The sequence below is a fragment of the Furipterus horrens genome, unplaced genomic scaffold (assembly GCF_987537825.1).
Source record: "Furipterus horrens unplaced genomic scaffold, mFurHor1.1.pri manual_scaffold_5, whole genome shotgun sequence".
Lineage (NCBI taxonomy): Eukaryota > Metazoa > Chordata > Mammalia > Chiroptera > Furipteridae > Furipterus > Furipterus horrens.
In genome coordinates, this window is record NW_028327175.1 from 59,901,610 (window position 1) to 59,973,698 (window position 72,089).

General features: G+C 37.1%; 1 protein-coding gene across 1 annotated transcript; it reads right to left on the minus strand.

Annotated features, from left to right (window-relative positions):
* Nucleotides 1-45,074: 45,074 nt before the first annotated feature.
* ARRDC3 (arrestin domain containing 3) lies at nucleotides 45,075-59,160 on the minus strand. Its single transcript, XM_090276483.1, has 8 exons — nucleotides 58,676-59,160; nucleotides 54,706-54,787; nucleotides 52,716-52,863; nucleotides 51,472-51,574; nucleotides 50,677-50,933; nucleotides 50,180-50,342; nucleotides 49,769-49,923; nucleotides 45,075-47,765 (listed from the first exon to the last, which is right to left on the minus strand). The coding sequence occupies exons 1-8, from the start codon at nucleotides 58,953-58,955 to the stop codon at nucleotides 47,709-47,711; spliced, it is 1,245 nt and encodes a 414-aa protein (XP_090132609.1). The 5' UTR covers nucleotides 58,956-59,160; the 3' UTR covers nucleotides 45,075-47,708.
* Nucleotides 59,161-72,089: the final 12,929 nt, after the last annotated feature.

Here is a 72,089-nt window from a genome sequence, read left to right on the forward strand (position 1 = left end):
TTCCTCCACCCCAACCCCCACTGATTTGCTCAGTCAGAAGCAATGAGGCTTATTTTCCCCAGTGCTGGGACTGTGAGCTGTGCGATCTGGTCTGGTGCTGGGAGCGCTCCCCAGGAGTCCCTCCCAACTTTTTAAAATGTGTGACTGCGCTTTCCACAGGACTGCCACTGCCACTGCTGCCACCACTGCTGTTGCTACCACACTGCATTCTCTCCACCCCTCCTACCTGTCTGGATGAGTATTTCTTCTTTATATCTTTGTTTGTTGGACTTCCATGCAGTTTGATTTTCTGGAACTTCTGTTTGTCTCTGGTTTTGAGGTAGTTGTATTCCTTCGTAGTTGTTGAGGGAAATGCAGCGTGTGTGTCTAGGCCTCCATCTTGTCCGGAAGTCCTGCTTTCACCACTTTTATGCAACATAGTATTGGAAATTCTAGCCACATCAATTAGACAAGAAGAAGAAATAAAAAGCTTCCAAACTGGAAAGGATGACATAAAACTGTGCTTTTCAGATGACATGATAGTGTACATAGAAAAAACGCTATAGACTTCACCAAAAAACTACTTGACCTAATAATTGAATTCAGCAAACTAGCAGGGTACAAAGTCTACATTCAGAAATCAGTGGCATTTCTGTATACTAACAATGAACAATCAGAAAGAGAAACTAAGAAAAAAACCTCATTTACTATAGCAACAATAAAGAAAGAAACAAAGAAACAAAGAAAGAACCTAGGAATAAATTTAACCTTATTTACTTCTCTTTAAGAACCAGGGATCCAGATCAAACTTTTTCCTTTTTTATTAAATAGGACATTGAGAGCCAGCTGGTAAATGTAACACCAGGACTAAAATCCTCATCTTCTGACTTCTGATGGAATTCCATTCCTATAACATGTGAGGTCTCTAATATATTTACGTGTGTTTATATATTTTGAATTAACTTTCTAGGTACAACTTTGCAGTAATCATTAGAAGTTTAACTATCTGTGCTGCTTTACAGTTCATAGCTATTTTCTTCCTTTTCCATTTCTTATCTACTCAATAAAGCCTTCTGATACTCCTTTTGTTACAAATAAATTCAACTCCTTATAAGCTTTCAAATTGCATTGAACCTGTATTGGAGCATTTACTAATGGGTGTGGTCCTGTATTAAATAATACAGAACTTTGTCTTTTCCCTTAGATTGTGAACTCTTGGAGAGAGAAGTCAATGTGCTCACTGTCTTTAGAACAGTAATAGTAAATACAAACTTAAGCAATGTGTTAAACCATTGGTTCTCAAGCATCAGAATCACCTGAGGGCTTTATAACTCAGTACAAATTTCTAGCTCCACCCCCAGAGCTTCTGATTAAGTGGTCTGGGGTGAGGCAGAGAGTTTGCATTTCCAACAAGTTCCCAAATGATGCCACTGTTCTGCAGGGTTTCTGCTTGAATATTTGCTACTGTTCCAGTAAGTAGGTTTCATAATTCACATTTTCAGAGAAATCATATAGCTAGTAAGTGGGAGAGGCAAGTTTGGAATCTTTTTTCTATTCACCCTCTCCTTATCTTGAAATTCTTTATACATCATAAGCTCTCAAAAATGCATATAGGAGATATTAGAATTGTTAGGCTGCAGATACAATTATGATCTTGGGCAAATTACTTAATCTCCCTCCTCATGCTTCAATTTTCTCATCTGCTAATTGGGAATTAGCAGCAATTACCTGAAATGCCCATTGTACTTGTTTCTCCCAAATCTGATCTATTCCTCTTTCACTTTACGGTTAGCAATATGGTTCAGAGAATTGTCCCAGCTCCATGAGTAAATTCTAATTCACCTAAATCAATCACGATAATCCTAATGTTCTGGGTTCAGAAAGGTGACTTAATCATGCAATAGTATTCCTCCTCTTCTAACCTCTACCCCCTCGATAGCTACTGTTTCAGAAATAAGCAGCTGACTAAAGTTACGCTGGTCATAAGGGAGAGATGGCAGTTTTTTCACTTTTTTCCCGGTTTGTGAGGGTACTCTCTCACCTTGCTAGATGTAAATAAGAAAGCAGTTTTCCTGCTGATGGCCATTCTACTGAGAAAATTGGTGTTAGGAGGAATCTAACACTGGATGTCAGGACAGAGAACTTGGGGACCTGGTGACAGGGTGGAGCCACTAGATCCCTCATCCAACCCTAAAGCTGCCCTTTCTCTAGCTACCAGTTACATGAGCCAACAAATTCCCTTAATTGTTTTAGTCAGTGGGGCTTTTTTTTTCCCCTATAATTTATAGTTAAACACCCTGATACCCTAACACAAAGGAATACTGTAAGAATTAAATGAGGTAATACATAAAAAAGGTTTGGCATGAAATAAGGACTTAACAAGTATGAGCTAAATATCATTACCAGGGAAGCTACTAGGTTCAAATAAAAAATATATTATTTGTGGTTAGATCCTGGTCTCCTTTCAAATTATTCTCCTTCTCTACCAAGAGCATAGGTGACCTTAAATGTCATTGTCAACTCCTGACAAAAAGCTCTGTGGAGGTGTGCTCACCAGCAGAACTAGAGAAGTAGAGAAGCCAAAATAACCAGGTGACTCTATCTCTGTCAATGATAGGGTATTTGGCTATAACAAAAAAGGATTATTCTGAGATTTATAAAATCGTGGAACAACAGATATAGTTAACTTTAGTAGGGAGATTCAGAAAATAGACAGGTATTGGTATCCCTAGCCAAAGCTGAAGAAACTAAGGCTCAGATTAAGTGAATTGTGCCCAGTCTCATAGCAGAGATGGGTTTCATCCAAACCTGGTACTCGTGTTACTTCTATGAACGTCTGTTCTTTTGGCTGCCTAGCATGTTACCCTTTCCTTTAGGGCACACTGCCCCTTCAGTACATTAAACATGAGATTCTTTGGGGCCTGCCAAAAAATATTCAGTTTATTTTTTACTATAACCAAACAAAATTATTATTTCTTCAGTGATTATATTTATAGTCATTGATCCACTCCCAAGTATATGAGAATTGAAGTTTTAAAAGGAAGCAAGAAAGAATAAGTAGATGACACATTATCTTTAGTAAAAAGATGGTTTCATTATATCTTTTAGGGTTTGTAAAACACTAACCAGTCTATTAGACAAAAAAAAAAAAAAAAAAAAAAATCATGAGAATTGGCTAGGGAGAGAAGGAGTAGACCCTTTTAAAACTAAAAGGTATGATTTTGAGAGTATTATGGTGCAGAAGCCTGCATGTAACCAGAACATGCCCTGGACTCTGGTGTGTGTATGTATGTCTTGGTGGTGATGTTGTATCATTGCCTCATTCTTGGAACTCAGTCAGGACTCGAGAAAACCAGATTGAGAATTTGGAATCTGTGCTTCAGTGGTTTGAAATTGACCTCTAGTCACTAAGGAAAAAATCAAAACAAAACACACAAGAATTTAGAGGGGACATTTTTCTGCCAAAAAATAATTTTTCCTTGATGCGATTTTTTTCTTATTTGAGCCAATATTCCAATAGAAAAAAGATAGGTGGATTGGTCAAGAGTTCAATATAATTGTCTGTGACTTTTGATCTAAAGTGACATAATAAAAAAATTAATGACAGAAAATTGTATACTTTCCCATGGATGTGTGTGTGGTTATTTGCCTCACACAAAGAGGAAAAATAATGACATTATGTCTTACTCAAAATGTTATCTTTCAAGCTAATTCAGATTTATTTATTCAGTAAATATTTATGCCAGGTACTCATATAGGCACTGCAGACATATTAGTGAACAAAACAAAAATATTAAGAAAACTGTGCATGGCAATAGGTTTTAAATTATAGTTGGGCTTCTGAGACTCTTTTGTAAACTACTTTATCTCCTTCATGTAACTACTATTACAAGTGTTGGCTAAACAGCTATTATAATTCCCTCTATTTTAGACATTTAGTGATGGACTAACTTTCTCTCTTTTGTTGAGCTCAATGACATATGATAGGTGAGTAAAGGTAGGAGAGCTGAGAGGAGGTTAAATTGATCTTTGTGAAAACAGAGGAGCTGAGTAAGTACACCAAAACCTAAGCCTGTAAATGCTTCAAGGTTAAGACCTCAGAAGCGAAGGACAATTAATCACAAATGGATAACTAAGCCTTCCCAAATAATGCAAACACTTAAGCAAGCTATGGCTGATCAAGTAATTTCCCTGCTTTGTTTTCACCTCTTCTTTATAGTCTTGCCCCTAACTTCCAGTTAGGTGCTGCTTGATTAGAATAGATTTTTGCTCAAATAAACTCTCAAAAATTTTAATATGCCCCAGTTTATTTTTTCACTAGTTATATTTGGGTTACATATATTTTTTGAAAAACATTCAACATCATAATTTTATTTTGGGGTAAAAATATTACCCTTATAAATTAAACACTGTAAGTAACCTAGACAATATTTTCTTGACAGGGCTTTTGACCTGGAAGTCAATGTAAGATTTTTATGATTGTCAAAAGAAGAGCATGGATTTAGAAAGGCTGAGGCACACTGGGCCATATAGAATTCTTTCATTAATCATAAGGTTATTTGTCATTTCTTGGAAAAACTGCTAGTCTTATCAGGTGCAACCTAAGTAATATTATAGTAGTAGAAGTAGTAATGATAATAAGAGAAATTGCAGTCATAGTGGCTTCTATAATATTTACAAGGATCCTACTGTCTACCAAGTTCCATTCTAGACACTGTTTCATTGAATTCTCACAACTCGTCTCTGAGTTGGGTAAATAACTTGCTCAGTGTTACACAGATTTGCAGCCATTCTTTGATATATCTGTTGGGCATGGATCACCAGAGGAATAACGTATCATTAGGGATTCTGACCCATTATAGAGATAAGAATAAAAAAGTCTTTTACTCTCAGAGGATTCTCAGCACTTCTGGTGTTGACCTGGTCTTGGGATAGGCCTCCTTGGTTCTAGAACTTCCCTGGTTAGGAACCCACATGTATTCTGAGGCACTGTAGAATCTCCAGACCCATGTAACAGCAGAAATCTTTACTTGGAATTCTCATTACAGAAGAAAACAAATAACTAGATGCTTTCATCTTCAACTTGCAAATACAACAAAAAATGATCATTATGTAATTTTCTTCCTTCCCTCCCTCCCTTCCTCCTTCCTTTGCTCCTTTCTTTCCGTTTCCTTTTCTTCCTTTCTTCCTTTCCCTACCCCACTCTCACACACACTCTCTCTCTCTCTCCCTTTCTCTATTCTTTCATGCATCTATTCAAGAAACAAGTATTGAATGGCTTCTTTGTGCAGGGCTAGATGTTAGGACTCATGATGTGATATAATACAAAATATATATTTTGCTCTTCCTCCTAGGTTCCTGACACAGATCTCCTAAAACCCTTGGAACTTCTTGAGTAATACCGATGACAAAAACATCTTTTGTTATTCATAATAAGCCCTTTTCAACCTTATCTGATCTTATGCTAATGAGGGGACTCTTGGATGGTGGGGGATGGTTGCCAGAAGATCCAACCGTGTGATTAGAGGGTTGTAGCTTCCAGCCCTGGTCTCTGACATACAGGAGGGGAGAGGGGCTGAAAATGGAGTTACTCAACATAGGCCAGTGATTTAATCAACCATGCCTACATAATGGAGTCTTCAAAACAATAAATTTCAGAGAACTTCCAGGTCCGTGAACACACTGAGATGCTGGGAAGCTGGTATAATTGAAAAAGACATGGAAGGCCCATTCTGCACTGCCCCTCCAAACATTACCTTGTTCATCTCTTCTACCTGGCTGTTTGTGAGCTGCATCCTTCATAATAAACTGTAAACTTAAGTAAAGTGTATTTCTGAGTTCTGTGAGCCAGAACCTGAAGAGGAGATCATAGGAAAGCTCAGTTAGCCAATTGGTCAGAAGTACAGGTGACAACCTGGGTCTTATGATTGGCATCTGAAGGGGAGGCAATCTCGTAGGACTGAGCCCTTAACCTGTGGGGTCTCTGCTAATCCTGGGCAGTCAATGCCAGAATTGAGTTAAATTGTAGGACATTCAATCAGTGTTGCTGAGAATTGAAGAATTGTTTTGTGTGGAGAAACACACACATCTGGTGTCAAAAGTGTTCTGTGGGTAGAGAGGAAAAAACAGTTTTCTTTTAGGTGATATTTCTTTTAAAGATATACAGAGCATGGCCCCTTACTCTCAAAAGGAAAGAGTAATTTCCATATAGTGTAGAACATATGCCCAGTGAGGTCAAGGGTTATACATTCTTGTTTGCAACTGTAGCCTCTACACCTACCCAGCATAGTACATGGCAATAAGCACGTGCTCTAAAAATATATTGAATTAATGCATACAAGCCCAGTATTGCTTCACTGATGAAAGGGTACTCTTGAAGCCTCAAATCGTTAATGCTACCCTACAGACTGCCCAAGTTGGCCTCAGGAAAAACAGAAGCAGTGTATATTCTGATCTGGAGAGTGGTCATCCAAAATATATACCTTATGAAAAAGTAAGGATATTCAGGTTGAGTAATGATACACTGGGTTTGCAAATAACACATGTTCGTTTTCATGTTGCTAAAGGCTCCTTGCTAGGAAATGGAACACTTGTAATTTAATATGCAGTGTTCTCAGAGTCCATGGCCAAACCACCTCAAGCTGTGAACGCCTTGGCTCTGAGGAGCCAGGCAGGGTCAGAGCAGGGCAGTACTTGGCCTAATGCCCCTTTACAATAAACCAAACAGCTACAGGAAGTGGTTTCTGTGATTCAGTAGGTGGCACACTTCCTTTTGAGTCACAACTGAATCACAGCTGTGAGAGGCAAAAAAGACCTACTTCTTTATCCCACACTTTTTCCCTATTCCCAATAGTACATTTATCACAGTCAGATAATATATCCTGTTTAGTTTAACCAAAAAGAAAAAAATTAACAAATCAACTATGATGACACAAGAAAGGTATGGGAAATATGGCAAATTGAAATGATTCCAAGCATCATAATTTCATCAGAGGGCAATATTCTCTGAGGAGATTGAAAGAAAATCAATAGTCCGATTTCACCAGGGTCATTAAGGCCCTGGTTCTTTTGATTCAAATCTGACCCATTTCCACTGGAAGCAATTAGATCACACTTACATAAACAGTGTTGCTTTAAGTGGCCTTCTCTCTCCTTCACTCACTGACCTGGCACGTCTCCTGGAAGGTTGTTCTCGGAGCTGACCCAAGCATGGCCCCCGTTCAGCTGTGGGTGAAATGATTCTGTTCTGAATGTACTGAATGCTACTGGCAATGCTGTGAATTGTTTTGAGGCTTAAGGAAAACCCTGTAGATATCAACAAGTCCTAAAAACAGACATATTTTCCCCTCATCTTTTTCCCAGGGTGTCTTTTATTCTTCGGTAGTAAAGGTTCTGGAAATATGAACATATTTATGCATATTTTCATCTGATGAATTAGATTCTAGTATTGTTGTTTCCTTCTATTCCCATTTGTACTTGATCAGTTTGATGCTGAACAAAGATTGAGGAACTCGTGCTGTGTGTCCTGTGTTTATATCACTCTTGAAAACTAACAATTAGATTAGAATCAGAAATCTTATTGTCAAGTTATAGTCCACAGTTCCTTCTGTGAACTATTTCTATAGTTTAAAAAGCATAAGATTGAAATCACATAGACCTGTGTTCATACTCAAGCTCAGCACAGAATTATAGGACTGTGTGTCCTTGGTTAAGTCTCCTAAATTCTCTGAGCTGTAATTTCCTCAGTCTATAAAATGGGATTATAACATAAAGACAATATTACTGTGAGAACTAGACAAAGCTTTTATATAGTGTCTAAGATAGCCACTAGCTTATATTTGGTGTTTAAAAATAAGCTAGTGCCCTTTCTTTTTATTTTCAATACCTTTTCATTGGGAGGAGAGAACAGAATTTGGACACAGCAATTGCATGGGCACACTAAGTCACGTCCTTCCCAAAGATGTCAGTCACATCCAGCTCCTTTGGTACTTCCATCAACAGTACCTGCAGTACATGTGATATCAAATAGTCTCCCTAATGGAGTGGTAGAGAAGCCTAGCCAGGAAGCAGACTTTAAAGCCAAAGCCAGCTCTTCTGGACAGGACAGTTGTGGCTGACAGATGACAGCCAAATGTGAAGGGAGTCCTCATCTGACACACCTCACAGCCATGAGGGCTCAGGTCAAACAGGGCAACAGTTGGCAGACAGGTGGAAATGCTAATGTACTGTGACATTTGAAAAGCCCTTTTAAAACATCCATTCTCCCATATCCCTGTGATGGCTCCCGCATTGCTTCAGTTCCTCCCATATGGCCATTCACAGAGGGCCCAGAACATCATCTTGTACTTATCTGTCCTAGAGTTACCACTTCATTGTTGTCATTGCCTGGTGACTTGTCTCTTCCACCAGACGGTGAGCTGCTAAAGGCAAGGAATGTGTCTTATTCATCCTGTAACCTACCCTTACCTGAAACTCAGTGCCTAATTCATAACATGTGTTCAACCAATGTTTGCTGACATGAAAGGAATACAAAGGAGTCAAGTCAGAAAGACCATAAGAAAATTTGAAACAGGGATTGGTGGCTTCTGGGGCCAAGGTCCCATAGGAGGGCTGGCTGGATAGGCTTGCTTTGAGGAAAGAAGCTAGAAGTCATATCCCTAGTGTGACAATGTGGGGAAAAGAAGATGAAAACTGTTTTAAAAATCATACTTGTTGTGGGCCATCCACCCTGGACACCTGATTTCTGGATCTCTGGGCATTGTCAGAATACAGTGCTGATGTGTGTCTGCTGGAGGCTTGTTTAAATAGCTACTGAGTGGGATGACTCAGCAGCCAGATGAAGGGATGCTCTTGGGCAGCCTCATCTAAGAGACAACACACATTGCCCCCAGTGTCTGTGGCTGTCTCTGATAGCTCCTTCCTTGCCAGCCCATCAGCCAGGGTGCCAAGTCACCCATCACGAATCTGGGGACTGATAGGCATGATCTCTTGCCCAAAGTATGGAGAGTGCTTTTTAAAATGGACTCTTATCAATGGGTACCATTTCTGAAATTTAGAGACTGCTTTTAAATTTCTATTCCATCTTCATATTAAGGACTTCTGACCATCTTCAGGATAAAGTAAAAAAATCGATATCCTGGCAATTGAGGTCCTGCAAAAACTGATCTACACCTCTTCTTGCAGCATGCTAGACTCCATTTTGTTTGTTGTTTTTTCTTAAGGCTGGCTTGCTGTTTGCTTCTTTGTTTTTGTACCTGGTAGATAAGCAGGACAAAGCTTTAAGAAAGAGATCTGGGAGGAAATCCTGTTTAGTAGAGATTTCCTGAGAATTGCAAAGTTACCATTTTTAATATCGAGCAGCACAGCACTTTCATATTGGTCATTAAAGCGCAGTGTTCTCAGATTTTTTGTTTAACAAATGCTGATCAACTTTCCAGTAGGGATCCAAGAATCACTTAGATTCAAGGACCAAAAAGCATACCAGCAAGGGGAGCATTTGAGACCTTGCTCCTTGGCATATGTTGTCAGTTTGGTTCAAACGCTTTTAAAATTTCAAAAAAAGAAGTGTACCTACAAGAGCTCATAAATTAAATTTGTAAATTGGACTAGCTGCAAAATGCTATGCCTGAAAAGAACTAAATAAAATTTCAAACTTTTAATTTTAAGCACTCTAAGTGTTTAAATGCCTACAGGCCTGATTCCAGCTTTTATATCACATTGGCCCAGATAAAGGAAATAACCTATACCATCCACAGACCTACTCTTTATCTCTAATACCATCCTTCCCATTCACTCTGAACAGCTTTCCTGCTGAAGACTTCTCAGCTGCATCCGTATAGTAGTTTCTGTGGTTTTAGTTGCTGGCAGTCAACCTCAGTCTGAAAACATTAAGTGGAAAATTTCAGAAATAAACAATTCGTAAGTTTTAAATTTCACAACATCCTGAGTAGCCTGATGAAATCTCCACCATCCAGCTCTGTCCAACCTGGAACAGGAGTCATCCCATTGCCCAGTGCCTCCACACTGTCTACAATACCCACCAGCTAGTCACTTAGGTTATCAGATCTTTGGCACGCATCACAGTGCTTTTGCTCAAGCAACCGTCATCATCAGAAGGTCAATGCCAGTGTGTGGCTATATCACAAGGCCTAAGGTATTCACCTCACTTTATCTCATCACGTAGACACCATCATCTCACATCATCACAAGAAGAGTACAGTACCATCAGATATTTTGAGGGAGAGAGAGACACCACATTGACGTAACTTTTATTCCAGTTTATTGTTATAACTGTTTTACTCTATTATTATTGTTGTTAATCTCTTACTGTGTATAATTTACAAATTAAACTTAATCATAGGTCTGTATGTATAGGAAAAAACAAAATATTTATAGGGTTCAGTACTATTTGTGGTTCAGGCATCCACTTGGGGTCTTGGGATGTATCCCCCTCAGATAAGAGGGGGCTACCATATAGTCACTGGTGAGCTAGGACATTGTTCACACATTTTTTGTTTCCTCAGAGTTTAGTTTGGTGGGTCCTATACATGTAATTAGTGGTGCTTGTTACTGTTTATTTGACTTGAATTTGAAAGAGGACCTAAGTGCCTCCAAACTCTGCAGATTCCATTAAAAAATAATTGTGAATTGTGGATTTTGTGTTTAACTACAAGGTTTTCATTGTCAACATAATTATTATTTGCAATAATAATTTCTGTTGGCAGATGGTGGTAATTCCACAAATCTCTTTTGGAGTTCGTAGAGAAATGTTCCACTTGAGATAAATGCTGGGTAACAGAATTAAAGAGAAGAAATGTTACACAGTGAAAGGGGGTTCTTTCACATGGCGCCTTGGTGTAAAACCCAACAACTAGTGTTGAGGAAAACAGGTCTTTATTTACAATATTCCAACCTGGGGTGGGCAGTGAGCACTTCAGCTCAGAGCCCTGTTCTCCCATGGGACCCAGCACTTCCCTTGCTCCCCAAAAGGCTAGAAGCCAAAAACATGCCCAGAAGTTCCCCATCCCTTATCTGTCAGCTGTCTCCTTCAGGACCTGGGGTACGATGTCATCAGCCTCTGTATAACAGTCCAGGAAAACATGTGCTTTGCCCTTTCAAAGCCACATGGTATTCTCCCTTTCAAAGCAGCATGGAGTTCTCCTCTGCCCTTTCAAAGCCGCATGGTGTTCTCCCTCTGCCCTCCTTGCAAACCACCTGGATCTCCTCTCTCCACTTCTCAAAAATGGTTGCCAGCTATTTTTAAATCCCCTGGCTGTGTCCTGTAATGCAGTGGGCGTGGTACGCAGTTCTGACCATTCACAGAACCTTGCGCAGGCTCTGTATGCTTTTTCTGTAGCATCCCATGGTCAAAACCCCTCCCATCTTCTTGGGGCCTTGGAAGAACCAAACCACTTGCATAACTAAGACACTATCTATTAGCCATAGTCATGCAAAGGTTTCTTAAAAGCTGTTTCCCTTTCCCCATCCCCTAGCCGGCAGGCTCTGGAGATTTTTGGAGACCCCCACTCTGTAACAGAAATATTCAGATCTTCTTGTGATTCTAATTTACTCGCAAATTTCACTTTTTCTCCTTTGAGACTTGCTCTGACTATGAGTCCTTAGGAAAAAATATTTTGGATTGCTTATAATTAACACTATTGAAAAATGAAATAGAATAAAACAACACCTTGTTTCATGAGTTTATTATAGACATTTCATAATGTGTCGATAAGCACACAGAAGAAACTAAAACATCTCTGATCTCACAACCCAGAAATAACCACAATTAATATTCTAGAGTTCCCAAAGTTTGTCCATGTGCTACAGAACCCCTGGGCTACTCCAGTTGAAAACAAACCCACGGGCTCTTTAGTTAGGGGCCCAATTGCCCGCCGCCAAAATTATAACTCTCAATACCAGAGTTTGGTGAAAAGAAAAAGAATTGTTTATTTAACAGTTATATAGATTTAGTTATTTGCGGGTTTCTGTTGTTAAGTCTTATGCTCTTTAAAACACCCACAAACACATATCCTTGCCTCCCCCGCTTCCAAACCAGGCTAGTTTTAGGAAAGTTAGAGAAACCGTTTCCCTACTTTCCAAACACAGTTCAGCTTTACCAGCAGCTGCCAATCATTCAATCCTGATTGGGGAGGTCCTTTCTGTGCTGTGGTGCCCTCCAGCTCTCAATGCAGAACCACCTGGATTCTCAGCCTCCTTGCAAACTGCCTTCTTCCTGCAAACCGCATGGATCTCCTCTCCTTCTCAAAACTGCATGGCGAGAGCCTCTTAAAGCAGCCTGGAGACCCCTTCTCCAAGCCACATGGAGAAGGCCCCTTCACCAAGCCACGTGGAGGGAGCACACGAGAGAGCGAGAGAACGAGAGCCCGAGAGGAGGGAGGGAGGGAGGGAGGGGGGGAGAGGGAGGGAGAGAGAGAGAGAGAGAGAGAGAGAGAGAGAGAGAGAGAGCAGAACCCCACGTAGGCTCTGTGTGCTTTCCATACTGTCCCCTGGTTCAAGACTCCTCCCATCTACCTGAGGCTTTGGATGCACTAAAGCTATTTTGCATAAGAAAGACACTAGCCACCAGCCTCAGGCATGTGGAGGCATTCTGAAAACTGCTTCCTTCTCCCCATCCCCCAGCCGCAAGCTCTGGGGATTTTTGGACTCCCCTGTTTCTGTAACACATGCATAAGGAATTGTGCTTGTCAATGTAGGAAACGTCCAAACCTGCAGAGAGTTTTTGTAAGAGTTTACTTGAGCCAAACGGATGACAATCACCAGGAAGCAAGAACTCAAATGCTCTGGAGAATCACAGTTTTGCAGTTTCTTTTATGCATTTGAAGTTAAGGAGGGAATGTAAGGAAGATTACCTGAGGATGGGAGAAAGGCAGGCCAAGATTGGATTAAAAACTAATTGAGATTATGTGCTCTCACACTTTAGGAGAAGGGGTCTGAAAGGGGTCATTCAAAGGTGTGTTAACCTAGATACACAGGAACAGTGGTCAAGCCTTCCTTAAGGCAAAGATAAGCCTTTTAGTAAAGAAGTTAGTGCCTGGGGTGAGACTATCTACCAGGACCTGCCCAAATAGGAATTTGTGATTTATTATAGCATCCCTTTTTCATCCACAAATGTTATCATCACCCTGAGGCTTTGCGTTTCCATCTACAGTAGCCCCTCTCTATATCGTGGTTCACTTATCGTGGCCTCACTGTATCGCGGGATTTAAAAAATATATATATATTTAATTATTTATCACAGACTTTTTGCTATATCGCGGGGTTTTGCGGTACTGTATACATATGTTGTTAAAGTTACATAAGTTTAAGAGTGTAGAATATGTTTGAGAACATAAGTAGTGTTTATAAAAGTGTGGAAAAGGTTAATAAGGGAGTGGCAAAGGCTAATAAAGGACTGGGGATGGTTTATAAGTGTGTGGGAAGTGTTTATAAAGCCTTAAAATATATATATAAATACTAAAATAAATGTAAAGTTCCTACTTCATGGATTTTCACCTATTGAGGGGGGCCAGGGTCTAGAATGTAATACCCGCAATAAGTGAGGAAATACTATATATACAATGAACACCCCACATCTGTTCTTGTCCTTCTCTATCTTCCTTACCCAGTTTTACTTTTCTTCACATCATTTATTACCACCACGTATATGTATCACATGTTTAGAAGAGTGGCTGAACACAGAGGAAACACTTTATGTTGACAATGATCATGGCAATGAACATGGACTTACATAATGCTTAACGTTTGCCAAGTACTTGCTCTAAGATCTTTATAACTATTAACTCATTATTATCATATCACTTCATATTAACCATCTAAGGTAGAAACTGTTATCACTTGTACTTATAGATAAAGAAGCTAAGGCACAGAGAGATTATATAATCTGTCCAAGGTCACAGACCCCTTAATGAGGATTATATACTGTAGAAGAACAGGGACTTTGTCTTGTTCTTGTTCTACCACCAGGGCTTAGAACAATGCCTGGCACTTAGTATAAATATACTGTTAAATGAGTGAATGATATTACCTGCTTCTTAGAGCTTTGAAGGTTAAAAATATTAATACACATAAAGGGTTTAAATCAATGCCTAGCAAATAGAGCTCAATGAAGATTAATAAAAATAAAAAGGAAGCTGCCCATAGCTGCTTTCCAGTTAACCTTGACCAATATCCCCTTTTCTGTCTTCTGAGCAGCAATTACATATTATAATGTGTTCTCAACTTAAAATTAGAAGAACAGTTTTCAAGCTATGTGCAAATCTGTTATTGCTGAGCTATGAGTTACACTAAGGTCTTGAGTCCTAAAGTAAAATAGTGGAATTTTCCCAACTCTGTGAGAAATCTCAAATAAGTGGATAGAATTTTTGAATTTTAGAGTTCCCTCATTAATTTTTTTAAAAACATCAGATTGCAGCTTATTTGCCAGGTACAAAAGTGAGTGAACATTAGCAAACAAATATTAACAGGAAAAAATGGAAATAGCCTTACTTGGAAACCAGGAAGCAGCCTTGTTTTGTTTATATATATAAGATCAAATGAGTGTGATTTCCTCAGCAACATTGAATATTGTTAAAAAAATAAAGTAAATGCATAAATATTCATATCTGTATACAGATATCTGTATCTAGATAAGTCTTTTTATACTGAATCAGAGTTTTTTCATGTTGGAATAAATATATTGGAATAAATAAATATATCACATGACACAGAGTTCCTGACTTCCAGGATGTTCTGCTTCCTGAACAAATTAGAGAGCCATTGAACTTGGAAAGCAAGAACAAAGAAAAAGTAAAAACCTGGAAAACCCAGTGTCAGAGATTTCCCACTGGCTCACTCATCACTTAATTGAGGAAACCTGCAAGGACTTTAGCAGAACTGTCTTTTTAGTATAAGTTTTGGTCTGAAGTTTCTTTTCCATCCATGAGGAATTATTCAAGTGTTTACAGTGCCAAGAAATACAATTCTACAATGTTGCTCAGACACTATAAAGATAATAGATCATTGTTTTTGTTTTTAATATGTAACCACAAGAAAATCATAACTGGTAAAGTATATAAAGGAAAAATGAAAATATATTTTTTAGAAGTTATCTAGCAGCCTAACACTAGCTTACTTATTTTTGCAAAGTAATTGTCTCAATGCAGACACTGGATGGCAAGAAAAAGTTTGCAGCTTAAGAGTAAAAATGTAAAAATAACATGTCATTTGAAGGGCCTAATTATGCACTGAACTGTAGCTATTTTCATTAGTGGGCATTCACTGCATGAATTCCCACTTCAATTGGGCCTTGCCATTTGCCCCCAAACCATGTCCTTCATGTAAATATTAGTGCAATTTCTACCGCAAGCATAAATCATGGGGATATTAACCAGATCTCCTTGAACAGGTCTACTGAGTTCCTCCTGGCAGTAATGAATCTCACCCAGCAGTCAGCTGAACATGTTTATCTTCAAATATTTAAACATTTACTTGGTGTAAAATAAGGGAGCAAAAGTGGCATGTTTAATGGCAGTTTCCTCAGCAAAAAGAAAAAAAAGGAGAAATAGATGTATGCATTTACGGTAACTCCTTACCTCACAAACAGACATTCCAAATCTAAAAAAGAGGAAGGTATAAAAATCCCCCCTTCAAAAAGTTACAAAGTCATTTCTCAAAAGAACCCAAACCAAACCAAACAGAACACTCAAAACTTGGAATGTCCCCTCTTCCTAATTTTTCTTTCCTCTTAAGTGTTAACATTCTAATTCTCTCTCCACTGTGTCTTTCACCTTGGCAAATCCCCTTAGATCTTCACTATATCGAATTAAAAATAGAAGTTTTTCCCACTGGCAGTGTTATTGAAACCAATCTAGTCTCACCAGTACAAACTCAGCAACCAGGGCAGTAATTTCTCCCATGGACAGAATGATTCCTACTCACTCCAAAAATCAGCCAGACTCACACAAGCAAACAGCAATACAGGTTAGCAGGTCTCTACATCAGTCTGGAACTCTCTCTTTCTTCCTGGACTGGTTTCCACATTTGATAATAAATTTGTACATAATATGCTTCAAAAGTATTTACAGATAGATCTGGAATCCTTGCTGAAAATATGGAAACATAGATAAAATATTGCAAGCCGCCTCTTATCGTGAGCCTCGTCTTATGATGATACCACAGAAGTGGCTGTCCACTGGTGTTCAGCCTCCTGGAAGATGTGAATCACTTTCTATTGCATTTTAAACATCTCTGGTCACACTACACAACAAAATTAAGAGAAATTTCCATAGTTCTACTTTAGTTTAGTCTTGTGAATTGATGGTTCATACAGCAAATTGCCTGACTGTTGTGACTTAACATTGCCTGGGTTAAAATACAAACGCAAACCTCAACATATCTGAAGAACCAATGTTCAAATTTCATTTTTGCTCACCTCTCCATTCATTAAAAACTGTGAACATTAAAAATATTATATAGGACTTCCAGCCAAGATGGAGGCTTAGACTGACACGCTCTGTCTCCCTCCACAACTAAGAAGGACTACAACTACCTCCCAAGCCAGAAATAACCAGAAGTTCCAGAAAATAAAACTACATGGAAGTCCAATGTATGAAGTTATAAACAAGTGGTGCTTGTCCGGACGGGTAGGAGGGTGAAACAGCAGCACCGGGGATAGCGGCGGGACTTCGAGAAATGCCAGGGAAGCAGTCCCAGCTGCAGTCGAGACCTGTCAGCTCACAATTCTAATGCTGGGGAAGGCAGACCCCCATTGCCTTGGACCGTGAGGCCCAGAGGGCTTAGGGATGGAGGAAGGGGCTCCCGGTCTCTCAGCGGAGAGTAACGGCAGGAATCCATCTTGGATCCCCACCCCCACACAAAGTGCCACAGTGTGGTGAAAGAGGTCGCTGGGTTGTGAAGAGTACACAGGAATCCGCCCAATATAGTGTAGGAGGTGTGACAGCCCTGACCAAGAAGGAAGAAAGGTAAACAAAAATGGTCAGAATGACAGGAATAATGATTGAAATATTGAAATACCTATCATGCAGCTAACCAAAAAACAAATATGGGAATTAACTGATGAACAAATAGAAAACCTTTCTGCGGCTCAGTTCAGAGCTATAGTCATAAGGCAGCTTACAGAATTAACAAAAGATATTGGACACGACAGGGAAGGCATGAAGGCTAGTCCTGCTGAAATGAACGAAAACACATACAAGACAAGGGGTGAGGAAGTGAAAACCAGAGATCAAATCAACAAATCAGAACACAGGGAAGAAACAAACAGTCAACCAGTGCAGAAAGAGGAAACAAAAAGTGAGAAATATTAGGAGAAGCTCAGAAACCTCTGGTAAAGCTATAAGTGAATGAACATTCGAATTATAGGTTTACCAGAGGGTGAAGAACTAGAAATTGAAAAATTATGTGAAAAAATAATGAAGCAGAACTTCCCTAACTTGGGGAAGGAAATAGACTTACAGGTCCAGGAAGCACAGAGAGTTCCAGAAAAATTGGACCCAGGGAGAATCACTCAAAGACACATTATAATCAAAATGTCAAAAATTAAAGATAAAGAGAGAATCTTAAAAGCAGCAAGAGAGAAGAAAAGAATTATGTACGAAGGGGTCCCAATTAGACTATCAGCTTATTTCTCAAAGGAGACTCTGCAGGCAAGAAGGGACTGGCAAGAAATATTCAAAGTAATGAAAATCAAAAACCTACAGCCACAAATACTCTATCCAGCAAAGCTGTCATTCAGAATAGAAGGGCAGAGAAAGTGCTTCTAGGACAAAGTAAAACTGAAGGGGTTCATTAAATCCAAACCACTGTTATATGAGATGTTAAAGGGACTTATTTAGAAGGAGGATCAAAACTATGAACATTAAAATGAAAACTGTATCACAACAACCAACAACAGAAGCTAGAGAATTGAAACAAAGGCAAACTAAGTAGGCAATGAGAGTGGAAAAAGAACTATAGGTATGGGGAACATATTGTGGGGAGGTCCGCAGGGAGGGGGAAGGGGAGAGGGAGGGAGATGGTACAGGAATTAAGAAGTATAGTAGGAGGGAGTGGAGTAGACAGGAAGAGTTTGAGAAGAACTATATGCACAACCAATGGACATGGACTAAAAGGGGGGGACAACTGGAGGGAGGGGGGCCACCAGGTAGAGGGGAGCAGCGGGAAAAGAAATTGGGACAGCTGTAACAGCATAATCAATAAAACATATTTAAAAAAATGTTATATAGGACTCTGGTCAAGGTGGAGGTGTAGGCAGACCCACTTCACCTCTTCAGGCAACCATAAAAAAGGAATTACAACAAGATCTCAAAAACAAATAACACCCAGAACCATAAAAAAATTGGGTCATATGGAAGTCTGACAACCAAAGATTTAAAGAAGCCACATTCATCCAGATGGGACAGGGAGAAATGGTCATGAGGCACAGAGCAGAGACAGTGGTGGCAACAGAACGTACAGTACATGGGGTGGATAGAAATCAGGAGGGACACCTTGGGATGCGTGACATCATCCCCAGGGAAGACCACACAGCCCAGGGTTCCAGCACCAGGAAGATAGACCCCATTACATCTATCTGTAAAAACTAGTGGGGGTTGGGGGGAGGGGAGAAACTGTTGGATTTTTGCCACTGAAAGGACCTTAATGGGCTTAGAAATTATACCCTGTGTCAGCAGCTGGAAGGGGACCAATCTCATGTGGGAGGTGGGTGAGATGACTAGAAGTGAGGGGAGTGCCCACCAGGCCTCCAGAAGCCAAGCAGTAGTATTGTCCCTTCTCTGAGCCACCTACCTCCACACAGAGCCACAAAGAGGTGAAGTGAGTTGCCCCACCCTGGCAACTACCTAAGGCTCTGCCCCACACAATTTACAGGTGCCTTTTCTGCATAGGCCACGCTACTAAGACAGGAAATAAAAGCAACTCTACCTAATACACAGAACCAAACAAAGGGAGGTCACCAAATTGATACAAAATAGACAGGAGATGTTAAGAACAGTATAGGAAATGGAGAAGCCAAAGAACTTATATGCATGACCCCTGGAAGTGAACTAAGGGGGCATTGCTGGAGGGAAGGGGGTCACCAGGGATAGTGGGGCAAAGGGGAAAGATTGGGACAACTTTAATAGTATAATCAATAAAATAAAAAATATTATATAAAAACGACCTCTCTGTTTCCACACAGAATGAAAAAGGACAGACAACTGCAGTTTGCATTTCTAAATATAAGGTTAGGAACATTGCTCTTGCAATGTAATTACAAAACCACTAATGATACTAGTGAGTTATGAAATTACATTTGTAGCATGTAATTGGCATTGACAATAAATGCAGAGGTTTACAAAATTCAATTGCTACTCTAATACGTGGACCACACTGGGTGATCATAAACTAACTTCTAGAAAACTTTCAATGCTAATTCACATTCTGCAGTTGTGCACCCTGAATCATAAGATACATTGTAAAATAGAATGTCAAGGATAGTCTCTATTTAAAAAAAAAAAAAACAATTGACTTGGCCAGCACTAGTAAATCTATTTCAATTTTAAGTGTTTGCTAGTATCTTCACTATCTCTAATCTTTTTTATTTAATATAGTTCATAAAACTTTTACCGTGAAGAACATAGTAAAACATATATTCTAGCATCCTTATTTTCTTCTTTTAAGTATATTTTATTGAGTATGCTGTTACAGTTGTCCCAGTTTTTTTTTCTTTTGTCCACCTCCACCAGAAGTACTTACTTATATCAGTATTTGAAAGGACCTAGCAAATAGTAAGAATCAAGGCCAAATCTAATTTATGCCACTATAACTAGAGTTCTCTTGGTTTTGTCTAGGTCACCCTGGTAGGTGGTGAAATAAAACATAAACATGATGTATAAGAACATAGTTTTTACTTCCAAATACAGGTTGGGGCAAAAACACATATACAGTTGTTTGTGTGGAAACATAATACAATAATTAATTAATAATAATACAAGAATAAGCTCTGTTTTGCATACTTTTTCCTCACCATGTATATGACTTGACTAAGACATTTTTGGAAGGAAGAAATTTTATTCCTTAGAGAGCAAAGCATCCTCCTCCTCATCACACTCACACATAGCCAGGACGTTAAAGAGAAGAATTGCCTTGAATGAGAGAGGGTTGTCACAAATTCTCTCTTCCATGAAAATGTAATTATGCAGAAAACCCCTGGCATTGGTTACTGGTTTGCATAAAGGTATTGAAAACAATTATGGAGAGGAGGTCTTGGAAGTGAACACATTAAAACATTTTCCATAATTATTGCCTAAACACCTCAGAAGATTAGCCTTCACAGAGAATTAGGCTCAAGGAAGTGAGAATAAGGAAAGGCAAATTTGTATCTGGGACAAAGCTCAGGAAAAGTTTAGACTAGCACAGTGGTTTTTAAACTTTAGTGAGATTTAAGAATCATATCAGACTCAAACCAATCTGGGTTCTTCCTCAGTAAGACTGGTTACCTGAGTTCCAGGAATTGGCAGTTTTATAAGGAATTCTGATGCAGACTGTCCTAGACCACAGTTTATGTGGTGATGGATGAGCAGCCAGCTTGGAAGAACTGTGGCAGCTGCTATTAGAGTCCTTCCTTACCACTTGCCCAGATGCATTCCCATGCATTATTCTGAGGATATAATGAATAGATGGAGTGGTTCTGTGAGGGGAAAAAAACTTACAAGGATATGCTGACTAGAATGGAAGAACAAAGAGTTCTGAAAACAGTATTTGTCCATGTATAATTTTTTATAACTTTTTCTGTTACTTTTTGGGCAGTTAAGGGGAATGGAAAGAGGATATGTTGATATTATGATGAAATGGGACATTCTACAATTAAAGTGGTAATATCAATTGCTTCTAAATGTATATTAACTGCTTCTAAATTTAAATTTAAAATTCAGACCCAGCACTGGTGCCAAGTTTGAATCTGTTTCAGTCTGGTGAATACCACTAGCCCCTACCTGGTGACTTAGAATTTGGCTCACACAACTACTGTACCACAAGGGGCTCTATAGTGGCTGAGACTAACAGACAGCTGGCAGGTCAAGGTGATGAAAGGCAAAGACCAAGACTCCTCTACCCAGCAAGGTTATCATTTAAAATTAAAGGAGCTTTGACTGGTATGGTTCAGTGGGTTGGGTGTCATCCCATAAACCAAAAGGTCACTGGTTTGATTCTCAGTCAAGGCACCTGCCTAAGTTACAAGTCAGGTCTCCAGTTAGGGGTGTGCAAGAGGCAACTGGTCGATATTTCTCTCCCTCTCTTTCTCCTTCCCTTCACCTCTCCCTAAAAATAAGTAAATAAATAAATAAAATCTTTAGAATTGAAGGAAAAATTAAGAGCTTCCCAGACAAGAAAAAGCTAAAGGAGTTCATCACCACCAAACCAGTATTACAAGAAATTTTAAAGGGTTTTTATAAGAAGAAGAAAGAAAAAAATAAGAGGAACATAAATATATATAATAAAATAGCAATACATAATCACTTTAGTCATAAATGGATTGAATATTCCAATTAAAAGACATATGTTAGCTTCATGTTCAAGAAAGCAAGACCCATATATATGCTTTCTACAAGAGACCCAACTCAGAATGAAAGACACAGCAGACTGAAAGTAAAGATATTTCATGTAGATGGAAATTTCAAAAAAGCTGGGGTAGCAATACTTATATCAAAAAATATATAATTTAAAACAAAGGCTATAATAAGTAAAAAAGAAGGACATTAGATAATGATAAAGGGATCGATCTAACAAGAGGGTATAACCCTTGTAAATATTTATAGACTCAACATAAGAGCATTAAATATATAAAGCAAATATTGATGGACATAAAAGGAGAAACTGACACTAACACAGTCATAGTAGGGGACTTTAACACCCCTCTGACATCAAGGGACAGATCTTCCAGACAGAAAGTCAACAAGGAAACAGCAGCCTTAAATGGCACACTAAAACAGATAGGTTTAATGGATATTTTCAGAGCATTTTACCCCAAAGCAGCAGATTATACTTTCTTTCCAAGTGCACATGGAACATTCTCCAGAATTGACCACATGTTAGGACACAAAAGAAGTTTTTTAAAGATTTTATTTGTATTTTAGAGAGAAGAGATGGGAAGGAGAAAGAGAGGGAGAGAAACAGCAATGTGAGAGGGATACATTAATCAGTTGCCTCTTGCACACCCCCAATTGGGAATCTGACCTGCAACCCAGTCATGTGCTCTGACCAGGAATTGAACTGGTGACCTATCAGTTCACAGGCCAGTGCTCAACCCACTGAGCCACACCAGCCAGGGCCAAAATAAGTCTTAATAAATATAAGTAGATTGAAATCATATCAAGCATCTCTCGTACCACAATGGTATGAAACTAGAAATCAATTAAAATAAAAAAATTGAAAACTCACAAACACATGGGAGCTATGAGATCTAAGAAGAGATCAAAAGATGTCTCATCACAAGTGAAAATGGGAACACGACCACCCCAAATCTGTGACAAATAGCAAAAGCTGTTCTAAGAGTGAAATTTGTAGCAATATAGGCATACCTCAAAAACAAGAAAAATCTCAAATAAACAATTTAACCTTAAACCTAAAGGAACTAGAAAAAGAACACCAGACAAAACCTAATGTGAGTAGAAGGAAGGATATATTAAAGATCAAATGGGCCCTGGCCAGGTGGCTCAATTGGTTATAGCATCATTCTATGCACCAAAAGGTTGCAAGTTTGATTCCTGTTCAGGGCACATACCTAGGCTGCAAGTTCGATTCCCAGTCAGGGAGTGTACAGGAGGCAACTGATTGATGTTTCTCCCTCTCTTACTCTCTTGCATTCTCTCTCTCACTCTTTCTCTCTCTAAAATCAATGAACATATTCTCAGTCAAGGATTAAAAAAAGAAGAAGAAAGCCTGTGTAGAATATTCAAGGAGAGGAAGAGCAAATTGTCAGGTGTTGGCTGGATGGTTCTGTTGATATGGGAGAGTGAGAGGAGATGAGGTGAGAGTACAGGATCTCCTAGACCAGTGGTTCTCAACCTTCCTAGTGCCGCAACCCTTTAATACAGTTCCTCAAGTTGTGGTGACCCCCAGCCATAATATTATTTTCGTTGCTACTTCATAACTGTAATTTTGCTACTGTTATGAATAGTAATGTAAATATCCGATACGCAGGATGTATTTTCATTGTTACAAATTGAACATAATTAAAGCACAGTGATTAATCACAAAAACAATATGTAATTATATATGTGTTTTCCGATGGTCTTAGGTGACCCCTGTGAAAGGGTCATTCAACCCACAAAAGGGTCGCAACCCACAGGTTGAGAACTGCTATCCTAGATCATTGTGGCAATTTTAGCTTTCACTCTGAGTGAAATAGGGAACCACTGAATGGTTTTGAGCAGAGAAGTTACTTGATCTGACTTTTGTTTTTAAGGGATCACTCTGACCGTCATATTGAAAATACCTTGTTAGAGGGCAAGGGTGGAAGCAGAGAAAATGTTTGGGAGATTAGTGCCATGATCCAGTGGGGAGGTGACAGCTACTTAGACAATGGTAGTAATGAAGATGGTGAAAAGTGGTTAAAATCATGGTATATTTTGAAGACACAGCCATCAAAATTTCCTGACAGTTTAGATGTGGGATGTAAGGGGAAGCCAGAATTCAAGGATGTGTCTCTGGATTGAGTAAATAAAGGACAGGGTGTTATTAACTGAGATGTTACCTGTCTTTTACCTAACATTGCACCATACTCAAAAGCCTACAAGCCTACTAATCAGTATGAACTTAATTAGATTGAAGCATGAGTGTACATTGGTTAAGTGTGTTGCCTCTGGAGGCTGACTGCCTAGGTTCTAATCTTAACTCACCACTTATTAGCTGTGTGACCTTGAGGAAGTTACTTATCCTCTCTGTGCCTCAAATTCTTTTTATATGAAATGGGCATAATGATAGTTACCTGCCTCATAGAGCTGATAACATTCAGTGAATTGATATGTGAAAGCACTTAAAAACAGAATCTAGCAAATAGATGTTAGCTAACAGTACCATTTACACACTAAATGTGAAAAAGTTGCAACTCCTTTTTCCATATCCCATTAGAGTTGGTTTTTCCCATTTCTTTTCACAGTGAGTCACTTGGTGACTTTTAGTTAGGAAGTTGTAAACCTTTCTGGGAACTTCAGAATAAAGGCTAAGTGTGATTTCCATTTGCCAATTTGTCAGATGAGTATTTAAGAAACAAAAGAAATAATACTTTGGTCAGAGGAAATGTCCACACATTCATATATTAAAATTAAATGCAGTTTTTCTCAGATTCATGCTTCAGCCTTTGATTATGCTAGAATAAAGAGGGGAAATGTTTGAAAAAGAGACCTTATATAGCATCTAGCTTAACCATTCCTTTAGTAATTTCACATTGTTATGTAACCCAGATGCCAGTGCCCAGGTGTCACCTGCTTGGGAGCAACTAGGCTTCTAATATTGACATAAGATCCACTCAGTCCCTCTTTATAAACAAGGGGGAAACTCAGCATCTATCTCAATATCTTCAGTAATCTTTGAGGGACTTATATTTCTCTTCGTCCTACTCCAATTCGCTGTTATCTGTTGAGATCTCAGTCTCTGCCCTTCACCGAGGCCTTTTTTCTGTCCTATTCCTAACATTGGACACAGCTTCGCTTACTCCCATTTCACAAAGCACCACTAATACAAAGTTTGCAAAGGTTATACTGGAATTTTTATTAACAATAAATAGTTACAGAGTTATACAGTACAGAAAACATCCTCAAAATCATTACCATCATTCTCCTAAAATCTAGCAGTTAGTTGCTGTCATGGAGATTTCCTGACCCCAGAATTCATCACTCCCAGTTATATTTTTAAGGCTCCAGGTCTTTCCTTTCCCAAGTTACCTCCTATTTTCAAACCTCTAATTTTTATTGTATTATGCAAAGCTGTTTAATGCTTGAGCTAAACTCTTCCCATCAAAACTATGCCTTTCAATGTTCCCCTCTCTATTGCAGGCAGATGCATTAAGGTATGATAAACATAGGATACTTTTATTCCAACCCTATCAATATGTGTTAATTATCCTAGAAGGCAAAAACTGGGATTCATTCCTTTATTAATTGAACTATTATATCAGGTATTTTTCTGGGGCTTGGAGAGGGAACAATGAGCAAATTAGGGTAGTGACTCTGAACTCACAGACATATGGTCATCTGCATAGATAGATATTGTTTTTAAAAATTTGCACAAGTGTATAATGCAAATTATAAATAGTATTAGGAAAAAAGTACAGGGGGCTATGAGAGTTTATGACAGATTGACCTCATCTAGGAAAGATAGATTAAAGGCTTTCTGAAACAGATTATATCTGAAAGATAAGGAATAAAGAGGGGTGGGGGCAAAACTGGAAGGACCTAATATGCAAGAAATCATGGCCATATGAGAAACTAAAAGGCCATTTTGGTCTGAGGTGAGAGAGAGGGAGGAAGAATGGGAAGGAGGGGAAGTAGATCCTTCAGGGATTCATAGGACACTAGATGCCAGTAGCACCTCCTCCTCTCCCCCAGTTATGACAACCGAAAACATACTCAGACAATGCCAAATGTCCCTGTGGGCTTAGCAACAGAAGGGGAGACAAAAAATCGCTCCTGGTGAGAACCACTGGTCTATACGGACAATGATATTTATATTTTTGAAATTCTCTGAAAAATATGTTCAGAATTTCCAGAGTAGCTTTTCTGAAAATGATTAAGATGAAAATCACAACAAAACTGAAATGCTTTTGGCGGCATTCTACAATAAAATTTCAATTAGTGCAAATAACAAGGAAAAAGGAAGCTGATCTGGAAATTAAAAGCTTGGGAGATTTTGATCACTCGTTTATGAATTGATCACTGAAGTAAAAGAGTGAAATATAATTGTCCATTATCAAATTTTGTTTCATTATTTCAAACTAAGTTTTCTACAACTCTTCTATCACTACAGGGAAAAAACAACAACATCAAAAAAACTTTTTTTGCCTAAACTTTTGAAGATATTTCTCAAGGTTTTCTTCTTTTAACTTTGACATAATCTCCAGAATGACTGAGATGTGCTCCTGATTATTTACATAACATTTCCTTCAGAGGAAGCAGGCACATTGCAAACACAGATACAGATAGTAACTTACAAGAATTTTGACAGATGATTTTTTTTCCTCTTCTTGAACATAGGGCCTGGATATTTTAGATTCACATAAAACATAATTCATGTTTATGGCATTAGAGATTCCACATAACACTTTATAGTTTAGGACTGGCAAAAAATTGTGTTGAATAACTTACTATCTAAAAATCTTTAAATTTGACTAGGTATTGAGATTACTTTGGGGGGAAAATATTCTAGCCCTAAATTAGTTCTTTGAATAGTTCATAACTTGCTTTAAAGAGAGTAAAATTAAATTAGTATAAGGATTTTAATATCATTGGTTTGATGAAGAGTGGATGTTAGTATTTCTATAGTACATAAGGTTTTCCCTTGTTCCTGCCCCCACCCCACCCCCCTTTTGGCAGACTGCTCTCAAAGGCCTCATAGAAGGAAAAATTTTCTTGGATTTTGTCCTTTCCGTTCCATAGACAGGTTCAACTGAATGGTCTGTGATTCAGTTCCAAATTATTATTGGCAGATAACTGGAGTTCAGAAAGACTTACTGTTTTAAATTTTTTTTTAATGTTCAGAAAACATTGCATTCTGAATGTAGACTACAAAGTGCAATCTTTGATAAGCCTCTTTCTTAAACCCAGAGCACTTCAGCACCATCACACAGTCCAGGAGCTCCTATATTGTTTCCAACTTTTCTCCCAGGACATTTCTTTCTTTTTTTTTTTTTTACTTGTGTTCCAGTGGGGGCTTATAAGAATCTGAGCTTACAGACACTGTGGGATCAAACTACACTTCCCTTTAGGTACTTTCAGAATTTAAAAGTTTAGGAGATTTTGATCACTCATTTATGCATTGGATCCCTGAAGCTAAATACTGAAATATAATCTAGAGAACATCAGAACTTTTTGCACTGTGTTTTTCATGTCAACCTAGCAAAAGGATGGGACATTGTCTAGGGGCTGGTAGGCTCTAATGCAATATGTGTGTCATAGCAGAGTGCATGTGCACAATGCGATTTCCCTCTAGCAAATACAATCTGTGTCTCACACAACTGCAGTCCCTGCCTACAATATAGACAATCAAGTTCTTTCTTCACAGTGATTTACATGAACAGAAAACACTATCTTTGCCGTGTCATTTTACATTTCATATGCACTGTGTCTAAGAGAAAACATACACATAACTTTCAATGGGTGGCAAATACTGTCTCCAAGTTGAAGCCTTGGATTAGAGGGAGGCTTAGGAAACTGGTTCATGTCCAGATGCTCAGCACAAAGAAGGCAAAATATTGCAGTGCATAGAAAATACATGTCTTCTATTCCTGTGGAAACTGTGTGGGTATGAGTTATTTAGTCTTTCTGATTCTCTTTGCCTTCTATGAACAGTATCATATTCAAAGACTTCAAGATGTCATTGACCTGAAGATACATCATTATTTTAGGTATTACTAACAAAAAAAATGATTACAACCTCTGACACAATTTCTTTTATCATTTAGAATTATTTATTTTTGCTTGTGAGAGAAAGGGAAACAGAAACCACATAATTAATTAAGATATTCCTAAAATTTTTCTGGAGTCCAGCTTTTCAGATATACATTTGAATCAGATTTATCAATGCCTATCGATGTTGATGCAGCATTATCAAAAAGACTGCTTTACTATCGTTATGACACATTTTCCTCCATGCTTCTGACACCTGTTTACAAGTTTTGGTGCTGTGGCTTTCTTTGTCTTACCAAAAGATATCAACCGAAGTTTTTAAGATAGCAACTGCAACGTAGGCTAGAGTTTCCCAGTCTTGTCGCCAGGAATAACTAAGTTTGTGTATGTACAGTCAATTGCATATTCATCATGATTCTTGCCTGGCCAACAAGTATAACAAGATACTTCTCGACTTCAGAGATGTTAAAATGGGAAATAGAAGTGTGTTTCTCAGACTCAAAGTATTGATTTAAAAAACCAGGGTGGTTGACTGGGTAGTGGGGTGAGGGGTTGTGAAGGGGAAAATAATTGGAACAATTGTAAAACATTAAAAAAAAAAAAAAACCAAATGTGGAATTGTGAGTTTATAAAATGACCTAGTAATTTTAAATATCATGTCTATATCATACTTCTTGAAATTTAGTTGTTTTTCTGTTCACTGGAATAAGAGAGTTTGCCATAAGGGATATTATTCTTGCTATATTTTAGAAGAAAAATGTCAGACTCAGAGTCTGAGACAACTTTGTAAATGGTGTTAGTTTTAGGGGTCATAGTGGTTACCTTGCTCCCCAAATATCTCTTATATGCCTGCCAGACTCTCTGAAATTCTAAAATATTTAAATTCTTTTATGGAAGATGCATGTTAAAAACATAGACCTTCTGGAAACAGGGATGTGTTCATCTATTACTAGTCAATAACATCTTGGGTTAAGATTATTTATCAGATTTATTATGGAATTGATGGCTTAGTTAGAGAGTAATTAATCCATAGACAGGTAATAAGAAGAAAAAATTACAAAGTAATAAGCATGTACAAAGAGGCAGGGTATGGCACAAAGTAAACGTGTAAATGCCGTCCATATTAACAGTATCACAATGTATGTACCCTACAAATGACCATCTTAACTGATATTAAAGGACTTGAGATGCACAACTGATTCTGGAAATGTTTTCCATATGTATCAAGTCACATATTTAGAGCATGTAAGAATAATTATGTGTTCTTTAGATCCGAATGGGGCCATTATAGCACAGTGGGTAAAGAATCGGTGACTTCCTGAGTGTGACTTAGAAATTTCATGTGCCTGTTTCATCCCTCCATTCTCTGCTGGCTTCTCTCACAGTCCAGAATGCACAGTGCAGTTTCTGGCATCACATCTGGACATAACAGCCTCAGTACAAGAAGATAGACTATTTCTTCCTTCTGTTTTATTTTAAGGCAGAGGAAACATTTCTCAGAAGCCTTGTAGTTCTTTAGCCAGAACGGATTCACATGTTTTTCCTTAACCTATCACTGGCAAGAGGAGACAGTTTACTGTGATCACCTTACCAACAATGATTCACTTCTGAGTCATTTTTGAGGAATGGAAGCCCTGAATAAAAAGGAATTCTGTCAACAAAGAATTAGGTGGGAATGGGCCACCTAACAGTCCTGCTATACTATCTCATAGGGTTATTAGACAGCTAAATGATATAACTCCTATGAAGTACTTAGTAATAATCACAATAATGACACTTACACATACTGTGTGCAATATATTGTCATATATATATATATATATATATATATATATATATATATACAGCTTTGCATATAAATAATCCTCACAATGAGGCAGTTGTATTATTATTATCTCCATTTTATAGTCATGGAAATTGGGCACAGAGAGGTTAAGTGACTTGTCCAAGGTTTCACAGCTTATAGGTGGCTCTGCTGAGAATAAAATCCTGCAGTCTGATCCTAGAGTATATGTCCTTAACATACTCCTGGAAAATAGGAAGTGCTCAACTCCTGTTGGTTATTACTATCATCTCTGCTGACCTATATTTGTAGATTTTTTTTCTTCTTGTTCAGTTCTTTGAAGAGATAGAAAGATACATTTTAAAATATCTATATAACAGAAAGGGTTTGAACAAAAATTTAACAGAAGTGTTTTTTAAACTTTACATCATAACTGATTAGGGGGTTCTAGAATCTATTTAATGAGCCATGACCAGCATTTAAAATATACATATAATACAATAGGATGGGATAAAACGGTGGAATCTGATAGAAAATATCAAAATACAGCCCATATAATAAAATAACTTATCTCTCTTTCAATTATATGTCTATTTTGTATATATATTCTAGGTTGCCAAGTAAAATGTATTTCTTATTTTAAGTTGTGGTAAAAAAACTGGAACAACCTACTTGAAAATCCTGCTTTTACACTGCCGATTCCATTGTGCTATTAAGAAAGTGGGACCTAGGCTTTTTTCAGTGGTCTTACAATTATTTTTCAATTTTTCTTAGTAGAATTTTGGTCCTCCTAACTGTATGCCCTTGCATTGCCTCTTCAGATCGTCATCCTATGGTTCTAGTTATTCGATCAGAGGCTTTAGTTATTGTCCTGGGAGGACAGATTAATATAAGTTGTTTAGTGTACTCAGAGTCAAGTGCCTCAGGCGGGGGCATTGTCCAGTGCTCACAGAGGTACAGTACTGGAGAGTAAGGGCAAAGGTCCTTACAAAGCATTTGGGGCCAGATTGAGACTCCAGGAGTGAAAAGGTCTGAATTTTCTCCCATGAATAGTAATTTCCTCATTTTAATGGGCTTAGCTCTCTTGTCTGTAACATAGTTCTGGTTGCAGGTTATTGAAGTCAGACTCAAATTGGCAATGAAGGAAATTTACTAGCTCACATGGTGAAAAACTGCAGGGTTGTCAGGCTTCAGGTGTAACAGGATCAAGGCTCCAGCTCTGCCTCTCTCTGTGTCTGCTTCATTTTTAGCCTGGTTTCCTACACAGCAAATAAACAGCTGAGTAGTTCCACAGACAACTTCCTCTGGAAGAGAGAATACTTTAGTGAGAGAAAAGAAGTTTCCCAGACTTTCCTCACAAATTTCTTCTTATATTCTTCTGGTTAGCACTGTGTTATGTGCCCATCCTTGAATGTTTCATGTGGCCTAGGTGTCAAGGCCACATTATACAGGTCTTGCTCTTCATTAGCTCATCCATACCTCATGGCTAGAGGCATGGGGTAGGGAAAACTAATACCATGTAGGAGGCATAGTTTTCTATGCCTTTTTTCAGGAGTTATACAACCAGGAAGAACCTTCACTAATTATGATCATCCTTTCAGTTGCTACTTCATGTATAGAAAAAAATATTTTGTATGGCATCCCTTCTTCTCTTTTCTTCATAGGGCTAAAACCTTCATCATAAAAGGAGAAGGAAAGCAGTACTGGTAACAACAGCTTCTCTCAGTGCCTGTCAACTCAGGCTGCCATATCCCATGATTTCACTTACATGTGGAAGTTAAAGAACAATATGAACAAACAAAACAGAAACAGACTCCTAGATACAGAGAATAGACTGATGCTTGCCAGAGGGGAGGGGGCTTGGGGAACTGGTTGAAAAAGGCGGAGGGATTGAGAAATACAGATAGGTAGTTACAATTAAATAGTCATGGAGCTATAAAGCACAGCATAAGAAATATAGTCAATAATATGCACAGTGCCTGTTGAGTACTGACAATATTGGGGGAATACTTTGTAAAGTATATGATTGCCTAACCACTATGCTGTACAACTGAAACTAATACAAAATATTATAATACTGAATGTAAACTGTAATTTAAATGTTTAGACAAAGCCCTAGCCAAGTAGCTCAGTTGTTTAGAGCAAGGGTCCCCAACCCCTAGGCCATGGACCTGTATGAGTCTTTGGCTTGTTAGGAACCAGGCAGCACAGAAGCAGGTGAGTGGCGGGTGAGCAAGTGAAACTTCATCTGTATTTACAGCCACTCACCATCGCTCTCATTACTGCCTGAGCTCCACCTCCTGTCAGATAAGCGGTGGCATTAGATTCTCATAGGAGCGTGAACCCTACTGTGAACTGTGCATGTGAGGGATCTAGGTTGCATGCTCCTTATGAGAGGTCTAATGCCTGATGATCTGAGGTGGAGCTGAGGTGGTGATACTAGCACAGGGGAATATCTGCAAATAGATTATCATTAGCAGAGAGATTTGACTGAGTGGCAAGTGACAATTAAACTGCATCTGGTGGCCGGCTATAAAGCCATCCCCCCATCACCAGTCTGTGGAAAAATTGTCTTCCACAAAACCAGACCCTGGTGCCAAAAAGGTTGAGGACTGCTGGGTTAGGGTATTGTCCTGATATGACATGGTTGTGGGTTCAATCCCTGGTCAGGGCACATACAAGAATCAAATCAACCAATGAATGCATCAAAAAGTGAAACAACAAATTGATGTTTCCTTCTCTCTCTAAAATCAAGAAATAAAATTTAAAAAAAATTTAAAAATATGATAGACTGGGTGGTTTAAACAACAGAAAGTTGTTTTCTCACCATTCTGGAGTCTGGGAAGTTCAAGATCAGAGTGCCAGCACTATTGAGTTCTGGTGAAATCTTTCTTCCTGGCTTGTACATGACTGCTTTTTGGTTGTTTCCTTACATGGCAGAGAGACAGAAATCATCCCATTCTTATATGGCCATAGTCTTATCAGATTAGGGTACCACACTTTTGATCTCATTGACCCTTAATTTCCTTCTAAAGACCCTATCTTCAGATAGTTGCATTGAGCATGACGATTTCAACATAGAATTGGAGCAAGGGCACATTCAGTATACAGCAGTGCCCAACTGTTAATCATTGCCTAAGAATTTTTTGAGCATCTTAACTATACTCAGGATGGATCAGATATTGTGGTAATTGGGAGGGGAGTGGAGTGAAGTGAGATGAAATATTGGAGAGGAAAGACCTATAGATTATAAAGTATATATAGCAAATGCTGTGAAGTAGAACAAATGCTGAGGAAACTCCAGAGTGGCAAGGAGCAATGAGGGTTGGGGTTGTCCAGGAAGCTTCATGGAGGAGTTGAGGCTTAAGCTGGGATTTTGAGATGGGTATGTGACAGGATAAAAACCTAGATCAAGAGGTTAGCAATGGGAATGGAGGGAAAGGGCCAGGTACCATAGAGCTCTCACAGAGACAACTGAGAAAACTTTATACTTGATTGACGTGGAGAGGACTTCATTACTGAGGTATAGAGTGAATAGGTGAAAAAAATGGTTCTTTTAATGGAGATCAGAAATTTCAGAAGGAGGGAAGGTATGAATGTGGGGTTAGGTACATGGGGGGAAAGGAGTTTATTTTAGAAGTGTTAGTTTTAGAAACTGGAGAATTTACTGAGTAAAATATCTGTAATGTCATGGGGAAGAAGGGCAATGAGAAAAAGTAGGATTGGAGCAAATGGATATTTGAATTATTATCATTGGGTTGATAATTGAAGCTAAGGAAATAGATATGTGGAAAGATGTGTAGAAAAAGAGCTAATAGCCATTATCATCATCCTGAAGGATCTAGCAACAGCAAATGGTATAATGGTATAAGCCTACTGAAAATGTAATGCATTTAGTTCTAATTTCTCAGTGAGTATTCAGCACTTAGATCTATGGAAAATGAATATTTGTTGGTTGGCTTGATAGTTGAATGAATGAGTATTAGAATTTTCAGATCTAGAATGCCTAGTGTGCTTCAGAGATGTTTTGAAGTCAAGTGGCTTTCCCACTTCCATTTAATTAAATGTTTTGAGCATTATTTACTACTCATACACTGAAGAAATAATTAGCTAAAATGGTGCTCCCATCACATGAAGGGGTTAATTAACTCAGTTTTCAGAGGAGTAGTCTGACCATCCAGCTAGTCCAGGTACTTTCACTGGAGCATTCCCCCGGGGGCAAGGAGCCTGGGAGAGTACGGGGCTGCCTTTTTAACCTAGTTTCCTCTTGGAATCAGGTCCTCTTTCCTTCATAATTCTGCTCTCACTATCTGCTCTCCTTGTACCAGCTGCTGTTGCTGAGAGTCAGGCCTTAGTTACCATTGAAGACTGTATGCAGTGGTCTGCCTTTATATTTTTTCACTTCTCTCTTAGGACCTTCAGGAAGCTCACCATCACAACCCATATTTTACATCCTCCAACTTCTTCTCCTCTCCTACTAGCAATATTTACTATTCTATTGTTTAGTTTTTGTGGAGCCTTGTGTGCGTGAATGAATTTGATCCTAACTGGGGGTTTTCTGAAGACCGAGTCTTGGTTCAGACAAGGGGTTAACTAATAATATACGTGCATTGTAGTAAAATGCCATGGCTTTAAATCCAGATAATCCTGGATATGAATGCTTAGTTTTTAATTTGACAGGTGTGTGATTTGAGACAGTTCCTCAACCTTTCTTAAAAATGGCCTCCCTAATCACCCCCACCCAAAAAGATGTAATAACTATCTTTGAAAGTGGCTATAAGGATGATAAACTTGCATAGAACCTGGCATATTGTAGGAGCTTCATAGGATGGTATTTATATGATAAGCCAAAGAAAATTACATGTGTGCCATTTCTCAACAAAGCACTCTGCATGGACTTAGAAGGAAAAAGATTAAGACAGACATACAATCTTTCCCCTAATTTAGAAATATATACTCCAAGTTCTACCTGGTCAGAGCTTTTTGATTTCTATGATATTATTTTTAAGCTAGTGCTTCAGCAAACTGAAGAATAGTACCTTAGAGAACTAAAAGAGTTAATAGATTTTCCTTAAATTGGAGCAATTTTCTTCTCCTCTATTGAATCAAGAAAGCTAACTGTAAAAAAGGCATAAAATGGTGTAGATAAAACCCTATGGTAACAAAACTCTATTATGCTGTATTCCATTAGAGTTGAGCCAAGGGTATTTTGGAAGGAAATTTCAGTATGTGATAAGAGGGAATTGTAGCCGAAACTTTATATTGTGCTTTTCTCCAGGTTTTTCTACTTTGTATCGTAGTAGCATTGTCCCAAATGGTTATTCCACTTTTTGCCTTTTCACTTTAAACAATCTAGTGGTAACTAACACTAATTTGGAGATTATCTTTGAAATTAACAATATTAAGGTGAACAGAGAAATATTCAACTTTCCCTCAAAGGAATGTTTCAACTTGCCTTATCATCTTCCTCCCTCCATTTATGTAACCATAGTCACCAATATCTTTACCATAAATAAGCAGGCAGGTAACTTTACAACTATTCCTGAGTACTAGCTAAACCTTCAGAAGTTTTACTCTTCTGACTCTTATACCAAGTAAGACTCAACTGCTCCTTCAATGAATTAATGATTGTGGTCATAAGTTTTATAAAAACAAATAAGTAATAGAAATAAAAATACCATAACTTGCTGGCCAAGATGGAGGCATAGGTAGAGACACTGTGTTTTCCTCACAACTGAGAAGGAATTTACAACTACCTTGAAACTGGAAACAACCAGAAGTTCCAGAAAATTGAACTACATGGAAGTTCAACAAACAAAGAACTAAAGAAGAAATATTCAGCCAGACACGTAGGAAGGGTAGAACTGGGGCAGAGAGAATGTGGTGCAGTGCAGTAGCAGTGTCAGTGGCTGTGGCAGCAGCAACTGGCAGTGTGGCTGGTGGCTGCAGTGGGCGGCTGAGGCTGGCAGTGGCAGTGGAAGTGGCACAGGGGCTGTAGTTGTGGCAGAAAGCTCAGTCATACATTTTAAACTGGGGAAGTGATCCCAGCCACAGACCATACCACACAGATCATGGTTCCAGCACCAAGGAAAATAAAGTCACACTACTTCCAACAGTGAAAACCAGCAGTGATTTGGGCAGAAGAAGAAACTGCTGGGCTCTCAATGGAGTCAGCTTGTTTAGTATGGGAAGTGGTAGAAGTGCCTGGAAAAGGGCAAGTGGCATTGTTCCCTCTCAGTCCCCTCCACCACAGACAGTGCCACAATGTGGTGAAACTGGTCACCCTGTACTGACAAATACCTAAGGCTCTGCCCCTTACAATGTAGCAGGTGCAACAGCTCTACCTAAGACACAGAGGCAAACACAGAAAGCTGTTAAGATGAGACAGATCAAGATTCCAGTGGAAGAACTAAGCGATGAGGAGAGAGCCAACCTAACAGATGCATAGTTCAAACACTGGTGATAATGATGCTCACAAACTTGACAGACAAGATTAAGTATAACAGGAGAGAAATGAAGGCTATACTAAGAGAAATGAAGGGAAATCCACAGAAATTAGTAGTGAAAGGAAGAAAACCAGGGTTTAAATCAACAAGTTGGCACAGAAGGAAGAAATAAACAGTCAACCAGTACAGAAGGAGGGAACAAGAATTGACAAAAATGAGGAGAGGCTTAGGAACTTCTGGGACAGCTTTAAACATGCAGACATCCAAATCATAAGGGTGCCAGAAGGAGAAGAGGAAAAGCAAGAAATTAAAAAATTATGTGAAAAAATAATGAAAAAAAACTTCCCTAATTTGAGTAAGGAAATAGACATACAATTCCAGGAAGCACAGAGAGTCCCAAACAAACTAGACCCAAAGAGGACCACACCAAGACATATCATAATAAAATGTTAAATGTTAAAGATAAAAAGATAATTTTAAAAGCACCAAGAGAAAAGAAGAGAGTCACCTACAAAGGAGTTCCCATAAGACTATCAGCTGATTTCTCAAAAGAAACTTTGCAGGCAAGAAGGGACTGGCAGGATGTATTCAATGTGATGAAAAGCAAGGACCTACAACCAGGATTACTCTATCCAGCAAAGCTACCATTTAGAATGAAAGGGCAGATGAAGTGCTTCCCAGACAAGGTAAAGCTAAAGGAGTTCATCATCACCAAGCCATTATTATATGAAATGTTAAAGGGACTTACTTAAGAAAAAGAAGACCAAAACTATGAACAGTAAAATGACAACAAACTCACAACTATCAACAACAGAATCTAAAAAATAAAAACAAAAACAAACTAAGTAGACAACCAGAGTGGGAACAGAATCATAAGTATGGGAAGCATGAGGAGGCGTGTCAGCTGGGACAGTGAAGGGGGAAGAGGGGGAAAATGGTACAGGAATTAAGAAGCATAGTAGGAGGGTGCAGAATAGACAGAGGATGTTAAGAATAGTACAGGAAAGGAAAAAGTCAAAGAACTTATATGCATGACCCATGGATATAAACTAAAGGATGTGGGGTTGCTGGAGGGAGGGGTAGCTGGGCAGAGGGGGGCAAAGAGAAAAGAAATTGGGACAACTATAACAGCATAAGCAATAAAATATATATTAAAAAAATACCATAGCTTTGCATTCAGGCTCTGGTCTTCAAGATTTTATGTTATTATAAAATTGATAATATTTTTATATTTAAACTAATTATGCAGTTTAAAACTTACACAATTCAATTTCACTCTAGGAAATAGTTTGAAGTACTATGTATGCCACTATTTCAAAACAGCAAAAGATTAAAGAGAATAAAAAAAATTTTTTTTTAATTTTAATTAAGGAAATGAAAAAGTTTTTAAAAGGAAATAAAAGATATCAGAAAATATAGTAAGAGATCACGATGCTCATTAAAGCTAGCCAAAATATCATCCAGTAACTTGATTCCTGTATCAAGAATCCTAGATCCCAAATAATAAAATGACAATAAATACATATCAACGAACAATTGAATCTAAAAAGCAAAATAAACAAACAAGCAGGATAGAAATAGACTCACAGATATAGAGAATATTTTACTTATTTATTTTTTAAATTGTTCTATTACACTTGTTGCATTTTCCCCCCATTGCTCTCCTCTGTCCTGCTCACACCACCTTCTTCCACAGTCAATCCCTGCCCTGTTGTTCATGTCCATGGGTCATTTAGTTCCTTAACTAGACCCTTTCCTTCTTTCCCCTCTTCTCCCCCTCCTTCCTCCCCTCTGGATACTGTCAGTCTGCTCCTTGTTTGCATGTCTCTGATTCTATTTTGCTCATTTGTTTGTTTTGTTCATTAGGTTCCTGTATTAGCTGAAATTATATAGTATTTGTCTTTTGCTGCCTGACTTATTTCACTAAGCATAAAACTCTCCAGTTCCATACATGCAGTCATGAAAAATAAGAGTCCCTTCTTTCTTTCTTCTATGTAGTATTCCATTGTGTAAATGTACTACAGTTTTTTTTTAATACACTCATCCACTGATGGGCACTTAGGCTGTTTCTAGCACTTGGTTATTGTAAATAGCACTGCTGTGAACATAGGGTTGCATAGGTTCTTTTGAATTGGTGTTTCAGGATTATTTGGGTATAAGCCCAGCAGTGGAATCACTGGGTCAAAAGGTAGTTTCATTTTTAGTTTTTTGAGGAAATTTTATAATGTTTTCCACAGGGGCTGCACATCCTCGCCAGCACTTGTTTGTTAATTTGTTTATGATCACCATTCTAACCAGTGTGATATGGTATCCCATTGTGGTTTTAATTTGCATCTTTTTGGTGACTAGTGATGTTGAGCATTCTTTTATGTGCTTATGGACCCTCTGTATATCCTCCTTGGAGAAGTGTTTATTCAGGTCCTTTGACCATTTTTTTTAATTGGATTGTCTGACTTTTTGGTATTAAATTGTATAAGGTCTTCATATATTTTGGAGATCAAACCCTTGTCTGAAGTATCATTGGCAAATATGTTTTCCCGTACACTTAGTTCCTTTTCCATATTTTTGATGTTTTCTTTCACTGAGCAGAATTTTTTAGCTTGATGTACTTCCATTAGTTTATTATTTCCTTTATTTCCCTTGCCTTGGGAGATAGATACATCAGCAAAAATGTTGCTGCATATGATATCTGAAATATTCCTGCCTATGTCTTCCCCTAGGACTTTTATGGTGTCATGGCTTACATTTAAGTCTTTTACCCATCTTGTGTTTATTTTGGTGTATGGTGTAAGCTCATGTTCTAGTTTCGTTTTTTTTGCACGTCTCTGTCTAGTTCTCCCAGCAGCATTTGTTGAAGAGACTATTTTTACTCCATTTTATGCTCCTGCCCCCTTTGTCAAATATCAATTAACCAGAGACGATTGGATTTATTTCTGGGCTTTCTATTCTGTTCTATTGATCTATATGTCTGTTCTTATGCCAACACCAGACAGTTTTGATTACCATGGACTTGTAATATAGTTTGATTTCAGGTATTGTGATTCCTCCTACTTTGTCCTTCTTTCTCAAAATGGCTGAGGCTATTTGGGGTTGTTTTAAGTTCCATATAAATTTTTGAAATATTTGTTCTAGGTCTGTGAAATATATCATTGGTGTTTTAATAGGGCTTGTGTAGAATCTATAAATTGCTTTGAGTAGTATGGTCATTTTAATGATGTTAATTTTTCTAATCCGCGAACTTGGTATATGTTTCCATTTATTTGTATCTTCCTTAATTTCTTTCTTCAGTGTTCTGTGGTTTTCTGAGTACAGGTCTTTTACCTCCTTGGTTAAGTTTATTCCCAAGTGCTTCATTTTTCTTATTGCTATAGACAATGTGATTTTTTTTCTTGTTTCTATCTCTAATATTTCATTGTTGGTGTACAGAAATGCCTTTGACTTCTGAATGTTGATTTTGTACCCCACTATTTTGCCAATTCACTTATTGGGTTGATAGTTTTTTGGTGGAGTCTATAGGTTTTTCTATATATACTCTATCATGTCATTGCCAATAATGACAGTTTTACTTCCTCCTTTCCAATCTGGATGCCTTTTATTTCTCTTTCTTGTCTGATTACTGTGGCTAGAACTTCCAATACTATGTTGAATAGAAGTGGAGAGAGTGGACATCCTTGTCTTGTTCCTGATCTTAGGGGGAAAGTTTTCAGTTTTTGTCCATTGAGTATGATGTTGGCTGTAGATTTCTCAATCGTGGCCTTTATTATATTGAGATATGCTCCCACTATTCCCACTTGGCTGAACATTTTTATCATAAATGGGTGCTGTACTGTATCAAATGCTTTTTCAGTGTCTATTGATATGATCATGTGATTGTATCTTTCATTTTGTCTATGTGATGTATTATGTTTATTGATTTGCAAATATTGTACCATCCTTGCATCCCTGGGATGAATCCCACTTGATTGTGGTATATGATCTTTTTAATGTATTGCTGGATCCAGTTTGCCAATATTTTGTTTAGGATTTTAGTGCCTATATTCATTAGAGATATTGGCCTGTGGTTTTCTTTCTTTGTTGTGTCTTGACATGGTTTTGGAATTAGAATAATACTGGCCTCAGAGAAATAACTTGGGAATCTTCCCTCTTCTTGGATGTTTTGGAATAGTTTGAGAAGGATCAGAGTTAGTTCTTCCCTAAATATTTGGTAAAATTCACCTGTGAAGCCATCTGGTCCAGGGCTTGTGTGTTCCACGAGCTTTTTGATTACTGCCTCAGTTTCACTAGTTGTTATCAGTTTATTCAGGTTTTCTGCTCTTCTTGATTCAGTTTTGGAAGACTATATGTTTTCAGAAATTCATCCATTTCACCCAGGTCATCAAATTTCTTGTCATATAGTTGTTCACAGTAATTTTTTACATTCCTTTGTGTTTATGTGGTATTGGTTGTGATTTCTCCTCTTTTGTTTCTAATTTTATTTATTTGGGTCCTCTCTCTTTTTTTCTTGATGAGGGTGGTTAAAGACTTGTTGATTTTATCTTTTCAAAGAGCCAGCTCCTGCATTTATTGACCCTTTGAATTGTTCTTTTACTCTTTGTGTCATTTAATTCTGCTCTGATCTTGATTATTTTCTTCCCTCTACTCCCTCTAGGCTTCGTTTGTTATTTCTCTAGTTCTTGTAGATGTAGGGTTAGATGTTTTATTTGAGATTTTTCTATCCTTTTTAGGTAGACCTTCATTGCTATGAACTTCCCTCTCAGGACTGCCTTCGCTGTGTCCCATAGGTTTTGGGCTGCTGTGTGTTCTTTTTAACACCCCTGTATATATATTTTTTCCTTTTTTTCTTAGTCCTTTCACCTTTATTCACCCAGCCCTCAATCCCCTACCCCTCTAACAGTTGTTAGTCTATTCTACGTATCTGTGCTTCTGTTTGTTAAATTATTTTGTTCATTTTTTAGAGGGAAGGAGAATGTTCTGGATTCAAAACAAGATATGTTGAAGCTCTAATTTCCAATATCTCAGAATGGGACTATATTTAGAAAAGGGTCATTGTTGGTGTAATTAGGTAATATAAGGTCGTATTGCAATAGGGTAGGCCTTTAATTCAATATGTGTGTTCTTATAAGAAGAGGAGAGACTCCAAGAGAATGCTATGTGAAGAGATAGAGATGTACCAGGACAAGACAGCCATTAGATAACAGGCAGAGATTCCAGCAATCACCTGCAAGTCAAGAAAAGCCAAAGATTGCCAGCTACCACCAGAATCAAGAAGAGGCAAAGAAAGATTTTCCTCTCCAGTCTTCACAAGGAATATGGTTCTGCCATGATTTTGAACCTCTAGCCTGCAGAACTGTTAGAGAATAGATTTTGGTTGTTTTAAGTCTTCTGTTTGTGGGACTTTTTGTTAAGGTAGCCATAGGACACTAATACAGGAGAAAATGGAATGAGGGCATTTATTGGACTTTTCCTGGTCAGTCTGCTCAAGGTACTCAGACGGGATCACCAGCTGGAGGCATTTGTCCACTGCTTCCCTGCACAGCATGGCCTCGTCTAGCCGTCATCTCACAAGGGTTTCCTATAGTTTGCTTTGCAAGTGGGAAGGATAGTGAAAGGGAGGAAACATTTCTCCTTTGCTTTTGCAACTTTGGAATTAGTAATTTGGGGAAGAACATGTGTGATTTTGTTGCTGTAGGTTCTGAGTATGCTTTTATAGGTTGCCAGCATACTGTTTGTTTGCATGACGCATGTGCTGTATCTTAGTTTCCTGTTACTTTCCTATTATTTTAAACATCTTGAGTACTGCTCTTTGAGATTCAGACCTGTCAAGATGTCTAGATTATAAAAGTGTGCCTTGCACTGGAAGGTGGAAATGCCTATTTCCTTAAAAATAAAAGCAAATAAAGTAGGAACTGGCTGCCTATTCTAATATTTTTTTCTTTCTGTCATTAGTTAAGCTATTAATTCATTTGACAAAAATGGCCAAAACAAGTATAAATTCTTATATGCAATAAGGATCGGATAGCTCTTCCTTTTTATAAAAATTCATATAATCAAAAGTTGTAACAGAGTAATACTTTGACTTTCACTAGTATCGTTACTGTTAGATATCTGAGTTGGAAAAATTAACATCATTTTATAAGGTTAAAAATTAGGGAAGTACATTTTAATCTTTCACATCCTTCTGCTCACCGGTAAGACTGTTTTGTGTAACTAGTAAAGAAACCTCTAAATTATACAAAGTGATTTTCTAGATCATTGTTTGAACTTTATTGATGTTCCCTGAGACCTACTGGGCCAAGGGTAATAATCATTTTGTTTGGATTGGAAAGTGATATTAAGAGGTTATGTAAGTTTTGAACTTAGAAGTAGCAAAACCCATTTCCAGTAGAATTAACTGTGATGTATCAGAATTTTTTAATGTAAATGTCATAAACATTTGTTTACTTGACTAACATTAAGCTATGTACTTTAACATATAAATGCGAGAAACTATTATAAAGCAACTCTATTGCTTTTTGGCTTGATACAGTATTTTAACATCACTTGTCTAAGCTGGTATTTGTGAAGCAGGTTAAAAAAATATTATTTTCCTTATATGTTTAACTTTGTGCCATTCGACAGTCAAAGACGGTGATATTGGTTCTATTTCCAGTTGGGCATGTGCCTCTGGTTTTTTTAACTACTTGTCTTGAATTTGAAGTGACCTTTCCATATTCATGTGTTTACCACATCTCCTGGTTTATTTTCTTTAAACAAATTAAAAAAAAAATTGAAGACTACATTCCTCAAAAGTCAAAATAAATTTCCTTATACAGCGACAGTAAGTCCTCACTTTACGTCATTGATAGGTTCTTGGAAATGTGACTTTAAGTACAATGACGTACACAGGCCAATTGATATGTACAAGAGTTAAGTTCCCATGGCATATTTCTGGTCACAAGCACGTCACCAAACATCTAAAGACCCAAAACACTTCTAACATCAAACAATGTAATAAATGTGAGCTATACAGATATTTTTTAAAATGTATAAAAACAAGTAACATCATTCTTTTCCAACCTGCTTATTCCAGTCCATAGTGGTAGCTGGAAGGAACCTGTTTCTACAGCTTAGGGTGCAAGATGGATCCCCACCCTGGGCAGGCCTCCCTTCCACTGCAGGGCACACTCAGACCCACACCCACCATCACTCAGACTGGAACAGTGTAGACACACCAGTTCACCTCACTTGCATCTCTTTGGACTGTGGGAGAAAGCTGAAAAATCCAGAGAAAATCCACACAGATATGGGGAGGGCATGCAAACTCCACAGAGAGTGGCTTTGGCAGGAACCAAGTTTTTCCTCACCAACATTATAACAAAACAACATTATTTGAGGACCTGCTGTACCAATAAGATTTTTTCTCATGAATTGAAAAATGTATCTCCCTTGTGTATTTATTTTGAAATTGAGAAATGAAAGGGCACAATATTTAATCTTTCAGTCATGGAAGTTTTGGACTGCTGATTGTTAACATAGGAATTCAAATTCCAAAGTCATATAATTGCCACCATCTCAGTAGTTATAAAGTTCTGTCTCAAAAATATCAAGCCATGAATATGCTTTGGGATTAAAAATGGTGTATTTTTCACTGAAGTACCCCAAATCCTCAACTCAGGTAGTTTGGGGTTCATGAAAGCAGAGTTGCCTATTCAGTAGTGTTTTCATCTTTTACTTTTCTTTGGTGTGCTATAGTGTCTCCAACTTTACTGTAATTACAAATCAACTGGGAATCATAAACAGGTATGTTGGGTCCATGTTCTGAGATAGATCATGACATTGTTTTTCTAACGAGATCCCAGGTGATGCCATTACTACAGGTTTGAACAACACTTGAAATATCAAGAATGTAGTAACCTCTTTTCTCCCTTTTTCTGGGAGTAGAACATTTTCTATTGGGAAACCCATTTTATGTGGTATGAAACATGACTCAACATATTGGCCTATCAGAATGTCCCCAAACAAGTGATTTTGGGATTCCAGATATTTCTTCCATGAGCTATAAAGGCTGGGATCACCTTTCCTGGCCTATCTAACATGAAAGAATAAGGCTAATATAAAAAAGGGTAACTAAACAAATGAGAGATAAGTGTATCCCCAGGGCATTATTTGATTTCTGCATGTAAAGGTGCTTAATAAAGTTTATCCCTGAAATTAATAGCTTGTCATTTAAGCTAGTCCGAGTTTCTTCCTGTTAGTCAAGTCCTTATAACTTTACCAAGCTTGGCCATGACTAGGGCAGTTGGGTAAGTAGGGATGATTTAATGCAAAAGCAAAGCCAGATAACTGTCTCTCTTAAACTTGAAATGTACTTAAATCAGTCTAAAAGCATTCATGCAAACTTAGAAGCAATGTGGTTAATTTCCAATGTTATAATTGACTTAGAACATTATTTCTTTATCTAATGATGTATTATAACCTCATACCTTCAGGGATGAAAAGGACTTTGGATAGTTACTTGCCCACTTTGTAGATGAAGGAATTAAAAAGCACACATCTTGTTCAAGGAATCTTCCAAGCCACAGAACACAACCTAGATCTCTTCCCACTCCTTATTGTATTAGGATGTGTAGATTGCTGGCTTTTTAACTAGGACAGTCTACTTTTATAGAATTGATTATAAACATTTGTCTAAACATCTCTTTGTAACACATTTTTAATGTCTATATACATTTGAGAATATGGGAGAATCATCTAATAAGGCACAAATACAATTTGATGACTCATCCATCTATGTATAAACACAGAAAGATAAATTCTAATGTGAACCCAGAAGCATTTCTAATGCTATAAATCACTATAAAATTCAGACATTGAGGAAAAGAATTCTCAGATTTTTACTGTTTTAAAAATTAGAAAAATTGTCTTAATAAATATGGTAGCTTTTAAATTTATGTGCTCTTGGAATACTAGAAACTTGAACATATCACAGTGAGAGGGATTTGGTACTTAAACAAAACTACTTTACCTGGTTAAGTTTGGTTCATATAAGACAAGTTTTATAGGGAAGTACCATTAACTTAATGATTTATAAGTAAAACAATAATTAGTATTAAAAGTTCCTTTAAGCCCTCAGTAATTTTCTTTAGTAGAGTCTAGAAACAATTCTTACCCAAGGTGGTTTAAGAGTTTAATAGTAATCCCAATAGTGTTTGCATGTATGAGTTACTAATATAATCTAAAATTCAAATAAATCTCCACAAACAAGTTACAAAAAGGAAAAAAACAGAACACTTTATTTTCCACAAGGAAGAGCAATAGGAAAAATGAAATCATTTCCCACATATTGTTTTCTTAAAACAGAGCCTACAAGGACATATTCAGCACCAAATAAAAAAGGGAAAAAGAGAAATTACAAACAGCCATAGAATATAATCTATAAAGCAAACATTTAATATTGCACTTTGTTTTACTAACATTTTGGATTTTACTTTTCCTAATTGAAAAATCAGGACTCATCTTGAATACTGGAATACAACTGTGAACCTCTCATCTTATATCAGGAATTGACCAATATTTAGGAAAGAGTAAAGTAATGCTTGTAAATAAAAAAGTAAAGAAATACTTTCAATGGGGAAAATAAAACTTTATTTCATAAAGTTTTATATACTTAGCATTTTATATTTTATTTTGTGACTGAGTGCCAATTACCAGACTATCGGTCATTCTTGTTTTCCTGTGTTATTTATGAGTGTATGGTGGTTAATATTACAATTTATGCATATCAACAATTGTTCCCTAGAAGTTAGACATAACAGAAAAGAAAAGGAATTTTTCTGACAATCTCCCTGCCCCAAACAAAAATAAAACCACCAAATGCCCTTTATGCCAAATATTCCATTAGCTTTTTTGAGGGGGACATTCACAAAATGATTTAACAGTAAAAAAATATTTCACCCCCATTTCCTTATTATCTAGTATTAGTTTGCTACGGGAGCCCAAACCCTTTAACTGAATCACTTAAAACGTGATTCATTTTTACACTGGGCTTTCTTCACCCTGTCAGCATTTTTCAAACATGAATTCTTCCATGTTTTCTTAAAGGCCACTTATGGAAAAGCCTATTTGTTTTGTATGAAGTTTTAAGACAGTATTTAACCAGGTCAAGCACCAAGCCAGAGTTACTATTATTTGCAGTCACTTTTATTAACTGTGGGGTGTTAAATGGCAGGACAGATGTAACACCCATTCCACACATATGTTGTAACATCAGAGATGCTGATTTCCATTAAAAACATCAGAGCTGAATTCCTTCTAAAATAGTACCTTGGAAAATGCCATTTTAAGTGTCATCATGAATGCTGGTATATTTTTAAAGCCAACTGTAAATTATCTTTAATATAAACTATAATTTACTGATGTAATCGTTTTTCCTCTTACATACATATACTCAAAGTAAATGATTTCTCATGTTTAGCAAAATGTTTTTTCTTTAGGTAATGGAAAAAATATCTCATTTAAAGAAAAACCCACAAAAATATAAAACGCTTATTATTCCAGCACATATTATACTATTTATAAATTTGAAGTTATACACTTTTAGAATAAACTTGGGTTTTCAAGCTGTGAAACTTGAGGATAGGAAATGTATAAATTGAGCTTTCTAACCTGAACATGCACCAGCAAAAATGATTTCCAACATATGTGTTTGGAGGTAATTAAGTAACTCCGTATAAAAATAAATGCATTTTCTCCTCCTCTCTAATGACTGGAAAATTTCCATATTTTTAAAATAATAAAAATAACAATAATTTTAAAGAGCAACAGCCCTTAACTCTTTGCTGGTGCCTGCCATACTGCCTTTCTTTACTCCATTCTTAGCTCTTCTAGTTTCTTCTGTAACGATAAAAAGGGAATGTGGGTGGGTTATCACTTTTGTGTATGTCCCTTTTCCAAATTTCCCTCTCCAAAAGCCAACCAAACAAACGAAAAAAGAACTCAACAGTGCAACAAAACACAAAATAGCATTCCAACAGTTTGGCAAGTGATGCGTTCACCTGAGATTAAGTGATTTTAGGCAGTCAGTAACAAAATGCTGCTTTGCTGTAATAGTAGAAAGGCAACAAATTCTTAAAAGAAACCAAGAAGGTATACAATCTTGACAAAGTCTCTTATTAGCTTCCTCCTCTTATCTCTTTTCCCACATATCTGTTGCGAAACTACTACAGTAGGCTGCAAAACATACAGCAAGAAGGATTGGCTTGAAGGCATTTGATGTTTGTAAATAAATCCACAATAGGATCCAAGCTGAAGAGGTGATACATGGTCAGCCTAGTAGGACAATTTCTGAGCATGTGCATACGCAGGTCAAGTCCAGGCTATATTAAATTAAAAAAAAAAAAAAAGTCAGTGCGTTTTTTTTTTTTTTTTTCACGTTAAAAGTTTCTTTCAAAGCTTTCTTTTGTTTCTTGTTGTGCTGACCACAAACAAGTTTTAAAAGAGTATCAAAAGTCTGGCATAAATGGAAAAAAAAAAAAGCTGTAGTGACATTGAACCGCACAATGTAAGCATTGAGCATGTGCAAATTTTCAAATCAAAAGAAGGAAATCATCCCTCTTTAGAATGTGGTGTCTTGACACAGATGACCATAGGCTAAGAAGACTGCTCCTGGTATGTGCCAGTTTTAAAGGAGAAAAGCTTAGATCTTCAAGCATGTTGGATCAGTCCCAGAATGTTGCTGTAGGCTTCTAAAGCATGATCACTGGTTGTTTCATGTATTTGCCATTTTTCTGGGCAAAAGCAATTCCACTTCCTCTGAAAACGTGTCTCCAAGATGCTTCTCCCTCCTCAGCTGGGAAGAAATACAGTTCGAAATCCATATCAACTTGATTTAACCCCAGTGTTCCTTCAACGAGAGGGGCAGGATGGTCTATCATCTGCTGACTGATCAGGATTTGGATCAATCTAGAAAGAGAAAAACCAATTATGAGGTATCTGATAAGGTCTAGAAAAAAATGCAGCAAATGACTCAGATTTTGAGTATTAGTTGAGAGATTTAATTAGAAAGAACATACACAGCTTACATGGGGAGGAAAGGGTACTAGTATTATCTATAATGCCTGAAATGCAATTACTAGATTAACAATAAAATTTATAAACATATGCCCGAAAAGCTAATGGTTAAATTTTCAGTGAATGGGGTTTTACTCAGCACTTGGTAGTAATTAACACTCAAATACACAATGAAAATCATCTTTATGGCAACAATATGGTTTTGTCAAGTATCCCTTTCATTTCTTTATAAAAAAGTCAACTCATCTCTTCTGTAGGCTTTAGGAAGAATGCAGTTGTGTAAGCAATGTTCTTGCTACTATGTGAGGTAGTTAACTCAGGGGTCTGAAACCTGAGAAAGGGCCCAGGAATAGTGTGTATCAAGAAACAGCAATGCTGCCCTGGTTGGTGTGGCTCAGTGGATTGAGTGTCAGCCTGCAAACCTAAAGGTTGCTGGTTCGATTTGCAGTCAGAGCATATGCCTGGGTTGCGGGCCAGATCTCCAGTTGAGGGCATGCAAGACAAGCCAATGTATCTCTCATACACACTCATGCTTCTCTCCTTCTCTTTCTCCCTCCCTTCCCCTCTTTCTGAAAGTAAATAAAAACCTTTAAAAAAAGAAAGAAGAGAAATAGCAATGCTGAACCCACCACAGATAGAGAGGCTTCCCACCTTCTCTATCTCTGGAACAACTTTCATATCTTTTCTTTCTTTTAATGACCATCTTTTAAAGAAAAAAGAAGTAAAAAATTAGCTTTTTAACCTCCCCTTTATGTGGTTAGATGTTACTTATCTCAAAACCTGAACCAACTTATGGTTTTAAAAGTTTTTAATTTTCTTAATTATCTTTAGTTCATTTTTGAAAGGAGGTAGAATAAAAAGTGGTTAGATTGCCATTCTTTTAAAATACCTGGACAGTGAAGAAGTCTCAGATTCAATGAGAAATGACTGAATTAATAAGACAGAAATGTCTGAATAAAAATGTGGTAATTAAATTCGTTACAAGTGGGAGAACATTTTGGCATCTAATGGAAAATTATATGAATTGGAATAGTTGGATAGAAAAATTATGTCTAAGAATTTTCAAGAACAGATTGTGAATATCCTATAATCAATGAATAAAGTGTATCTCATATTAGCTACATCCAAGGAAAACTGACTCTTCTAGTCACGGCATGGTGTTGGGGGGAAGGGGAATAAGAGAAATTTGCTGAAGAACAAAACAATCCTTTTGTGTCTTACTTGGGAGTAATATTTCAGGGTGAATGACTGTCTAAACTACAGTAACTAAAAGGAAAACGCTAATTTTAGTGACTTACAAAACTATTTGTTATTATATTGGTATCAAGGCTAACTTTAAAGCCCCTCAAAATGTGTATTATGTATACATGCATTCTGAAATGTCCAGAATTGAAATTGCTGCATGCCCCCACCCCTTACTTGCCTTTGCACATGTTCTTCCTGCCCAAACTACCCTATCTTTTGAGGAGTACTATTTTTCAGGATCTAGCTTAATAATCACCTTTCTCAGGGAAGCCTGTGAATTCCTTTTTCATTTTTACGTAATATTTTGCTTCTAAGTTTGTTTTTTTCACCAGACTGTGAACTCTTCCCAAGCAAGGGCCATGTTTTATTCACCTAAGAGCTTAGCTGCCCTCAAATACGAGAGGAATAAAAATTATCTAACAGTGTAAGAAAGTTGTTTAAGATGTCATTTCAAGTGTTATTTTCCCTCATGGTCGAGAATGTTAAGACATGTAAGAATTAAATTGGAAAGGGATGACAAATAAGATTCTTTATTAATCCATGCTTGCAAAAATCCCTGTTCTGTTGATGCTTTAAAATATAAATTAATGTCTACAATGATGTTTCCCAAGACAGCCAGCCCATGTTATACTTAAGGAGTTGGTACTTACCTCTGAATAGAGAGGTGGAGGCAAGAACCGAAACTCCTGGATATATGCAAACAGTGGTCCTTGAAGTGCTCTCTCAAAGTCATCACAAGCACTCACTGGAGCAAGATTGTTCCGCCTTTGTTCCTCTGTTACCACTTCTGCATAGCTGGGTGGTGCTGAAGGAAAAAGATACACGCAATTCGAACAGCATGTTCTTATGCATGTCAAAATACACAGAATAGTAGGTATTAAAAAGAAATATCAAGGTAAAATTTGTGTTCAAATCTAGGGATATATGTTTTAAATCTAACATTAGGGGCACATCTACTCTTTTGAGGTATAGACAAAAATTTACTCATAAATACTAGGAACAAAATGATGTTCTTAAAAATAATAAAAGATTAAACTTAGATATACATTATATTAAATTACCTTCAGGTCTTTCAGGTAGGGATAAACCAAGCCAGTTCATATTCATGCTACACTGACTGCTTACACTTGAGGTTCTGCTACCAAATGGATGTAGAGGAATGGTACCGATGACAAGAGGCAAATTAAGAAATAAATCCATAGCTCCAGGAATATCCACATATACCTAACAGTAAAAGGAGATGCTAGGGTTAGAATGCCAATACATTTCCTTTTAAAAAATTAGTAACCCAATTTTAATGTTATCTAAGGTCCTCATTTACTTAATTTTTTAATTATATACATATGATATACAAGAAAAGTTTATCCAGTATGTATAATACTATATAGTACATTTATATACATATAAGAAAAAATTAGTAATTATAACTCAGACTACATAAAGATTTATATTTATTTATGTTATATGGAATATAAAAATCAAATCTTGGATATAAGAAAAAATGATATCCTCATTGACTTTAAGACTTAAAACAAAAACACCTTAAATTTATGCATACCATTAGTGAATATTCCACACGGATTATACTACAATCGAGGATAGATGGAGAAACTGGTGGAATTTTCAGCAACTTGCCATTCCACGTCTCTGTCTTCCCAGATGATAAGGATTCTCCTCGCAAGTTAGCCACAAGCTGTTTTACTTCCTTCATTTTCCCTTTGGCATAGAAGGCCTGTGTTTGGTAAATGGCTGCCTTTGGCACCACCATTCGGGAAGAGCAGTTCTCAATCTCAGCAAATATCTGAATTGATTCACCTAGAAAGGGGAAAAATTATCAATTGTTAAGAAAACAAAACAAAGCAAATTGCCAAAACAAATGTAGATTCCTAGGCTAATGTTGCAAAATTCAGCAGATTACATGGATGAAAAGCTGTCCGAAGAGTGGCAAGTAACTTGAATTACGCATTTACAGTACTCTTTTAAAAAAGTAAACTATAGCCCTGACTGGTGAGGCTCAGTTGGATGTCGTCCTGCAAAGGGAGGGGTTGCTAATTGGATTCCTAGTTGGTGCACATGCCTGGGTTGTGGGTTCGGTCCCCAAACAGGGTGCGTAGAAGAGGCGACCAATCAATGTTTCTCTCCCTTTCTCTCTCCCTTCCCCTCCCTCTAAAAATAAACACAATCTTTAAAAAAAAGACTACATTCTAATTTATGAATAAAAACTGGATAAACTCAACTTGTGGTATTTTACTAAAGAATACTGTATCATGTTTGCATTTATTTGAAATATTGTGAATTTAAACAAAAAAGCTAAGTGAAGATTGTTTTTTGTGAGAATCCATTTCATACATACCTGGGGTATAGCCCTTCCTTTCGATTTTGGCACTTAAGGATATTGGGCCTGAGGTACAGAACCAGCAACAGAGAGTCTTTTCTTTTGTGCCTGCTTGGGGTGACTGTAAGAAATAAATTTAGAGAAAAAGATCAATTTTATGAGTTGGGACTGTAATGAAATGTTTTAAAATACAATCCTAAATTCTTGGAGTATTTAGAAGTAAAAGCAGCGTTGCCTTTTTGTTGGTAGCCAAAAATACTTTTTTTTTTTACACTAACCAATGGCTCTTAATTGTAATATTTTTATTTTTATATAAGTTTTCATTCAATTAAAGAAAAAAGGGTACAGGGCTTAACACCATATTCCATAAACATAGTTTTAGCCCACACTATTTATATATACAGTAATTAAAAACCAAACCAACAAACAAACATAAAAAAACCCTTTCCACATTCCATTTAAACTGCCTTAAAAAAAATAACCAACCCAACAAAACAGCTTAAAAAGCAACTTGGTTAAAATCCCAAATGTTAACATCGTTCTTTGAGAATATGAAAATCAGTATGTACACAAAGGAAAACTGCTCATTTAAAAAATTAATTCTTATTTGGTTAACGATGTTATCATTTGTTTAAACCAATTAATGTTTCTGAAGTCAAATTGGAATCTACTGAAAAAGTACAATTAAAAAGAATTTCTTTAAAATAGAATTAAGAGTAGAAGTAGGTCGAAGCCCAAAAGCAGTACTATATGTTTTATTACGCTAAATAAAGCAGAAGGATTTTCTCCATTAAAAAAAATAAATAAATAAAAATAAAAAAATAAAATAGAATTAAGATTTTTGATGCAAGTGATAATCTCCCCATCGTTTGACATCCCTGCATTGGAATAATTTAAAGCAATACAAATTTTACGTTATGATAATTTCAAGTTAAGTGATACTGTCTTAATAATAATATGAACACTACCATTCCTCCTCTACTGAAATTACCCAGGGAACAGATTTTATGTTACTCCCATTATCTTCTTAGTAAGAGAAATTTCATAACATATACTGGTCTTCAAAATTTATTTAATACTATAGTATCAGAACATATGACCATATTCTTCATAGTTTGTGTGCCCTTAACTGTATTTTTTCTTAAAGTTAGTATTTATAAAAATTAAAAATAAAATCACTATTTTAAAATTACAGTTTAGGTGATTATTCTTTGGTATTGATTTGCCAAAAACAAAGAATGAAGAATTCAGTCAATTCTTACCAGTAATGAAGGAGTGTTGATATCTATATGCTCAAAGACTGTAAATTCCTTCTTTAATTTTACTGGTAGAAGCCAAGGCCTGTGCAATTCGGCTTTCACCCAATAGCGCACACTGCCATGTCGGCCTTCGAATGAGGTAGCAAGTGGTCTGTGCAGAATATAAAGGTCAATATATTAATCTTGTGCTTCTTTCTAATAATTATATAGTAGGTCAGCATAGAAGTGTTAATATATTGTACTGTTTTTAGATCAGTGAGCTATCAAACATATAATTTTTATAAATTTCCAAAGGGATAAGTCATTGGGGAAAAGGCTTGTTTCCAAATAACAATTGATAGTAGGAAAATATTATAGAAATTTTGTTTAAAAAGGCCAGAAGAATACAATTCCTTTAAACAAAGAAGAAGCTACTTTTAATGTCAGTGGCGAAATTATGAAAATTTGGGGATGAACAATTATTGAAAAGGTCAAGAATTTAATTTAAAAATAAAGTTGAGAATGGTTTAACTATTTCAGTTGAGAAATTATAGACACTGGTTAAACATTCAGACCAAATATCTTACAGTGGTTCACTATTCATTTGCTAGGAATTATTATTTCTTGTTATAGCAACTGCTTACTAAGGTCTAGAAAAGGCCTACCATAGTTATCACAGTTTCAATACTTTTCACATTTCATATAGTCCACTGAAATGTTAAAAGACTTTTATATTTCCCAGTTCACTCCTGTTTTCTTTTTGGCCATGTCTCAAACTTTCCTCTATAGGCTGAAAATGAAAAAAAAACAAAAAAAACCACAAAAAACCACAAAAAACAAAAAAAAAATCCTAGGCATTTCTATTGACCTATATCAAGGAAATCAGGAAATTAGAACTCTTTTCAACTTTGCTAGATTTTATTACTTCTAAAAAATTTTATTTTAGTCTCTTTTTCATATTTCATTAGAAAAATGCCCAGCATTTAGTTATTTACAAGGTAGAGTGCTAACTTAGATTAGTATGGGAAGTAGCAGTGTTGATACAATTTTTTTTTTTAGCATTTAGACTCTTGCATTAACTTATTACATATCACAGAAAAATAAAATGCAGTATTTTGGTAGGCCCAGTATTAGCCTTAGTGTATCCACAGACTTAAAATATTTCTCTCAGAAAGTAGATTAGGGTATTATATTTAAAATGATGTTAAGTAATATGGTAAACAGAATACTGAAAAATAACATTTATAAACTCTATCCACAGAAAACAACTTAGTACTAGAATTAACGAATATAGAATCATGTACATATTGCATTTGATAAATTCTTCTGTAATGTAAGTTTATCCTCCAGAACATCGGGCACAAGTGCCACCTTGCATGTTATAGTATCTGTTAAAGGCATTATTTAAAAACAGTTATAACCTTTTCAACAATCTTTTATTACTTTAAGAATATACCCCTTTCCTACCACATCCCAAGCCTTATATTACAGTATCTATAATGGATGTTTCCTTGTGACCTTCCCAATAGCTCTTTGCATAGAGGCTATTGAATTCATATCAAAAGAACATCACTTCTAAAGAAAGAATATTCCTAATTATGTTTATGTTCTTAGCTTACTGTTGTTGGTTAATATTAGCAAAAAAGATAGAACACTGAATTTTTATAAATTACTGATGAGAGGTTTATTAAAATGTTTTACCTTTCCTGTTAATGCTAACTGGTGATAAACTAAGCATACAGTGCCTAAATATGTGATTAGCATCTTTCAATTCACTCACGTTAAATGAAATATTTAAGTTTTAAAAACCTCATAAATCTTGAGGCAGAGTACTAAGAATTAAGCTTTGCTTTCTATAATTTCGCCACACTTCATTAAAAAATAGAACATTGTTTTCCTCTAGCAAGATTTAATAATGAAAATGGTTTTTTTTAACTAAAAATATGAAAACATAATAGTTTTAATTTTAAAAGAATGGATGCCAATAAAACTGCCAGTTACTTCTAATACTTACGTCTGTGGAAGCTCAAAGCTGAATGCATATTCATGCCTTCCTGAATGAATAGTGCTGAAGCCTTCTTCGGAATTATCATCATCTAAAACACAAAAAAAGAAAACAAAAAAACCTATAATAAAACCGTTACACACTCTTCATGGTGGTTTAACTTTTAGGATGCTCATATATTAATTAAGGCCTTAAATTTTAGAGTCTGAGAGAGTTCTAATTCCAACTTCATCACTTCTCTGGGTAAAATAAAAATCCCAAGTATTCAGTTGGCTCATCTGTGACATGGAGATAATTAATACTTATTCCCCATAAGTGTCCTTTAATGGAGAGTCACCTGAACCATAAGGCCTCTGTATCTAATAGAGTAATAAATATGCTCAACTAAAGATTCAGCTCTCAGGCTAAGGTGTTGCCTATGTCTCCAAATATTTCCTTAAATCTATCATATTGACTATATACACACATATATGGAATGAAAACTTCACGTAAATCTTTAAATATGTCAGTCAAGGCAAATGAGAATGTTAAAATTATGAAGTCACTAGAAAACTTTGTCAAATAGATGTTGGAGTTAAAAGAAAAAAAAGGAACAGTAATTTTAATGTGAGTTTCATGGATAAAAATATAAATTCTTTATTGAACCTAAAACGATGACAGGAAGTCTGTCCTAGCAACATCTAAAAATTTGCTCATATATATAAATAATGTATCCCAGATTGAAAAGGTCCCTGTTAGCTGGGCAACAACAGTCCTACATCCTTGAAAAATAATAGTCTAACTAGGTTGTTTCCACTTGCTTGAAAAAAAGGAATGACCTTTCATTTTAGAACCAATTGCTTTTAGTCAGACTATTTTTAAAATGTCCCCAGAATATTATCTAAAAAGTGGGAAGGAGGGGATTCTGGATTGTAAAAAAAATTTTTGAGGGTCTGACTAGGTAATTGTTTCATTTATGTAGTTTTTTCTCGGTGCAGGAGTCTTTAACACTCGAAGACCTGTATCATGAAAGTTGACTAAACTGGTATTATCATTTTCCATCAAGAAGTAGTGAATATACACACAAAAAAGTGACGCCCCCCTAATAAAGAAGAAAAAAGCCCCTAGATGTGGATACTTTCATGCAAGAGCGACGATTTATTTTCATCTCAGTACTATTTTCCTCGTCCCGTGTGTAAATCCTCTGAACGACTTTCGGCACCAAAACCTGGCTGGTGTGTTGAGGGTCATTTAAATTCGTCGCCCTGAGAGCGCCCCAAGTTTGCGCCCCCTTCGCTTTTCTCCCTTCTCGATCCCTTTCTGTGCCAGCTCAGCAGTCTCATTGAAGCGAGTCGCGGCGGCAGCGCAGTGGTAAACAAGTGCCGGGCTGTCAATCAAGAACTAGAACGGAGCAGGAGAGGACCGGCCTAAACCGGCGCCAGCAGATCCCAGCCGGCCCGCCCGCGCGCCGCCGTCGCCCGCGCGCCCCGCTATACATACGGCATACGTCGCCGGCGCTCGCGCTCGCGCAGCCTAGCCTGCTGGACCGGGGGCGGGGCGACCCTGCGGCGGCGCTTCCGCTTTACACGCCCCAGCCGGTGACCGGTTCTATCTGGCTCGAGCCACCCCAACACCTTTACAGTGCAGTGAGAAACTGGGGCGACGAAGGGTTGGGGGCGGACAAACGCCCCGGGGAAACAATGGGCGGGGGTACGGAACACTTGTCTAGGCCTTCGCCCAACTCTGAATGTTAAGTCACTTTTCCTTCCCTTCCTTGGCCAGCCTTTGCGCTCTCAGGTCAAATCAAGGTAGCGGATCTCATGCCAAAGTAGGTCGGGGACTATGCTTTGTTTTAGCTAAGAGGAAAACAACCGTTCACAGAAACTACCTGACATCTTACATCCGAAAACTAGTAAAACGGGGTCCTGCGATCCCTGTCCACCCAAATTCCCTCTGAATAGGGCTGTCAGCTAAAGTTGCGCCATTCGGCACCTGTAAGACCAGAAGGAGCTTCTCCCATCTACCCTTTTGAAGCCTGCGATTATTTCAGGGCCCAACACAGGCCGGGGTAAGGAGTCAACAGGACACGACGTGACACAGGCTCCAGGCACCTCCAGCGGGGGAGGGACCCGAGTTGGGGCGGGGGCAACCACTCTGGAGGGACCTTTACCGGCGCACGCCGGTTCTAAGCCTCGCCCCAACCGGCTCGACCCACTCTCCCCACCCGCCTGCACCCAATCCAATCACGAGCCTGGCATCGCCTTAGCAACAGGCTAACAAACCGAGCTCCGCCTATCGCTGGTCGCTCGGGGCGGGGTCTCAGTCACCAGGCTAGTTTGAGAGGTCCCAGTTTAAAGTCATTGAAACTATTTCGGGCTAAGAACTCGTCCACGCTGTTCAGGGATTTGAGGGGTATTTTGTGGGGTTATAGGGCACACAGTTTATTTTACCTTGAAATCAAGAGAGCAGCTAATAAAATTGCGTTTGTCCCCGTAAGTCGTTATTCTACTTTTACCCCATTTCGAGTTTCAACTCTTTAAAAACCTTTCGTTTTCACCATTTTATAAAAAGCTGCAATATCCAGAAAGGTTCGAACAAACTCAGGTTTCTGCTTTTCAGCAAATACAATGGCTGTCATTAGGCATTAGCACTTATCAGCGTTACTGCTTGGTGAGATTAGTCAGAAATTATTTCAGGATGTAAATTACCCATCTGTGATTGAAACCTAATTAAAGAATGGATTTACTATTTTAAAAAAGCGCATTAATGCTGTTAATTGAAAGCATCCTTCATTTCTACACTTGCCTTAGTTCAATGTGCACTTCCTCAGGCATGTGTGTGTTTTAACATTAAAAACGAGGGTAAAAATGGGATCTAGTCTTTGAAAAATAGTCCACATTTGAACTAAATATTGCATTCAAAAGGAGAAGTACAAAATTACATAACCAGTTTTAATATTATATTCTTCTTGGTCTAGGAATTAAGTCATCGCCACCACCTGACGCGTGCAACCAATCTGCTGAGAGCTGAACAAGCGCCCCTCCTCACCACCCCCCAGAACTGGTCCGAAACAGGATTGAACCGCTTCTAACAAAGGGTGGAAACTTAGAAAAACAAGCTTAGAGTCTTCTGTATTTCCTCAATGTAATGATTTAAACAATAGATTGGACATCGCTGGACCCCTTCAACATCTGACAACCCCTTATCTCCCTTTTCTAACCAAAAAATCAAATCCAATGTGCCGAATACTTTTCAATTTCATTTGACTGGCATGGGTTTCACTGAAAGCATGTTTCAAAGTTAGGCATGATGCTCAAAAAGGAAAATCACTGACCCTAAATGGCTTCTAAAACTGATTTGAAACCCACCACAATGATAGATAACGTCCTTTAAAATAGAGAATGCTTGATACAAATTTCTGAAGGAATTGAGAATAATACGGAAAGAACACGTGGGGTGTTGATACCATATGTCAAAATAAGGCACAGATACCCTTTATGAAAGAAGAATGATCGATTCTTTAAAGTTTTTTGCGTGTCAATATAAAAAATGAAATACCCTATTAACCCACTTAAAGATGTTATTTCATTTCTTGATTGAAGGTTAGATTTTAATATCTAAAGTTGCAGAGTACAGGGAAAACCAACACTGGACTGCAGCTTTTAGCAATTCAGTTGACAACAGTAAAATTATTGAGTCGGGTTTAAGCAGAATTTATAAGTAAGGTGCAAATGGATGGCAAGTGCGTAAGGCACATACCAAGCCGGCTATAGCGGTAGTTGAATAAGTGCAGTTTGCAGTCACTTTGCAGATGCCTGCATGCATTACGACTTAACACACGATGAATGTCAAGGGGAATCAGAATCTTCCAACTTTGCTAATCTTTTCATCAAACTGCTATGTGTATGCTAGGGATAGAATTATATTAATTCAGAAAAATTAAAAGGTACATTCCCAAAGAAAACAGGTTTAATTATTTCTGAATAATATAAAAACTTACCTCTTTCGTGTCCAATTAAGATGTCTTTATGGTTGAAATACTCTACTTCTTCAGTGTAATTCTGTGTATAGGCAGTATTGGAGCCGGCGTTTCTCGATTCGGTCCAGCGTACTTTTGCATGTCCTCTGGCATGAATTTTAAGAGATTTTACTCTGATTTCTCCAGTAACTTCTAAATTCACCCTTCCTGAGACTGTATCCCCACTAGAATACACAGGGACATTGCTGTCATTAAGACAGTCAAAGCTTATTGTCAAACTCTTCACCTTTCCCAGCACCATGTTTATAACAAAAATCTATAAAAATATAATGTAAGACAAGCCAAGATCACATATAAGATGTGATCTTAACACTGATCGATGTCTTTGCCGTGCAAAAAGCCTGCAGGCAGGATCAGTGATTCTTTACAAATAGTTCATTGAAATTTCTTAAAAAGTCAGGGCAGCGAAGACGCTGCTGCTCCACGATCCTGCTAGTCTCAGTGGTCTCCTTACAAAGACGGGCGGCTGGAGCTTGCCAGCTCACTTTAAGAGCAGCTTTGTGAAAAACAACTCGCACCGCGCATGCGCAGGCCGAGGCTGCCCGCCCTCCCTGCGCGCACCCTCCCGCGCCGGGCTCGCTCCCTTGCTCTAGGGTACCGTAGGTGCACGGCTTAGGGAAGAAGATACTGGGGCTGCCGGGAGGCTGAACCAGACTTCTCTTCATTGTGGGCTCCTATTGGTAGTCAGGCTACCGTAAACCCTCGACGTGCAGTGTGGAGCCCCTTACCAGCACACTATTTAAAGATAATGGCCGAGGGGGACACTGGAGACAAGGGTTGGGTGGGGAGCTGTTTCCAAAACCTAGTAAGGATAAACTGCTGAGTGACCAACACGAAGTGTGCTTTACGGGCACTGCAGGGTTTTGACCACTGCCAGGCTGGAAAGAGGAAAAAGTGATGTGCGAAGAGAGATGGGGGAAGGGAAGTAACCGGCTGGGCAAGCGGCTGATTGCTGAGCATAAGCTAACTAATTTTAAAAGAAAACATAATATAACTAGACAAGAAATAATGTTCTCTGACAAGAGTTTTGCAGGCAGGGTGAAAACGAACTCAGTGGAGGCCAAAGGAACTTTAAAAGAATACTATAAAGAGCAAGAAAGAGAAGCAAGCTTAATTTAATCAGTAGGCTTTGCTTTTTCCTCAACTTCTTTCTCTCCCATCTCTTAATTAGATAGTAACGAAAAACAACCAGGTTGTTTGCACGATGACACTAGGGTAAAGAAAGGCTTGACCACTTCCTCGAAGGAAGAAAAAGTCCTTTTCTAAGACATCACTTACAGCTAGATTTGCAAGGTATGACATAATTATAATTCCTGAGTCCAGAGGACTAAGAAGAGAGTTGGCCATAAAAAGTACCACCTCATAAAAGGTAGCATGACAGTGTTTTAGCTGACATAATGTTTACAAGATCGGAAAATCTTGGTTAAAAATTAGTAAAGCGCATAACATGGTTTTTTAAGAAAGCATTATTTGGTATATAAATGGGGCTTAATTCTGTAAAGCTTTAATATTAACTTTCAGCCTTGGACTGTTTTAACATAATTCCAATACTAAATCTTAGAGGCAGGTACATTTGCTTATTGTAAAAGTTTTGGTAACAAATGGCAACACTCATAAAATCACACAGATTCAAAGCATAACAGCATAGTTTTTTATTTTGCAATCAACAGATCGACTTCTAAGAGAAATATAGAAAGAAAAAACATGAATCTGGATATATATATATATCTATCTCCAAGTATACTTTGAAGAGTTTAGACTGTCCATGCCTAAAACATTTTAGATTCTATTGTGCCATATATTTAGATAGGTTGAAACTCTGAGTTACAATAAACTAAACTTTTTAGGCTTGCTGTTTTTCTTTTTTGGAAGAATGAAATTTTATGTAGTTGGATTTTAATTGACAAGATAGTATCTTGGACCCAAAAGCATTATATGAAGGTGTAAATATGCAAGATATTTGGACAGTTAATGGGCAGGCTATTTATCTCTGATAGTTTAGATGGTCATGCATAAAACTGTGAATTTGTGTTGTGTGAGTGGAGAAAATAGTCTTTCTTTCCCTCTTGGTTGACACCTGGTGGAAATCCTAGTTCAAATACTTAGGATCTTTGTACTGGCTTTGCTAACAGATACTACTTGGGTTTTTTCGCCACCTAGCGGTAAAAGTGATGAATTTGCTAAAATGGCAGCTTCTCAGCATTAAGGTCAAATGGTATTTTGAAAGCATTGAAATAACATTTGACAAAGAACGAATTTAACAGTGTAGTACACAATGAGGTCTTCGTTACTAAATTTGTTTTAAATTATAAAAGCTTAGTGAACTATAGCTAAATTCTTCAGAATTTTTAGTAAAGTTTCTCCAGTCGAAATGTTAACTTTTTTGAAAAAATAAGAATCAGCTGTTTAAATAAATTAGAATTGCATTTCGTCGTCGTCGTCGTCGTCGGCAGCCGTTAAATCATTCCTGTTACTACCTTACATTATTCTTTCTGTTTGAAGCTTTAGTATATCATAAATCATTGTATTTATTATTTATTTTGTTATTTCTCTTTATTGTCTTTTTACTCTTTCTAAACACTTTGGTAACTGACAAGTTACCAAGAATTTTTTACCTCCTATCATTTTTCACTTAAGATCCTACTTACCTTAATTATTACCTTTCTTCTCTTTGAATTCAGTTATGCGACTTGACTTTAAGTTTCTAAACTTGAGTTTACTTCCTTTTGTTTTCTTCCTATTTATTCAAATTATTTAAAAAAAAAACAGAAACAAACAACAAAGAAACAACTCTGGTGTTTATGCTTTTATTTCTGAAAGAAAAAAACCATAACTAACTTTTGAATGTTTTCTCTTGTGACTTTTATAATCTCCCCTTTAAAGACTCCTTGTCTAAATATCTATCCTTTAGGCAGCTCGAAGTGCTGTACTGCAGCTGTTTGTTATCTTGGGCTTCTGGACTTGCTTCTCTGGGCCCTTACTGTATTTCGCATTAATTTTAAACTATTTATCTTTACCACCAAGGATCTTTTCTACTGCACGCCAGCCTATCTCATATGCCACTTCCTCCTATTCATCTGCTAACTCTTTATACTACTGTCAAGTATGTCTTCTGTCCCCTTTGTTAGCCTGTCTCACCGTTGCCAATGTGCGGTTATATGCTGCTGTCTGTGCCCAGAACAACATCCCGCTCCTGTGTCATCTCCTTTCCCTTCTTCTAACCCCTCCACCAGATTCAGTTGACACAACTTAAAATTCCGACAGGACAGAATAACAAGCCCCTCTACCCTTTCTATAGCATTTTCAGACCTTAAAAGAAATCTCTTTTTATGGTATTTGATACTTGGATTTTTAATTCAATGGTTGTTCCACTGCCAAGTCTGGAGTATTTCACCTATTATATCAAAATAATCAATTGTTATTAAAAAAAAGAAAGAAAGAAAAGAAAAGGAATTCACCTAAATTGAAAGTGTTGGTGTATTGTAAGAAAAACCATACCTGCAGTCAGAACCTGCTTCTCTTTTAATTTCTATTTTTAGTTTTTTACTCTTCACCTGAGTATATGCTTTTATTGGTTTGAGAGACAAAGGGGGAGAGAGAGAGAGAGAGAGAGAGAGAAACATCTATCTTGGTTGCCTCCCATACCTGCCGTACAAGGGCTGGAACCGGCAACCTAGATATGTGTCCTGACTGGGAAATGAACGCTCAGCCTTTTGCTGTACGGAACGATGCTCCAACTGTTTCTTAAATAAAAAATGTGAAATTCATGCCTAATTCTTATTTTAACTAACACCAGACAGGCTTGAATGCTATAGGAGTAAAGGAAGGTGAGTTTTTTTTGTTTGTTTTGTTTTGTTTTTTAAGTCTTCATTCTGTATTTCAGGATTTTATAACTCTAACTTAACTCTTTAATATCTTCAGAATGCAACAAATTTGACTTCTTTGGTGTGGAGACTGGAGGTAAGATTTGCTATACTATTAGCAAAGCAAGTAAGAATTATTTTTTATTTAGTTAATTACATATGTTTGTTGCATTCTTCAAACTTAATGAACATTTAAATGTGTTGTGGCTTTCACTAGAAAATTCAGTGCCAAGTTAGGTTTCTGTTCTTCCTCATTAAAAAAATAGTGTGATATGTGTTATGTAAGCAGCATTAAATCTCTTATTTTTGATTTCTTGGTTTAAAGTAAAATAATCTATAATTCTACTATCCAACCAGAGATACACCATGGTCAACATTTTGGTGCATTTCTATCTAGATGTATAACTAAGAAAGAAGAGCACTGCCAGTTAAACTATGCTTTTTATCATGAGAATTCTTTGACTACAGATTTGATTAGTGCCTCCAAAGGATAGTCTCTTGAAAGGATTTGTAACACTCAGGGCCTGCTAACTTAGATGAATTGGTAAAATTTATTTATCCAGGCTCAAGTGGCACTGCGCCTACATGAAGGATCAGAAATGCCAAATTTCTGTTTTGAACTGTTTCAAGACTTTTGACCAGGTACAACTTTATGTAACAAGGGTAAGAGCATTGTAATTATAATAACTAATATTTTCTTGATGCAGATTGAGTTTTAGTGGCAAAGTATAGTTGAAAGGAACGAGTTATCAGTTTTTATATAAAATTCATATTTGGCTAACTGCAATTTTATATTCGATATCTTACTTGGAGAATGTTGTCCTTCCAATCACCTACATTTCTCTGTTGGTGAAGAGAAAGTTATTATAAATGATTAAAAAAACCCAACCTTGTTATTTACTGCTACTATCTTCTCAATACAGTTTAATGGAAGCACTTTTCAAGGGTCTTCTCCCTAAGATTCAGGTTAGTTTTATTTACTGTTGTTAATTATTATCCTTATGTTATCCTAACCTAAATATTGTTACTTCTCACCCATATGTGTGATCTGCTCAATTATCATGTTTTTCCTGTTTGGGAATTTTACTTGCTACCTCATTGAAGAAGTAGTTATGATGAGGAAAGTGTTTGTTGGGGAAAAGCTGTAAGGAAGAGGGACAGTTTAAGTTTAAAAGTTTGCTGAGGACTCATTGCCTCCAGAATTTTAAGTGTTTCAAAGGAACTTTTATTTCAGGTTAGGTGATAACTAAACCTTAAAATCACACATTTAATCTAAGGTCTAGTAAATTCACATTTGGATAATTGGCAATTGGTTTTATATTTGTTGTTTAGCATAAACATTTCTTTAGTTCATGTGTAAACTACTTCAATACATTTTAGGGAAACATGAAGCAATGGAAATTTTCTGCTTCAAATTAATATAACATTTTTATAGTTATGGATGAATTTCAAATTATTCTGCTGCCGAGAATCTGATAGAAAGAAATTCAGTGCTTTAATATTTTGGACTTTGAAACATATGAAGTGTTTTATGGGCACATGCACAGAAAAAAATAACCAAAGTAAGGAGCAGAATTAAATCATGGAAAATTTATAAATTTTAAAATAATATAATCTGTCTTCATCTATAGAAAGTAGGAGTAATGCTATGGTAATGCCAAAATAGTTCTATCGGGTATGACTTAAAAACAAAATTTGGAAGCTAGAGTAGATACCATTTTACATAATATTTCTGTTGTCCAAATCATATCTTTTACACTCTTAGAAATACAAACACTTTATTTGTACTATTGGCCACTTGAATAGGGAGAAGTCTTTTAACTTTCATTTATTATTATTATTTTTTTGCTATTATTTGGGTTTGTTCTTGTGAAACTTGGTAGAAGTCCTTAGAAAGGTGAATGTGTAAGTAGAAACTGAGCTGAGCCCTGCTATAGTGCTTAGGTTTTTTTGCAAACAAAGAAGAGAACCTTTCAGAAGGAGTCATTTGTTAGACAAGTGGCTAATATGATATTGTTGCAGGGAAAAACTGATTATAAAATAGTCATGATCCTAAAGAGGATATTGTGGGAAAGAACAAAAGACCATAACATTTTTCTGTTTCTAGCACTAGTCTTGCTCATCTTCACAAACCTCAATGTTTTTGTGTTCCAATCACATTTTTTTTCTCTGTCTCTACAGTGATATTCACTCCAAATGACATGAAATGTTGGCCATTGATTGGCTCATGGTGGCCAGTAACTGTTGGAGGACAAAGCTAGTTAAGTGACCTGCCTGAAAAATCAGAAAATCAAAGGTAAGAAAGACCCACAGAGAGTAGTTTGCAGTGAAGGGCAAGAGATATATCCTCTGGAGGATGTGGGGACAGATAAAGATAAGAAGAGAGTTATAGTGGGTGGATAGTCCAGAGACTCCTCAGTGGTCAGGCTCATATTCAAAGAGTGGACATGGCACAAATATGTCTAGTAATGACAGGAAGTCAAGAAGACTTTGGGGGGCATTGGGAAGTCTGGCTGATATGAAGATGGAAGGAGGGGGTCTGGGTTGGTGAGATGAAGCAGTTTTTTTAATAGTTGTATAGGACATGTATAAATTAGCCAAGAAGTCCAGAAACCACCGGATTGTACATTGAGTGGGGTGTGTGTGATATATGTGTGCATGAGAAAGAGATAATGTAACACCCAGAATACTAGCATATTTTAATATGATTATTAACTTTATTACCATAACTTTTTTGCTCATTATCTTATTTGGTTCTCTAACAGCCCCATCAGGTAAATGCAATTACAGTTTATCCATTTTATAAACAAAAAAAACAACTGCAAATAATAAGTAACTTGACCAATCTCATGCAATTATGCCCAGGTGGTACTAGCTGAACCTGTGCTCTTAATCACTAGGCCATATTGGAAGCAAGGCAGTAGGTGTGTTTATCAAATACCTCTTACAAGAAGGCTTCTGTAACCATCCTCCTCTCCCCTAGTTTGGATTAGGTGGATCTCTTCTGTGTTCACAGAACCTTTTAAAAAATTCTATTTATGTAGTTTTTACATTTGTCTCTTTCATAACACTCCAAGCCCCTTTAAGAGCACTCTTCATGTCTTATCTAATATTCAAGTGTTAATCATTTTTATATCTCCAGCACTTAGCATAGTGCTTGACACATAGTACACCCTCAATAAATATTTATTGAAATGTGATAACTTGATAATGGAATGTTATTTTTAAGCATTTTTTATTGTAAGGTTGTAGACCATAATTTTGTAAATGTATATTGGTAGCCAACTGGTCACCTATGATATATTATTGTCCAATCCCAGTCAGAGTAAATAAGAATTACTGGCCTGTGCTAAAAATAATGTTTTGTGGTTAGAAAGTAATAATCACATTAAAAATACATATATCCCCTTTCAGCCTTTTTCTACTTATTTTACATTTAGTATATTATTTACAACTGATGAACAAAAGTCTTACAGTCTGCTTTTGATTGCTTAGGAAAAATGCAATTGTGTGCCATAGCAGAGAGCAAAATACCTGACTGTAAGAATTTGGGAAAGTTAATTGAAACTTGAAATATTCTTTGTCTGTATTTTTAATATAGTCTTATAGCTGACATTTAATATAGTATTCTGAACAACTTTGCAAACAGGTAGCAGAAAGGTTTATTTCAAAGGTCTTGATTATATAATATTTTATTCGCTGTATATATTGAGATTATGTATAGGTGCTGTCTTTCTTAGAAATTAAAATCACTAAAAACATTTCTGTAGACAAATATTTATTCATTCATAGGTTTGGTGAGTCAACAATCAGGTATATAAAACCCTGGTTACTAAAAATATATATTACTTTAAAATAATTTTATGTATTTAAAAACATTTTTATTTTTATAAACGATGAAATAATTAGGTGGAAAATAATTCAGTATTTGCTGTGGAGAAGATAATTTGTATAGGTTTATGAATGAAAATAGGATATAACATTCTGGATACTTGTAAGATATCAGAAAACATGATTGCAGGGGGCCAGGGAGGTGGGTAGAGATGGAAAAGGGTATAAGGGGGATAAATGGTAATGGAAAAATTACAATAAAAATAAACTATTAAGAAATTAGAAAAAAGACGTTCAATTCTGCTAGAGAAAAATCAGAAACACAAGAAAAATAAATGGGGAAAAAGAAAAGAAAACATGAACAATGGTAAGTCCTGTGGATTGCTTGTTTTTATGTTTAATTTTTGAGAAGATGAATTAACTTTCCTGTAATGATAAAAAGAAAAACTCTAGACATGTGTTTCATATATTATCTTTAAAAAAAAATCATTTGTTTATTTATTTATTTATTTAGTTTTAGAGAGAGGGAAAAGGAGAAAGAGAGGGAGAGAAACATCACTGTGTGGTTGCCTCTCACTCGCGCCCCCAACTGGGAACCTGATGTGTAACCTAGTCATGTGCCCTGACTGGAAATCAAACCAGTGACACTTGCAGGTCAATGCTCAATCCACTGAGCCACAGCAGCGAGGGCTCATATATTATCTTATTAGTTTACTAAACAAAGGAGCTCTATAATAAAATCATACAAGAAATAAAGGTAAAACATGATAGTTAAATTTAGAGAGTAGAAATGTACAATCACGTAGTTTAAAATTATCACCGTTAGAAGCTGGAATTCTTAGCTTAAAATTTATAAAAGAAACACACTATAAAACAGAGAGATAGAAAATACCCACATATTTTTCTTTGCAATTATGATACTTAAAAGAGCTTTAAATGTACTGTATACAATGTTCAGTCTGTCAATGTAAGGCCCATTATCAATTAATTGAATTCTTATTCTTTTTTATAATAGGACTTTCTTCTACTAAACAATGTTTAGTTATTAATAAACAATTATTTAATTGATAGAAAACATTGTTTTCCACAAATTTATACATTTGGTCCTCAATGTGTTGTAATATGTTTATGTTTATTTTACTATAAATATACTATATTTGCTATACAGTGTCGTCGTCGTCGTCGTTGGCAGCCGTCCGTCTCGAGAGACGATGGTGTAGCTTCTTAAGAGTCTATCTGCACCGCTGAGAATGGCTGTGCAGTCCGACTCGGGAGTGACATGGTATCTGTCTCCTCCCGTGTTGAATCGACATCTTGTGATGATGCTGAAGCTACAGAGCCTGGGCAGGGTAATATGGAGGGTCTGCTGTTGTCCATGCAGCAGACCCCCCCTCTCTTCGCAGCTGAAGGGTCCAAGGGAAAGACGGAGTCGATACAGCTTGGGTTCAGGTGCGCCGCAGGAGTTGCCGGTGTTGACTACAACGTCAAACCGCCTTAGGGACTCCAGCTCCGGATTTTCTGTCGGGGTTTACTCCCTTAGCCTTTCCCCTGAAGAGGTATGCCGCAAGGCAGCGGAGGTTTTTTGGAGTCAGAGTTTTATGTACAATTTTCTGTAAGGACTTACATGTATTTACTCATAAGGACAAGTTGTAGAGAAATACTCCTTGCCTGGGCAGTGCTAATAGTTTCTGGTATTATCTCATTTCCCAGGAGATAACTTTCTGTAAGAACAAGTTTTTTTTTTTTTTTTTTAAGGAAATAAAATTAAAAAGAACTCTCATGGTGAAACTTGTTATGTATTTGTATTAAGGTAAAATGATCTTTAACTTTACCCGCTTGGTTAATAGGGAACATAAAACAAAATCAAAAGATTTGATATGAGAAGAAGACAATTTTAAGGAACTTTAGAAAGAAAAATACATTTGACTATTTACATAATTTTTAAAACATAAAATGTTGAAAGTGGTTGGCTAAGCTCTTTACATGCTTAGATCGTTTGATCTGAACAATAATTCTGTTACCTTCCTTTTACAGATGGGAAAACTGAGGTTTAGAAAGGTTGAGTGACTTGCTCAAGGTCACAGCCTAAGTAGCACTTAGCTTTACAGAATTTACAGTTTAAGAGGGAATATAAACAAATAGTTCCAATAGAGATATGTATGCAATAGATAAATGTTACCAATTGGATTAGTGTGATGTTAGCATCTAGCAAAGGTAATAAATCCTGGTACAGTGCTTAGGCTGAACCTTTCCAGAAGAGTTGAGGTTCACTAGAGAGGAGAGTGAAGTTGGGGGGAGTGCTAAATAATCTAGAACAGTAAACAGAACGTAAGATGATCAGAATCTTATAGCTAGACAGAACATATAATTGATTGTCCTAGTTGGGACACTTGAGAGGGAAAAGGAGGCTAATATTAACCATGTTGCTAAAACAGAAATAAGTAAAAACTGTTCTGGGAAAACCAGGCTGTATGGCAATGTGAGGAGTTTGGAATTTATTCTAGAAGCAATCAAGAACATGAAGGTTTTCAAAGGGAATAACATAATGATATCTGTGCTTCAGAATAACTCAGACAGATGTGTGGAAGACGGGTAGGTGGGGACGTGGAGACTAAAATAGGAGGCTGTTGTAGTAATACAGGGTAATGATATGGTGGCCAGAATTGTGTTGGATTAGAGAAGCTAGAGAGAAATGGGTAAGTTCAAGAGATATTTAGGATGTAGAATCAATAGAATGTGGTGTGTAATTAGATATTGGTACAGAGGGAGACATTAATGGGATGTATATTGTAGTGGAGGGAAGGGGAGTCAAGGATGACATTGGATTTCTGCCTTAGGCGACCTGAAGTGTAAGTGGTGGAGTTACTCATTAAGAGGAACATGAGGAAGGAATGAGGAAGAAGATGAATTTATATTTGTTTATTTTTTAATATTTGAAACAGTAAGCAGAAAATCTACAGACACAGCATGCAGACCTTTTTCCCTGACCCATTTGAAAGTAATTTGCCAGTATGATGTTCCACCACCCTGAGTACTTTACTGCATATTTCCTACAAATAAGGACAGTTGCCTACATGACCATAAAACAACCATGAAAATCAAGTCATTGACATTACATTACTACTATTTAATCCTTAAATCCCAATCAAATTTCACCAGTTGTCTCAATACTGTCCTTTAAAGGAAATGAATACAGTTCAGAATCATCTCTTGGTCTCCTTCAACTGGGAGCAGCAATAGTCTTTCATGCCTTTGACAATTTGAAGATCACAGACCAGTTATTTTATGGAATGTGCCTCTGGGACTTTTCTAACCAGGACTCTGGAAAATAATTAAGCCCTAACCTTCTTTAGCATTTATTATATGAAAAAATTAACTTCTTTCACGACCTAGAATGCTATTAATTATGTAACATTCTTGAGAGAGTTGAAAAAGTAGCCTCTGTATTCTGATTTTCCATTAAAAAGGACTGAATTATTAGCTTTTGAGAGGAATATCTTGAAAGTAGTGCTGTTTTATTCTCATTGAATCATGGCAGATTACACAGAATTTTGATTTGTCCTGTTCTTAATGGTTACTTGACTAAGGATGTGTCTATCATGATTCTCAGATATTCCCTTGGTAATTTGTAAATATTTTGTGGAGAAGTTCTTTGAGACATTTCAAGTATCCTATTCCTCATCAAACTTTTTATTTTTTAATTAATCATACTATCGATTATTATGAGCATTAATTCATTATCATCATTATTTATCTTGATGTTCAAATTGTTTGCAGTTTAACTATTGGGAGCCCCTTTCATGTGGTTTATGTGTTTTCTTGACATATCTCCATCACTTTAAAAAAATTATATTTTATTGATTATGCTATTATATTTGTTCCAATTTTTCTCCCTTACTCCACCCGCCACCCAGCTTCCCTCATCCATCAGGTAATCCCCACACCATTGTTCATGCCCATGAGTCATGATATAAGTTCTTTGGCTACTCCATTTCCTATACTGTAACTTACATCCCTATGGCTATACTATAACTACCTGTTTGTACTCCTTAATCCCCTTGCCTCTTCACCCATTCTCCCACAACCCCCACACTCACCTCCCATCTGGCAACGATCAAAATGCTCTCTGTATCCACGATTCTGTCTCTGTTTTTCTTTTTGCTTAGTTTGTTTTTTAGATTCAATTATTGATATGTATTTATTGCCATTTTATTGTTCATAGTTTTTATCTTTTTCTTTTTCTTAAATAAGATCCTTTATATTTCATATAATAATGGTTTGGTGATAATGAACTCCTTTAGTGTTTTCTTGTCTGGGAGGCTCTTTATCTGCCCTTTGGTTCTAAATAATAGCTTTGCTGAGTAGAGCAATCTTGGCTGTAGGTCCCTACTTTTCACGACTTGAATATTTCTTGCCAATCCCTTCCAGCATCCAAAGTTTCTTTTGAGAAGTCAGCTGACAGTCTTATGGAAACTCTTCTGTAGATAACTAACTTCTTTTCTCTTGCTGCTTTTAAGATTCTCTCTTTATCTTTAATCTTTGGCATTTTAATTATGATGTGTCTTGGAGTGGACCTCTTTGCATCCATCTTGTTTGAGACTCTTTGTGCTTCCTGAACTTACATGTCTATTTCCTTCACCAAATTGGGGAAATTTCTTCCCTTATTTTTTCAGATAGGTTTCCAATTTCTTGCTCTTTCTCTTCTCCTTCTGGCACCCCTGTGAGGCAAATGCTGGGACACTTGAAATTGTCCCGGAGGCTGCTTACACTGTCCTAATTTCTTTGGATTATTTTTTCTTCTTGTTGTTCTGATTGATTGCTTTTTTTCCCCTTTCTTATGTTCCTAATCATGATTTGATTTTCAGCTTCAGACACTCTACTGTTGCTTCCCTGTAAATTGTTACTTATTTCTATTACTGTATTTTTTGTTTCTGACTGGATCTTTTTATGCTGTTGAGGTCCTCACTAAGTTCCTTGGGCATCCTTATAACCAGTGTTTTGAACTCTGCATCTAATAGATTGCTTATCTCCATTTTTTGTTTTTTGTTTTTTTTTGTTTTTTTGTAGTTTTGATATGTTCTTTCATTTGAGCCATGTTACTTTGTCTCCTCATTTTGGCAGCATCCCTGTGTTTTTATGTATTAGGTAGAGCTTCTATTACTCCCTGTCTCGGTAGTGTGGCTTACTATAGTAGGTGTCCTGTAGGGTTTAATGGCACAGCCTCCCCTATCACTGAAGCTGGGTATTAGAGGTTTTACCCTCCATGTGGGCTGAATACAGCCTCCTCTTGTAGTTGAACCTTGGTTGCTGTTAGCAGATCAATGGGAGGGATTTACCCAGACCAGTTGGCTGCAAGGACTGGCTGTGACTACTGACCACCAACCTCCCCTCTCTGTGGAGGATCAGCTGTGCAGAGGCAGGGTGGTGGTACTCTGACAAGGTCTGTAGCTGTCCACTTGGTGCACAGGTTCTGAGGTTTCTTGGGTGGTGCAGGCCAAGGTCAGCCCCGACCTGTGTTTAGCCCAGGGCCACCCTGCCTGAGCTATAAAGCAATCTGAGATGGCTGCTATTTGTGTTGGACTTGGAGTTTCCCAGGCTAAGCCATGTTGTGAATCTAGCTTTGCTGCTGTTAGTGCTGGGCCTAGGGCCACTTAGCGAGAGACACAGGAGCATGGGCTCAC

What these genes read in the sequence shown, in the direction of transcription:
- ARRDC3 (XM_090276483.1), bottom strand. Translation starts at nt 58,955, where the DNA reads ATGGTGCTGGGAAAGGTGAAGAGTTTGACAATAAGCTTTGACTGTCTT. An exon ending in AGCTTTGAGCTTCCACAGAC is followed by an intron (nt 52,864 to 54,705) that starts GTAAGTATTAGA and finishes TATTCTGCACAG; the next exon opens with ACCACTTGCTACCTCATTCG. An exon ending in TCAACACTCCTTCATTACTG is followed by an intron (nt 51,575 to 52,715) that starts GTAAGAATTGAC and finishes TATTTCTTACAG; the next exon opens with TCACCCCAAGCAGGCACAAA.